This window comes from Oncorhynchus gorbuscha, linkage group LG22, assembly GCF_021184085.1.
Source record: "Oncorhynchus gorbuscha isolate QuinsamMale2020 ecotype Even-year linkage group LG22, OgorEven_v1.0, whole genome shotgun sequence".
Taxonomy (NCBI): Eukaryota; Metazoa; Chordata; class Actinopteri; order Salmoniformes; family Salmonidae; genus Oncorhynchus; species Oncorhynchus gorbuscha.
The window spans coordinates 6,560,985-6,633,073 of record NC_060194.1 but is presented as its reverse complement, the minus strand read 5'-3'; the positions used below and the strand labels follow the sequence as shown (position 1 = coordinate 6,633,073).

At 43.2% G+C, this 72,089-nt stretch overlaps 1 protein-coding gene across 1 annotated transcript; it reads left to right on the top strand.

Annotated features, from left to right (window-relative positions):
* Window positions 1-37,031: 37,031 nt before the first annotated feature.
* On the top strand, window positions 37,032-68,473 carry LOC124010148 (agouti-signaling protein-like). Its single transcript, XM_046322524.1, has 3 exons — window positions 37,032-37,140; window positions 67,171-67,247; window positions 68,306-68,473. The coding sequence occupies exons 1-3, from the start codon at window positions 37,032-37,034 to the stop codon at window positions 68,471-68,473; spliced, it is 354 nt and encodes a 117-aa protein (XP_046178480.1).
* The last annotated feature ends 3,616 nt before the right edge of the window (window positions 68,474-72,089 follow it).

Here is a 72,089-nt window from a genome sequence, read left to right as displayed (position 1 = left end):
ATGTACTGGCTGTCTCCTGGTAGCGCCTCCATGCTCTGGACACTACGCTGACAGACACAGCAAACATTCTTGCCACAGCTCGCATTGATGTGCCATCCTGGATGAGCTGCACTACCTGAGCCACACCGTCTCATGCTACCACTAGAGTGAAAGCACCGCGAGCATTCAAAAGTGACCAAAACATCAGCCAGGAAGCATAGGAACTGAGAAGTGGTCTGTGGTCACCACCTGCAGAACCCTTCCTTTATTGGGGGTGTCTTGCTTAATTGCCTATAATTTCCAACTGTTGTCTATTCCATTTGCACAACAGCATGTGCAATTTATTGTCAATCAGTGTTGCTTCCTAAGTGGACCGTTTGATTTCACAGAAGTGTGATTGACTTGGAGTTACATTGTGTTGTTTAAGTGTTCCCTTGATTTTTTTGGAGAAGTGTATAATGCATTGCTGATACTATGCATTGGCCATTGAGGGCTTTTGAATCCACAGGTCGGCCATATTTGTCACTCCCCAGGTTTAGCAGTCCTCCATAGGAATTAATGGTATTCTACAGTATTTAAATGAGCTGGGATAGTAAATGGGTTGTGTTTAAAAGGGATAGTAACATTGGTCATCTCGTTACTGTTTCGCTCACATGATGTATTTTAAAAGTATACATTAAGGCGTCTGTAATATAATACATTTGGCAAAAACGAGTGACAAGATGGATGCACGGTGTCTTCAAAACAGCGCCCCATAAAAGTAATCTAGTGTAAATATAAATGATTGGTCACGGCATCGGGGCATGTTCTTCTTGACCCTGCAGAAGAAGTCCGACATGAGATTACATTGTCTATGGGTAGGCGGCCTTTAGATTTCTGAAACTTGTTCTGATCTAATGCCGCAAGGTATAATTATCAAGTGGAAATTTGCCGCAATATTTATCTTTCTCTAGCTGTTTTACATCAATATAGTTTCGACAAAGCCAAGTACTGTAGTACTTTATTTAGGTGCATACCTCCCTGCAAAAAGCCATCCAAATAAATTTGATCGATCTTTTAATCGAGTCACACACACAACACAAACTCTTGAAGTGACATGAATCGAAAAATCAAGGAATAAACTTTAGTTCTTCAATTCTTCCTTCAGCCAAAAGGATCATCATCTACGTAAACATAGGAGAAAAAGCCAGATGGTACCGGTTGGCAAATGGGAATAACGTAACTTCCCCTGCTTAACCACAAGGTGGTACTGTAAACACACTTTCTTACAGTTAACTCTAGGCTGAACTGTTACGTACCATGTTAGATATTGAGTTGAAATGTATTTAAGTTTCAGTTTACATCCCAATATTCCACTTTATATAATCTCTCGTGGACAGACTAAACATAATTGGTACATGGTAGATCTGTCGGCATGTTTTGGGATGTGTGAGTCAGTTAAGAAAAAAAATATTGTTTACAATGACAGCCTAGGAACAGTGCGTTAACTGCCTTGCTCAGAACGACAGATTTTTACATTGTCAGCTCTGGGATTCAATCTAGCAATCTTTCCGTTACTGGCCTAATGCTCTAACCACTAGGCTACCTGCCCCCCCCCCAGATATTCATTTTCAGATATACATATTCGTTCCATTTTCCTATTATTCTTCCATCTAACAGATAGCTAAAGCTCCATATGCTTCCCATGAAGTCTCAGCATGGGCTTAAGAACAGGAAACACTACTCCGAGAGAGGCGAAAAAGGGAAAGGGTGTGATTGATTAACCTCTAAAAGCCTAAGCCGTTGGGGGGGTACTAAGCTAGCATATGGAATTGTTTTAAGATGGTCATACCATGGGTCATTTAGCTATTTGATTTAGAATTTTAGGACCCCTTTAGGTATAAAAAATATATATATAAAACTATTTTTTAAATAAAATATTGAATTTGGCCTTTACTACTAAAGGCCATAGAAACGCATTGAATAACACATTCATAAAAGTAAAACAATGTATCACAGGGAGTAAGGTAATAAAGTAAATGTAATTGAATTGAGTACGGTCTATGTCTAGGAGATATCAGAATGCTCAGGAAATATTTGTTTTTAACCCCTTATAATTCTTCGCACAATGTTACCATGGGTTACCTTCGGTTGAGTCCCGTGACACTCGTTGGGGTCATAGAGCAAAACGGAGAACGCCATTGTGTTTGTGAGTCTCCCCTTTCCATAGAGTGAGAAGACCCATTTTTGAGAGAGCGAGAGCGAGAGAGAGAGATTGTTTGATTATTGCTGTCCAATACACTTTGTAGTAATTGCAGGGCAGTTATGGTTGGCTGGTGGTTATTGAATCTTGATCTCAACAACACCTGGACTGAGTGGAAAAATCAGATAAAAATGAAATTCCTACATCAGTAGAGGCAGTTTTCCGTTTGTTCTCAGTGTTTGTTTTAGATGCATTAGTCTTTTCGCAGAACCTTTGAACCTTCATTTTAAAGTCTTTGAAACTCACCTCTGAAACCCAGTGCAGAAATTCCATTATGTGCCATGATTTGAATTACGGTCTGATTCTTCTAGCACTGTATGTGGGGCTTTTCTAACCTGCACAAGTAACCAAGCGGTAAACATATGACACGCGAACCTCTTATTGCCATCATTTTCTGGTTGTGAAGTTGGTTATAACCAGGTAAAGATGTATTTTTCATGCCGAGGTCAAGACATAAGTGGATACACCTCATATTTTGGTTGTTATCTAACTAGATTACCACCGGATTAAGACATATTTCTCTGGTTGCTAAAAACAAGTTAAAAGTCATGAACAGTGAAAATCGTGTTTATCATCTAATTCGATATTTGGATGAAACCTGTTCATAGTTGGTACTCGGCATTGTCTCAAGGTAGGAAGTTTGAGGTCATCGTCGGACGGGGCCACAGTGTCGCCCCCCCACCCCAGCCAGAAGAAGACTGGCCACCCTTCAGAGCCTGGTTCCTCTCTAGGTTTCTACCTAGGTTCCTACCTTTTGTAGGGAGTTTTTCCTAGCCACTGTGCTTCTACATCTGCATTGCATGCTGTTTGGGCTTTTAGGCTGGGTTTCTGCATAGCACTTTGTGACATCTGCTGATGTCTGATGTAAAAAGGGATTTATTAATATATCTGATTTGATTTGAAATTTGATTTGATATCCATGCTTGAAAATATGGAGAGTGGTGCTCAGTAATGTGTTGTATTGGATTAGCCGCAAACATAACACTTTGTATTCAGGACATTTTTTGCAGTATAACTTTAGTGAGTGGTGGCAAACAGGATGTTTTGGAATATTTATATTATGTTCAGGCTTCCTTCTTTTCAATTAGGTTAGTATTGTGGAGTAACTACAATGTTGTTGATACATCCTCAGGTTCCTCCACAGCCATTAAACTCTGTCATTTAGGTTAGTATTGTGGAGTAACTACAATGTTGTTGATACATCCTCAGGTTCCTCCACAGCCATTAAACTCTGTAATTGTTTGAAAGTCACCATTGGCCTACTGGTGAAATCCTTGAGCGGTTTCCTTACTCTCCAGCAACTGAGTTAGGAAGGACGCCTGTGTCTTTGTAGTGACTGGGTGTATTGATACACCATCCAAAGTGTAAGTCAATTCAATGTCTGCTTATTTTTTTTTTTACCCATCTACCAATCTGTGTTTGAAATTCACTGCTCTACTGAGGAACCTTCCAGATAATTGTATGTGTGGGGTACAGAGGTGAGGTAGTGTCACAGCCGTCAAAGGAAGTGGACCAAGGTGCAGCGTGGTGAGCGTACATATTCCCTTTATTAGAAATGACGCGGACAAAAACCATTACAAAAACAACCGTGAAGCTTAAGGGCTATGTGCCAAAAAAAAGTTTGGTTTCCAATCAGAGATAATGATAGACAGCTGTCCCTGATTGAGAACCATACCCAGCCAAAACTTAGAAATACAAAATCATAGAAAAACAAAACATAGAATGCCCACCCAACATCACACCCTGACCTAACCAAATAGAGAAATAAAATGGCTCTCTAAGGTCAGGGCGTGACAGGTAGTCATTCAAAAATCATGTTAAACTATTTTTGCACACAGAGTGAGTCTATGCAACTTATTATTACTGAAGAGGCGACTCCGGGATGCTGGCCTTCTAGGCAGAGTTGCAAAGAAAAAGCCATATAAAAATTTGAAAAAAAGATTTAAGATGGTCAAAAGAACACAGCCATTGGACAGAGGAACTCTGCCTAGAAGGACAGCATCCTGGAGTGGCCTCTTCACTGCTGACGTTGAGTGTTTTGTGGGTACTATTTAATGAAGCTGCCAGTTGAGGACTTGTGAGGCGTCTGTTTCTCAAACTAGACACTCTAATGTACTTGTCCTCTTGCTCAGTTGTGCACCGGGGCCACACACTCCCTTTCTATTCTGGTTAGTGAATTTAGCCAGTTTGCGCGGTTCTGTGAAGGGAGTATTACACAGCGTTATACGAGATCTTCAGTTTCTTGTCAATTTTTCGCATGGAATACCCTTCATTTCTCAGAACAAGAATAGACTGACGAGTTTCAGAAGCAAGTTCTTTGTTTCTGGCCATTTTGAGCCTGTAATTTGAACCCACAAATGCTGATGCTCCAGATACTTAACTAGCCTAAGGACAGTTTTATTGCTTCTTTAATCAGAACAACAGTTTTCAGCTGTGCTAACACAATTGCAAAAGGGCTTTCTAATGATCAATTAGCCTTTTAAAAGGATAAACTTGGATTAGCTAACACAACGTGCCATTGGAACACAGGAGTGATGGTTGCTGATAATGGGCTTCTGTACGCCTATGTAGATATTCCATAAAAAATCTGCCGTTTTCAGCTACAATAGTCATTTACAACATTAACAATGTCTACACTGTATTTCAGATCAATTTGATGTTATTTTAATGGGCAAATCATGTGATTTTCTTTCAAAAACAAGGACATTTCTTCGTGTGTTATGCAGGTGAATGAGGACCCAAAAGCGACTTGGCGAAAACAGAGTCTTTATTCCAGTAAAGGATAAGAGCAATACTCCTGGACAATCAAAGCAGAAAACAAAACATGAAAAAACTTAAATCCACTCGTAGTGGCGAGGACAGACTGGAGACTCGACCATTAACTGCAGGTTGCCTCGGGAAGGCACCGACCGTAGCAGACTCAGACACCTGCTCACACGCAGCATCTGAAGGAGACAAGACACGACAAGGCGAGACAACGACACAGCACAGCGAACATCATACAAGGATCCGACAGGACAGAAACGGAAAACAAGGGGAATAGGGACTCTAATCAGAGGACAAGATAGGGAACAGGTGTGAAAAGACTAAATGAGTGAGTAGGAGAATGAGGAACAGCTGGGAGCAGGAACGGAACGATAGAGAGAGGAGAGAGAGGGAGGGGGAGAGAGAGGGATAGAAAAAGGGAACGAACCTAATAAGACCAGCAGGGGGAAACGAACAGAAGGGAAAGCATAATGACAAGACAATATAAGACAAAACATGACATCATGACCCCAAACTTTTGAACGGTTGTGTACATTCCCTTATATCTGAGCTTCTAAGGTGACTCCGGCTTTACGAATTATTGTGAAGAAGCTGTATTCTGTAATTACACTGAACAAAAATATAAACACTACAGGCAACAAAAGAAAGGAAATCAGTCAATCTAAATACATTCATTAGGCCCTAATCTATGGGTTTCACATGACTGGGAAAATAGATATGCATCTTTTGTCACAGATTTTTTTTTAAATAAAAAATAAAGGTGTGGATCAGAAAACCAGTCAGTATCTGATGTGACCATCATTTGCATCATGCAGCGTGACACATCTCCTTATAGATTTCATCAGGCTGTTGATTGTGGTCTGTGGAATGATGTCCCACTCCTCTTCAATGGCTGTGCGAAGTTGCTGGATATTGGCAGGAACTGGAACACTGTCGTAAACGTAGATCCAGAGCATCCCAAACATGCTCAATGGGTGACATGTCTGGTGAATATGCAAGCCTTGGAAGGACTGGGATATTTTCAGGTTCCAGGAATTGTGTACAGATCCTTGCAAGATGGGGCCGTGTATTATCATGCTGAAACATGAGGTAATGGCGGTGGTTGAACGACACAACAATGGGCCTCAGAATCTCATCCCGGTATCTCTGTGCATTCAAATTTCCATCGATAAAATGCAATTGTCTACGGTGGTCTGTAGCTTATGCCTGCCCATACCATAACACCACCGCCAGCCACCATGGGGCATTCTGTTCAAAATGTTTACATCAGCAAACCACTCGCCCACACGACACCACACACTCTGTCTGTCATCTGCCCGGTACATTTGAAGCCGGGATTCATCCGTGAAGAGCACACTTCTTCAGCATGCAAGTGGCCATCGAAGGTGAGCATTTGCCCACTGAAGTCGGTTACAATGCCGAACTGCAGTCAGGATCAAGACCCTGGTGAGGACAGTGAGCACACAGATGAGCTTCCCTGAGATGGTTTCTGAAGAAATTATTCGGTTGTGCAAACCCGCAGCTCTCTGGTTGGTCTCAGACAATCCTGAAGAAGCGGAATCTCTCTCTCTCTCTCTCTCTCTCTCTCTCTCTCTCTCTCTCTCTCTCTCTCTCTCTCTCTCTCTCTCTCTCTCTCTCTCTCTCTCTCTCTCTCTCTCTCTCTCTCTCTCTCTCTCTCTCTCTCTCTCTCTCTCTCTCTCTCTCTCTCTCTCTCTCTCTCTCTCTCTCTCTCTCTCTCTCTCTCTCTCTCTCTCTCTCTCTCTCTCTCTCTCTCTCTCTCTCTCTCTCTCTCTCTCTCTCTCTCTCTCTCTCTCTCTCTCTCTCTCTCTCTCTCTCTCTCTCTCTCTCTCTCTCTCTCTCTCTCTCTCTCTCTCTCTCTCTCTCTCTCTCTCTCTCTCTCTCTCTCTCTCTCTCTCTCTCTCTCTCTCTCTCTCTCTCTCTCTCTCTCTCTCTCTCTCTCATATATATATATACCACTACACCGTGCAGGTCCCTGAAAATCTTGTCTACGAAGGATTGGAAGACTGATGGAGCATTCATCAACCCGTATGGCATGACGAGGTACTCATAATGCCCTGAGGTGGTACTAAACGCCGTCTTCCACTCGTCTCCCTCCCGGATACGCACCAGATTGTACGCACTCCTGAGATCCAGTTTAGTGAAGAAGCGCGTCCCGTGCATTGACTCAATCGCCATGGCGATAAGACGAGCCAACCAGGGAAGACCTAGTACCACAGGAAACGCAGGAGAGTCAATGAGAAAGAGACTGATTCTCTCCTCGTGACCCCCCTGCGTCTCCATGGCCAGGGAGATGGTGGCCTCCCTGATTAGCCTGGACCCTATTGGTCGACTATCCAGAGCGTGAACCGGGAAAGGTCTATCCACAGGAATAATGGGCATCCCTAAACAAAGAGCTAATGCTCTGTCGATAAAATTCCCAGCTGCGCCTGAATCGACAAGTGCCTTATGCTGGGAGAACTCAGGGAAACAAACAGGTGGACAACAGAGGACTCTGGATGAGAGTGGTGCAGACTCACCTGGGGTGACGCCAGAGTGCCCTGCCTGCTGCCTCGACTCCCAGAGGGACCAACTCGGCACCGACCGGCAGTGCGCCCTCTGCGGCCACAGATGGTGCACGTGAAGGCCCCTCCTCCAGCCTTCCTATGCGCAGCCCCTGCCAACTCCATGGGCATCGGAGCGGGAGTGCTGGGAGATGGAACCCGACAGAGCCGCCTCAGGAAGTCCACGGATGATCAGCAGGTTATCCAACCGGATGGACAGATCCACCAGTTGGTAAAAGGTGATGGTGGCATCCCTGCAGGCCAACTCCCATCAGACGTCCTCATGTTGGCTGCATCGATACTGGTTGATGAGGGCCCTGTCGTTCCATCCTGCTCCGGCGGCCAAGGTCCGGAACTCCAGCATGAAATCCTGTGCGCTCCTCGTCCCCTGCCTCAAATGGAAGAGTCGTTTGAACTCCTCAAAGTGGTCTAACGCCGCATCTTCCTCTCCCCACACGGTGTTTGCCCACTCCAGAGCTCTCCCCGAGAGGCATGAGACGAGAGACGAGGGCAGATACTCTCTCCCTTCCTGAGGGAGCTGGGTGAATGGTGGCCAGGTATAGGTCCAGTTGTAAAAAGAACCCCTGGCACTGTGCTGCCGTCCCATCATACTCCCTGGGAAGGGAGAGACTTATCCCACGGGTGCTGGATCCGGACGGGATGGGTAGAGACTTCCTGCAGGCTGATGTAGCATTGCCACGTGTTCTTGGATGCGTTCCTCGACTCCTCTGATCGGGGTACCTGCTCCTGCTGACTCCATGGTAGGTGTAAGATTCTGTGATTTTGTGAAACAAGCGCACACTTTGAGACAAAAGTGCAAAACGCACAAAACAGTCACAAGAATTATGTTTAACAATAAACATCTTCGTGAAATACCACAGAAAAAACAAACCAGTCTGGCGCGTCAACAACTAACACGTAACAAAAAAGAGCAGTCTCTTTTGGCTCCCAAATGGCTCTTTAAAAAAATATGTTTTGTATTTTTTCAAGTCAAACAGTTTGCGATAATTTGACTATGATTGGTGTTAATACAATTCTAATTAAATTATTGAATGAAATCCTACCCCGAGGGCTCTCTGTGGTCAGGGCGTGACAATTGCCTCACCTCCCTACTCTTCTACATTTGCACACACTGTACATAGATTTTTCTATCGTGTTATTGGCAGGTAGCCTAGTGGTTAGACTGGTGGACTTGTAACCGAAAGGTTGCAAGATCAAATCCCTGAGCTGACAAGGTAAAAATCTGTCATTCTGCCCATGAACAAGGCAGTTAGCCCACTGTTCCTAGGCCTTCATTGAAAATAAGAATTTGTTCTTAACTGACTTGCCTAGTTAAGGTAAAATAAATCTGTGTTTTTGTTTTTGTCGCACTGCTTTGCTTTATCTTGGCCAGGTCGCAGTTGTAATTGAGAACTGGCCTACCTGGTTAAATAAAGGTGAAAAATAAAATGAAAAAAAATTCAATCATCAACTAAGTCAAATATACAGGCCTGAAGCCGACAAATAAAAACTATAGAAAATATCCATCTCTACTCCGCCTGTCTGCCTCCCTTTCTATTTGTCTTGAGCCGTGGCTAAAGAACTTGCAACATTGTATCAACTATTGCCTAATCCTGGCCCCCAGAGTTTCCTGAGCCAGTGAGCTCTGGACAGACAGCTATTTGTATGATGTTTTCACTGTATATATGGAATCATAAAATCTGAATAGCTCTTTCACACCAAGGCTTGGTGATTATCGAGGCCGGGAGTGTTGGAAAGATTTATCAAATATAGATGAACTATCTTTCGATATAGATTTAATTGACTGTGTGAGAAGCTCAACGTATGGTGAGTTAATACAATCAGAAATCAGACGTTGCCAAAATGGGCGCTTTCGTGCATATGCATGTACTCTGTAGAGGAACCATATCTTCACCACACACCCCTCTTCTTCTTGATGCATCAATTTATACTCAAGACACATTATCTTCACACATATGTTAGATGCTTTTCACTGACAGCCGCAACTCAATCAGCTAGACCGTTTAAGCACACTTCCCAAATTGCGGGCTTCGTAAATAGGCATAGGCCTACACACTTGTGGTTCGAAACAATCCTGTTATATTTTTAAAAGAAGGTAATGATCCTCTGTGTCTATGTCATGCTCCTTGGGGAAATGTTTTGAATGTCTTTATTTAGACGGGAGTAATTATATAATTTTGGCGAAACATCTATTTACTTATCACGCCCTGACAATAGAACTTTTTATGTCTCTATTTTGGTTTGGTCAGGGGGTGTGATTTGGGTGGGCATTCTATGTTCTTTTTTCAATGTTTTTGTTTTGGCCTGGTATGGTTCTCAATCAGGGACAGCTGTCTCTGACCATACTTAGGTAGCTTTTTCCCACATGTTTTTTTGTGGGTAGTTCATTTCTGTTTAGTGTTTTGCACCTTTACCAGACAGTTTCGGTTATTCTCTTTGTTATTTTCTGTTATAGAGTTCAGTTCCAATAAAAAGCATGAACACTTACCACGCTGCGCTTTGGTCTGATGATTCCTCGAATAACGGTTAAACTTTAAGACAATCCAGCATCCAAGAGGCTGAAACCAGAGATCTGTATATAATGGCCAGATACTCATGTCTCCACCCTAACAATGGGAGTCTTTGTCCCAAAGGAGGGAATGCAGCTTAGATCTGCATAATATGCCCATAGAAACGTATTGGGTTTATTCTGGACTGATTTTGATGAGTGTGCCCTCTTGCTTCGTCACACACACACACACTACATGTTAATGTTTTTAAATGCATGTCAATTGTAAAGTCTTTTGTCTAGTGTATTTTTCATTATGTGTCGTACGCCAGTAAGTCTAGCTTTCGCCATTGGTTTTAACTAATGGGGATCCTATTAATTCAAATAAATGATTATTCTCTGCTGAAACTATGTCACCGGAGAAAACAGCGCCCCTCTATATTTAGCCCATGCATCTGATGTCTGGTCAGAAATAGTATGACACGCCATACTCTTTTGTTCCACAGCATCAGAATCTACACAAACTGAGACAGAGAGGAGCTTTCGCTCTCTCGGATGGTTTAACTGAGATCAAATCAAATCATATTGTATTTGTCACATACACATGTTTAGGAGATGTTATTGTGGGTGTAGCGAAATGCGTGTGTTTCTAGCTCCAACAGTGCAGTGATGTCTAAAAATTCACAACAATGCACACAACCTAAAAGTAAAAGAATGGAATTAAGGAATATATAAATATTAGGATGAACAATGTTGGAGTGGCATAGACTAAAATACAGTAGAATAGAATACAATAGAATACAAAATAGAATGTACATATGAGATGAGGAAAGCAAAAATATGTAAGCATTATTAAAGTGACTAGTGTTCCATTATTACAGTGGCCAGTGATATCAAGTCTATGTATATGAGGCAGTAGCCTCTTAAGTTGCAGGGTTACGTAACCAGGTGGAAGCTGCCTAGTGATGGCTATTTAACAGTCTGATAACCTTGAGATAGAAGCTGTTTTTCAGTCTCTTGGTCCCAGCTTTGATGCACCTGTACTGACCTCACCTTCTGGATGATAGCAGGGTGAACAGGCAGTGGCTCGGGTGGTTGTTGTCCTTGATTATCTTTTCGACCTTCCTGTGACATCGGGTGCTGAAGGTGTCCTGGAGGGCAGGTAGTTTGCCCCCGGTGATTCAATGGGCAGAACACACCACCCTCTAGAGAGCCCTGTGGTTGCCATACCAGGCAGTGATACAGCCCGACAGGATGCTCTCAATTGTGCAGCTGTAACATTGTGAGGGTTTTAGGTGCCAAGCCAAATTTCTTCAGCCTCCTGAGGTTTAAGAGGCACTGTTGCGCCTTCTTCACCATGGGTGGACCATTTCAGATTGTCATTTATGTGTACATTGAGGAACTTGAAGCTTTCCACCTTCTTCACTGTTGATGAGGATGGGGATGGGACACAACAGTAGTAGGCTTGATTGCTAACAATGATGAGAGCCTATAGGGAGGAGGTGAGGGCACTCGGAGTGTGGTGACAGGAAAACAACCACTCACTCAACGTCAACAATACAAAGGAGATGAACGTGGACTTCAGGAAACAGCAGAGGGAGCACCCCCCTATCCACATCGAAGGGACCTTGCTGGAGAAGGTGGAAAGTTTTAAGTTCCTCGGTGTACATTTCACGGACAAACTAAAATGGTCCAACAGTTTTTAGCTGTGCTAACATATTTGCAAAAGTATATTCTAATGATCAATTAGCCTTTTAAAATGATAAACTTGGATTAGCTAACACAACGTGCCATTGGAACACAGGAGTGATGGCTGCTGATATTGGGCCTCTGTATGCCTATGTAGATATTCCATTAGAAGCCAGCTGGTAACAGCTACAACATTAACAATGTCTACACTGTATTTCTGATCAATTTTAAGTTATTTTAATGGACCAAAAATGCGATTTTCTTTCAAAAACAAGGACATTTCTAAGTGACCCCAAACTTTTGAACGGTAGTGTATATTCTTATTCCATTCTTTTAGTTAGATTGTGTGTATTAGGTTTTGGATGACTTGTTAGGTATTGCTGCACTGTCGGAACTAGACGCACAAGCATTTCACTACACCCACAATAACATCTGCTAACCATGTGTATGTGACCAATAACATCTGCTAACCATGTGTATGTGACCAATATCATCTGCTAACCATGTGTATGTGACCAATATCATCTGCTAACCATGTGTATGTGACCAATATCATCTGCTAACCATGTGTATGTGACCAATATCATCTGCTTACCATGTGTATGTGACCAATAACATCTGCTTACCATGTGTATGTGACCAATAACATCTGCTTACCGTGTGTATGTGACCAATAACATCTGCTAACTGTGTGTATGTGACCAATAACATCTGCTAACTGTGTGTATGTGACCAATAACATCTGCTTACCATGTGTATGTGACCAATAACATCTGCTTACCATGTGTATGTGACCAATAACATCTGCATGTGACAATTAACATCTGCTTACCATGTGTATGTGACCATTAACATCTGCTTACCATGTGTATGTGACCATTAACATCTGCTTACCGTGTGTATGTGACCAATAACATCTGCTAACCGTGTGTATGTGACCAATAACATCTGCTAACCATGTGTATGTGACCAATAACATCTGCTAACCATGTGTATGTGACCAATATCATCTGCTAACCATGTGTATGTGACCAATATCATCTGCTAACCATGTGTATGTGACCAATATCATCTGCTTACCATGTGTATGTGACCATTAACATCTGCTTACCATGTGTATGTGACCAATAACATCTGCTTACCATGTGTATGTGACCATTAACATCTGCTTACCGTGTGTATGTGACCAATAACATCTGCTAACTGTGTGTATGTGACCAATAACATCTGCTAACTGTGTGTATGTGACCAATAACATCTGCTTACCATGTGTATGTGACCATTAACATCTGCTTACCATGTGTATGTGACCAATAACATCTGCATGTGACAATTAACATCTGCTTACCATGTGTATGTGACCAATAACATCTGCTTACCATGTGTATGTGACCAATAACATCTGCTAACTGTGTGTATGTGACCAATAACATCTGATTTGACTAAAGAAAGGTAAAAATAAAAATGCATTTTTTCAGAACAAAATGTAATCTATAATAAAAATTTGACAACATATCAACAATTCCATATTTATAAGTCTGGAGAATATATCTGGGAGTGGCAGGTAGCCTAGTGGTTAGAGCGTTGGACTGGTAACTGAAAGGTTGCAAGATTGAATCACTGAGCTGACAAGGTAAAAATCTGCCGTTCTGCCCCTGAACAAGGCAGTTAACCTGCTGTTCCTAGGCCATCATTGAAAATAAGAATTTGTTCTTAACTGACGTGCCGAGTTAAATAAAGAAAAAAGAAACAAATATCTAAGGATAACCACACACAATTTGGTGAAAGCCAATGCTTCCTAGGCTGAGAAATATGTGTTGGCGTGTGGGAAGTCTGACTTTCGGGGAAATGCCAGTTACAGTTTTCTCTGAATGCTTAAACACTAACAATGATTCTTGAAGCCATCTCTGAAACCATTAAAACTTGCAGCCAACGCATTTAGCAAGTGTGCCAAACTGAGTGCACGTTCTCTGCTTAACACTCAGTTTGTCATTTTGTAACACATTGCTACACTATTTCGCCAATTGCCTTTCCACATTGACACATGTGAAAACACTTTTAGATAACGAGTTAACTTACAAATCAGAGATTGAGCACTATAAATAAGCCACAGGTAAACATAAGGTTTGGACAACAATAGAGGCCAATATTGGTCAGAGAGTAAGAGAGATGAGAACTAGAGGAGGAAGAGGAAGATGAGGACGTGAAGTAGTAAGAGGAGGAAGTGGTGAAGTAGGACGGGGAGGAAGGGGAGTCAGGAACACAAAAACTGATGCGATCAGAGCGACTGTGGTTGACCATGTTGTCAACCATGGGATGAGCATGAGGGAGGCTGGGCAACGGGTTCAACCAAATCTGAGCCGCTATACTGTTGCAGGTATCATTAGGACATTTAGAAATGAAAACCGGTAAGTAACTGTAAGTGCTGTAGTCTTACTGGTACAGTAATATGTACTGTACTTTCACAATGAGAAGGATCTATCACTAAAACCATTCAAATGTTTTTACAGAAGTGCAAGAAAACCATGATCTGGTGGAAGAGGTCGACTGTTCAGCCCAGAGCAGGAAACCCACATTGTAAATATGGTCATTGCAAATAACTGCATCAGACTCAGAGAACCGTAGCACCACATAATGGCAGATAACACCATATTCCAAAACGTCAACACAGTGAGTCTCTCTGCACCGTCTCGTCTACTGAAACAGAGTGAGTCTCTCTGCACCGTCTCGTCTACTGAAACACAATAGAATTAGGATGAAGCAGCTGTACAGATTCCCTTTCGAAAGAAACTCAGACCGTGTAAATCAACTGAGATGTGAATATGTTCAGGTAAGCTGTACTATCCTATCATTGGTACTGGATCTGGAAGTGTATGGTGCTACATCATATTGACTGATCCCTGTCTTTTCGTACTGTGCAACATTGTTTTGTCTCGTCTATTTCAGAGAGTCGTGGAGCTAGAAGCAGATGCTGTGTATCATGAGCTAATATATGTGGACGAGGCAGGTTTCAAACTTACAAAAAACAGAAATGTCATCGGACACCTTGCCATCATCAACATCCCGGGACAACGTGGTGGCAACATAACAACGTATGCGGCTATTAGTCAAAACGACGTCCTCCAACATTTTTTTATTTTTATTTAACCAGGTAGGCTAGTTGAGAACAAGTTCTCATTTACATCTGCGACCTGGCCAAGATAAAGCAAAGCAGTTCGACACATACAACAACACAGAGTTACACATGGAATAAAGAAACATACAGTCAATAATAAAGTAGGAAAAAAGTCTATATACAGTGTGTGGAAATAGGGTAAGATAAGGGACGTAAGGCAACAAAATAGGCCATAGTGGCGAGGTAATTACGTTATAGCAATTAAACATTGGAGTGATAGATGTTGTTACGGATACAGGTATCCTGTGTTCTTTTCTCTCCTTCTCCCCTCACAGGTGAAAATCATCACTCCCCAATCAGTCACCAATCATCAATCAGAAGACACACCTCCTCCTGTTTCCTACCAAATCACCGTTCCTTTCCCTTGGTATAAAAACCCTGTCAGTTGTATGCTCTGGAGCTCAATCGCTCTGTAAATGCCATGTCTGTAGATCTCTCTGTCTCACTCTCTACCATGTCTCTGTCTCTCTTTATGTATTGAGCTCTCGTTTGTTTAAGCACCTCCATATCACTTTGTCCTCACCTGTGAGTATTGTTTTTGGTTATGGTGTTTGTTTGCTGGTGGGAAAAGGGGGAACCAAGACAAGTCACCCATGGGCATAAACTTTGTTAAATAAACTAGTTAGAACTGGGCGGACCACCCACTTTTTTTGAGGTTAGTTAGTTGTTGTTGAAATAGGCTAGTCTAGCTTAGGGGTGTTTTTGAATACTTATTATTTCTTTCCTTGGGTCCAGCTCAGCCCCTTTTCCTGCTTCCCCCCCATTACCGTGTGTTTTCTAATAAACCATGTGTTTGACGGTAATTTAGTTGTCTGTGGTTACTTTGTACTTACTTTTTCACTATTATAATTTGCATGAGTTATGTTACGGGTCTCGTTACCATCTCCCCTAGACTGTCGGGCCAAAAGGGATTCGTACCATAAGTGGGGGCTCGTCCGGGATTTGTCATTACTGACACCCTGCCGCTCGTGCAGATTGTTGTAGTGGTATAGTTCAGTGTTGAGCGTTATAGCTGATGTAGCATTAGTGTTTGCTATTTTTGTTGGCTCTTGTGAAGTAGTTTAAGATGGCTACTTTTGATTTGAAGTCCTTTTTGGATAACCTTTCGTGGGAGGTTTTTGATAAATGTCGTAGAGTTGATTTACAGACCTTGGCTGACCATTATTCAGTATCGATTCCACAGAATGTAGTTAAAGCAGAGGTGAAACAGCTAGTGTTAAATGTATTGTTGGAAGAGCAGGTGCTTGTGTTACCGCTGCCTGAGCCTACTATCCCTGTAGCGGATGTTGCTGCTCCTGTAAGCCCATTGGTGTCGGAGGCTAAAGCTCCAGCCACATTGCCCCGTTTTGATCCACTGTCAACCGGTGATGCCAGGAGGGATGTCCGTTCAACACAGTTCCAACTGGAGGCGGAAGAGGGAGCCCAAATTAGGCGAGAGACTCTCCAGTTGGAGATGTGTAAAATTGAGGCAGAAAGAGAACGAGAACAGCGGCAATTAGATTTGGAGATGTGTAAAATTGAGGCAGATAAAGAACAGTGGCAGATGACGTTTAAAATGCGCCAGATGGAACTGGAGGCAGAGACAGCGAGGCTAGCCTCCGGTCCTGCTGTCACTGTTAGTGAGTCGTCCTCACCTGCTGTGTCCTCAAACACGTTTGACAGTAGTAGGCAGATTGCCTTAGTACCTTTGTTCAGAGAGTCGGAGGTTGACTCCTATTTTTGTGTATTTGAACGTATAGCTGTTGCATTTAAATGGCCTGAAGACATATGGTGCATATTGCTTCAGTGTAAATTAACTGGTAAAGCCGAAGAGGTTTTGTCAGCGCTACCTCTGGAGGACAGTTTGAATTATGAAGTGGTCAAAGCTACTGTTCTTCGTGCTTATGAGCTTGTGCCTGAGGCATACCGACAGAGATTTAAGTCTCATAGAAAGTATTTTAGTAAGACTTATGTGGAATTTGCTAAAGACAAGGGAAATCTGTTTGATAAATGGCATGCTGCTAGTAAGGTAACTGATTTAAACTCTCTCCGGGAGTTAATCTTGTTGGAAGAGTTTAAAAATTGCTTACCCGAACGCATTGTAGTTTACCTAAACGAACAGAAAGTATCCTCCCTGGCAGACGAGCTTGTGTTGACGCACGAGTGTGTTTTCGGCTCAAACTGATAGTAGAGCCACAGAGTTGCCTACATTTAGCCCTAGTCGGCCAGCAGTAGTATATCAAGCACGCCAGAAGTATTGTTTGGAATCTGAGAAAGATTGGGATGAGGGAGTTCCTCTAGTTTTGTTTGCTGCTCGTGAAACTGTGCAGGAGTCCCTAGGTTTCAGCCCGGCTTAACTAGTGTTTGGTCACACAGTGAGAGGACCAATGAAAGTCCTTAAAGAACAGTTCTTGTCCCAAGAGTTGTGTGCAGGAGATGAGAATGTGTTGGACTACGTTAGTCGCTTTCGTGAGTGCCTACACCAAGCTTGTGCTCTCGCAAAGGAAGCTCTGTCTTCCTCACAGAGGAGCATGAAAGGACACTATGATAAAGAGGCTGTTTCTCGTCCACTACAGCCAGGTGACCAAGTACTGGTGTTATTACCTGTTCCAAGATCTTCACTGTCAGCTCGTTTCTCTGGTCCTTATTTCATAGAGAAGAAAAAAAGTGAAACTGACTATGTGCTTCAAACTCCTGATAGACAACGCCAATCTCGTGTGTGCCACATTAACATGTTGAATGCATACCACACCCGACCCATCACACAGTTAGAGAGTTCAAAAACAGAGGAAGGTACTGCTGTCTCCTCTGCTACTACTGCTATGATAGTAGACTGTCATATTGATGATGTTGATGGATTGGAGTTGCGCAATACTCAACAGCAGTGTGTTAGATTGCCCAACTCAGAAATGCTGCTGTCTATCCGGTCTGGTTCATTTAACGGATGGACAGTCCAACGATATTGTGAGGCTACTACACAGTTTTCCATGTCTCTTTAATTAGGGAAGTGCTCCCGCTGTGGGAACATCAATCAGCGGAAATTTCAAGTGTGCCACGTATAGTTTTTGATAAAACTCAAACTTTCATTGAAATGCACATACAATGTAGTGAATTAAAGCTACACTCGTTGTGAATCTAGCTGCTGAGTCAGATTTGTAAAATGCTTTTCGGCGAAAGCATGAGAAGCTATTATCTGATAGCATGCACCCAAAAGTACTGGAACTTCATCTAAAAACGACAGATTTTGCGGTAGCCGGTCCTAACCAAAACGCAGAAATAAAACATAAAACATTCATTACCTTTGACGAGCTTCTTTCTTGGCACTCTTAGATGTCCCATAAACATCATTTTGGGTCTTTTTTCGATTAAATCGGTCCATATATAGCCTAGATTTGTAAGTCGCTCTGGATAAGAGCGTCTGCTAAATGACTTAAATGTAAATGTAAAGATATCGATCTATAAAGACTGTGTGAACAAAGGAAAAAATAGCGTTTTCTAACGTAACGTAATTTTTTTAAATTAAAAAAGTCGACGATAAACATTCACAAAACACTTTGAAATACTTTTGTAATGCAACTTTAGGTATTAGTACACGTTAATAAGCGATAAAATTGATCACGAGGCGATGTATATTCTATAGGTGTCCGTCTGGATATAATGTCCGGGTAAATCTCAACCAAAATATCCAGTCGGATACCTGAAGAAAAGGGCTGTCTCTTCTTCGTTTAACCAAGAAACAAATCGTAGGCAAATGACAAGACTGTTGACATCGTGTGGAAGCTGTAGGTATTGCAACCTCGACCTCATTCAATCTGGGTCATCTTTAACAATTGGTTGAAGAGGCGCATGGATATTTTTTTCCATTTTCAGTGATCAGATTTTCCTGCACTTTTCGATGAAACACACGTTCTGTTATAGTCACAGCCGTGATTTAACCAGTTTTAGAAACGTCGGAGTGTTTTCTATCCACACATACTAATCATATGCATATACTATATTCCTGGCATGAGTAGCAGGGCGCTGAAATGTTACGCGATTTTTAACAAAAAGCTGCGAAAATTCGCAGCTTCCTTAAGAGGTTTTAATGACGTTCCTATTCACACACACGTGTTGGAACATGACATTAATGTTGGAAATGCTACACCTATCAAGCAACACCCATATCGTATCAACGCTTCCAAGAGGAAGATAATGAGGGATGAGGTGAGAAATTTGTTGGAGAATGACCTGGCTAAGCCAAGTTCAAGCCTTTGGAGTTCTCCTTGCATTCTGGTTCCTAAACCTGATGGTACGGATTATCGAAAGGTAAATTCTGTTACAATGCCAGATTCATACCCGTTACCCAGACTGGACGACTGTATCGACACTATTGGTGCTGCTAAGTATGTAACTAAGTTGGACCTCTTAAAAGGTTACTGGCAGGTTCCGTTAACTTCACGTGCTTCTGAGATTTCTGCCTTTGTGACCCCAGACAAATTCCTACAGTACTAGTCATGGCTTTTGGGATGCGAAATGCACCAGCCACTTTCCAATGACTGGTTAACTCTGTATTAGTTGGCGTTCCTAATTGTAGTGCATACCTTGATGACCTAGTAATTTATTCATCTGAGTGGTCAGATCATGTAGACTCTAAGGGTAGTATGTGAATGGTTGGCAGCTGCTTCTCTAACCCTGAACTTGGCAAAGTGCGAGTTTGGGAAGGCTACTGTTACCTATCTCGGTAAAGAGGTCGGCCATGGACAGGTGCGCCCTGTTGATGCCAAGGACTTGGCTATAACTGCTTTTCCCGCACCTACCACCAGACGAGCTACGCTGCTTTTTAGGGATGGTTGGCTACTACCGTAGTTTCTGTAAGAACTTCTTGCTCCACTAACCGATTTGCCGATAGGTAATTTGTGTGGACCCCTGATTGTAAGAGCTTTTGAATCTGCGAAAGCACTCTTGTATAGTACCTCTGTATTTGCTGCTCCGGATTTTGAACAACCATTCAAACTTGAGGTAGATGCTAGTGCCAGAGGTGCTGGTGCTGTTCTACTGCAGCAGGACAAGAGTGGAGTGGATCATCCTGTTTGTTATTTTTCACGTAAATGTAATAAATGTCAAACAAATTATGCCACAATAGAACAAGAAGCTCTTGCTTTGTTGTTGGCTCTACAATACTTTGAGGTATATATTGGTTCCAGTGCCCTACCAGTGATTGTATATACTGATCATAACCCCTTAGTGTTTCTCCACCGGATGTACAACCAGAACCAGCGCCTTATGCGTTGGGTGCTTATTGTACAGAATTATAATTTGGAGATCCACCACAAAAAGGGATTCATAACATAAGTGTGGGCTCATCCGGGATTTGAACCCGGGACCTCTCGCAGAAGATGAATGTTTAAGTAGAGATACTGGGGTGCAAAGGAGCAAAATAAATAAATACAGTATGGGGATGAGGTAGTTGGATGGGCTATTTACAGATGGGCTATGTACAGGTGCAATGATCTGTGAGCTGCTCTGACAGCTGGTGCTTGAAGTTAGTGAGGGAGATATGAGTCCCCAGCTTCAGTGATTTTTGCGGTTCATTCCAGTCATTGGCAGCAGAGAACTGGAAGGAAAGGCAGCCAATGGAGGAATTGGCTTTGGGGAGTGACCAGTGAAATATACCTGCTGGAGCGCGTGCTGCGGGTGGCTGCTGCTCTGGTGATCAGTGAACTGAGGTAAGGCGGGCTTTACCTAACAAAGACTTGTAGATGACCTGGAGCCAGTGGTTTTGGCGACAAGCGTGAAGTGAGGGCCAGCCAACGAGAGAGTACAGGTCGCAGTGGTGGGTTGTATATGGGGCTTTGGTGACAAAACAGATGGCACTATGATAGACTGCATCCAGTTGGTTGAGTAGAGTGTTGGAGGCTATTTTGTAAATGACATCGCCAAAGTCGGATCGGTAGGATGGACTCTGTAGGATGGTCAGTTTTACGAGGGTATGTTTGGCAGCATGAGTGAAGGATGCGTTGTTGCAAAATAGGAAGCCAATTCTAGATTTAATTTTGGATTGAAGATGCTTAATGTGGGTCTGGAAGGAGAGTTTACAGTCTAACCAGACGCCTAGGTATTTGTACTTGTCCACATAGTCTAAGTCAGAACCGTCCAGAGTAGTGATGCTGGATGGGCGGGCAGGTGCGATCGGTTGAAGAGCATGCATTTAGTTTTACTTGTATTTAAGAGCAGTTGGAGGCCACGGAAGGAGAGTTTTATGGCATTGAAGCTAGTCTGGAGGTCAGTTAGCACAGTGTCCAAAGAAGGGCCAGAAGTATACAGAATGGTATACAGTCTATGTATAGGTGGATCAGAGAATCACCAGCAGCATCAGCGACATCATTGATGTATACAGAGAAGAGAGTCGGCCCAAGAATTGAACCCTGTGGCACCCTACATAGAGACTGCCAGAGGTCCGGACAACAGGCCCTCCGATTTGACACACTGAACTCTATCAGAGAAGTTGTTGGTGAACCAGGCGAGGTAGTCATTTGCGAAACCAAGGCTGTTGAATCTTCCGATAAGAATGTGGTGATTGACAGAGTCGAAAGCCTTGGCCAGGTCGATGAATACGGCTGCACAGTATTGTCTCTTATTGATGGCTGTTGTGATATCGTTTATAACCTTGAGTGTGGCTGAGGTGCACCCATGACCAGCTCGGAAACCAGATTGCATTGCGGAGAAGGTACGGAGGGATTCGAAATGGTCGGTGATCTGTTTGTTTACTTGGCTTTCAAAGACCTTAAAGGTAGGGTAGCATAGATATAGGTCTATAGCAGTTTGGGTCTAGAGTGTCTCCCCCTTTGAAGAGGGGGATGACCGAGGCAGCTTTCCAATCTCTGGGTATCTCAGACGATACGAGAGGTTGAACAGGCTAGTAATAGGGGTTGCAACAATTGTGGCAGATTGTCCAGTCCGGCTGATTTGTAGGGGTCCAGATTGTGCAGCTCTGTCAGAACATCAGCTATCTGGATTTGAGTGAATGCGAAATGGGGAGGCTTGAGCGAGTTGCTGTGGGGGGTGCAGGGCAGTTGTCCTGGGTAGGGGTAGCCAGGTGGAAAACATGGCCAGCTGTAGAAAAATGCTTATTGAAATTCTCAATTATCGTGGATTTATCGGTGGTGACAGTGTATCCTAGCCTCAGTGCAGTGGGCAGCTGGGAGGAAGTGCTCTTATTCTCCATGGATTTTAGTGTCCCAGAACATTTTTGAGTTTGTGCTACAGGATGCACATTTCTGTTTGAGAAAGCTAGCCTTTGCTTTCCTAACTGCCTGTGTATATTGGGTCCTAACTTCCCTGAAAAGTTGCATATCACGGGGGCTATTTGATGCTAATGCAGTACGCCACAGGGCAGTCAGGTCTGGAGTGAACCAAGGGCTATATCCGTTCCTGGTTCTACATTTTTTGAATGGGGCACGCTTATTTAAGATGGTGAGGAAGGCACTTAAAGAATAACCAGGCATCCTCTACTGACGGGATGAGGTCAATATCCTTCCAGGATATCCGGGCCAGGTCGTTTAGAAAGGCCTGCTTGCTGAAGTTTTTTAGGGAGTGTTTTGACAGTAATGAGGGGTGGTCGTTTGACCGCAGACCTATTACGGATGCAGGCAATGAGGCAGTGATTGCTGAGATCTTGGTTGAAGACAGCAGATGTGTATTTGGAGGGCAAGTTGGTTAGGATGATATCTATGAGGGTGCCCGTGTTTTATGGATTTTGACCTGGTAGGTTCATTGATCATTTGTGTGAGATTGAGGGCATCAAGCTTAGATTGTAGGAAGGCCGGGGTGTTAATTTAAACATCTCCCAGTCACCTTAGGTCACCTAGCAGCACGAGCTCTGAAGATAGATGGGGGGCAATCAAATTCACATATGGTGTCCAGGGCACAGCTGGAGGCAGAGGGTGGCCTATAGCAAGCGGCAACAGTGAGAGACTTGTTTCTGGAAAGGTGGATTTTTAGAAGCAGAAGTTCGAATTGTTTGGGCACAGACCTGGATAGTATGACAGAACTCTGTAGGCTCTCTCTGCAGTAGATTGCCACTCCGCCCCCTTTGGCAGTTCTGTCTTGTCGGAAAATGTTAGTTAGCGATGGACATTTCAGGGGTTTTGGTGGTCTTCCTAAACCAGGATTCAGACACGGCTAGGACATCTGGGGTGGCACAGTGTGCTAAAGCAGTGAGTAAAACAAACTTGGGGAGGAGGCTTCTAATGTTAACATGCATGAAACCAAGGCTTTTACAGTTACAGAAGTCAACAAATGAGAGCGTCTGGAGAATGGGAGTGGAGCTAGGCACTGAGAGGCCTGGATTAATCTCTACATCACCAGAGGAACAGAAGAGGTGTAGGATAAGGGTACGGCTAAAGGCTATAAGAACTGGTCGTCTAGTACGTTTGGAACAGAGAGTAAAAGGAACAAGTTTCTGGGCTCTATAGAATAGATTGAAGGCATAATGTACAGACAAAGGTATGGTAGGATGTGAATACAGTGGAGGTAAATCTAGGCATAGAGTGACGATGAGAGAGATATGGTCTCTAGAAACATCATTTAAACCAGGTGATGTCACCGCATGTGTGGGAGGTGGAACTGAAGGGTTAGCTATGGCATATTGAGCAGGGCTAGAGGCTCTACAGTGAAATAAGACAATAATAACTAACCAGAACAGCAATGGACAAGGCATATTGACATTAGGGAGAGGTATGCGTAGCCAAGTGATCATAGGGGTCCAGGGAGTAGTTAAGCTGACTGGACACACGGCGATTCAGACAGCTAGCGGGCCGGGGCTAGCAAGCTAGCAGAAGGGCCTTAGAGAGACGTCGCAACGGAAAAGAAGTCTGTTGTTGCCTCCTCGTGTGGTGCCTCCTTGTGCGGTTCTGTCGGCATACCAGCCGTGATGGATTTGTAGGGTTCCGTGTAGTAAAGGGGCCCAGTCAAATTGGCAAAATAGGTATAGTGTCCCAAGACATTGGCCGATGGACCTATTCAGCTAACAGTCTGATAACAGTCCTGCTAGCTAGCAGGCCGTGGATAGCAGGCTAGCAGTTGGGCATTCAGGGGACGTCGCGACGGAGGGGCCTGTTAGAAAAAGAACCCTCGGGCAGATTACGTCGGTAGTCCAGTCGTGCTGGATTAGCGGTTTTTCGTGTAGTAAAAGGGGTCCAGGCCAATTGGAAAAATTGGTATTGTAGCCCAAGGAGTGGTTGATGGACCTCTTCAGCTAGCCGGGAGATGGGCCTAGCGTGGGATAGCTCCAGGCTAATTGGTGCATGCTTCGGGACAGAGACAGGAGTAGCCACTCGGATTGCAGTGAGCTAGCTGTGATGATTCAGTTGAAAAGGTTCAGAGCTTGCGGTAGAAATCCGCGGATATGGAGAGAAAATAAGTTCGGTATGCTCTGGTTTGAATCGCGTTGTGCAAACTTCCGAGCTAGAGGTTAGCTTATGACCACTAGCAGTGGTTAACTGACTACTAACTAGTAGCTAGTTAGCTGGCTAGCTTTTGTTGGGAGATTCTGGTTCGAAAGTAAAGAAAAATACTAGAAAATAGCAGACACATACCACATTGGGTGAGGCAGGTTGCAGGAGCATTTTTTGAAGTTGAGGTTTAGAAAAATATAAAAAAGATATGCAAAGAAAAATATACAACAAGATATATACACGGGACAAGACGAGGATAAAGACATCTGACTGCTACGTCATCTTGTATGTAATATGTGCAATCCTAGACCCATCTAACACTGCACACATTATCACATTTCTGGACACCCTCCACAACAGACTAATCCCTATTGTAACACACTAATTACTAGGGTCCTGAGCAGCCCAGGTACGTTATCATCTGGGACAATGTTAGTTTCCACCGGGCCTGCTTTGGTCCGCAATTGGTTCACAGGTCACCCACTTTTCATCGCACTCAATCTCCCCCATACTCTCCGTTCTTGAATCCTATTGAATTATTCTTGGCGTTGGATGGTGTATGATTGCCAGCCCCACCAACGCATACCCCCTTCTACAGGCAATGGAAGAGGCTTGTGGAGACATCGATCAGGGGTCATGCCAGGCCTGGATACGGCACTCCACGCTACCTATCGCATGTGATGTGGATGAAGTCTTATGGCTTGACCCACAACGTAGGTGTGTGGCCTCATTTTTTTTTCTGTTCTGATTTTTCACACAACTGGTTTTGTTTTTTTCTACCGAGCTTTTGTTTGAGGAGTGTTAGAACATTTTGAGAATAATAAATAAAAAAACTAAAGCCTCAAGTGTTTTTCATTTATACTATCAGTGCGTAGTTGGTGTTTCGTGTGCTTATTCAAATGATGGTTTATGTGTACTGTACTGATGCAAAAACACCATTTTAAAAAAAAGAGTTTGAAGAGTTTCACAAGAATTGTTTGCTTTTAAAAGAAAGGTATAATGTTTTGCTGGATTGGTGTAAAGTTGTGGTTAGAGTGTAGAGTTTTGCAAAAATAGCCTACAATTTCAAAGATAGTGCCTAAGCAATCAGAAAGAACTGTAAAGGACTACCAAACACCTATTGAGACCTACCATCACAATCTATTCAAAGTAAATTACTAGATATAGACCTTTTCAACTGTCAACACATTCTATATGCATGCACAATCAATAAATTCCCCAATAAACATTTGGCACTGCAGCACACCATAATTGATAGCTATAAATATTACAAGTTCGTATTTCTTGATCCAACCTTAAAACAAAACAAATTACTTATATACATACACATTAACTTGTTGATACCAGATCCCCTAAACAAAATCATCAGACAATGTTCATTTCCCGTTTATTCTCTATTTGATCTGGTGTTACATTTGGCTTAGCGTTGGGACACAACACCTGGAGTCACTGTGTATCGACTCCGAATGTTGTGTCCCAAAGCTACATTTGGCTAGCACAGCAAATAACACCGCAAAGCTAGCGTGATGTGAAGGTAGAGAAAGATCAGCTTACTTTGTTAGCCAGCTAGCTCAATAGATTGTGAATTTCTCTCACGACACCCAACAATATAACTATGTAGTAGCATATGAGTCCAATGTTTCACGGCCACATTGTTTACTTAAACAGTTAGCTAGCATCAGTAATTACTCCACTAACAACCCCTCTCTCCTCCCTCACCAATCTGTCACTACACTTTTTGTCTGCTTTTTCCAAAACGCAACTATATTTTACCCAGATCTATTGCCCACATAGTTTTGATTAAGAAACATACTGCAGTTTTAATGAACCGCCGACTTGTGCAAGTCATTTATTAATCAACCTCATGTTTACGAGACCTAGCTATGTCACGATTGTTTTGAAGGACGGACCAAGGCGCAGCGTGAGTTGTGTTGCACATATTTTATTTCAGTGAAACTTAAACAAAACAATAAACAAACTACAACCAACGTGAACTACGAGGTGCTGTCAGGGCGTGACAATAATGACTAAATTATGTATACATTTCAATCAGAACTATGACTAAACAGAATACTACTATGTTACTGTATGGATGTATGAATCTTATTATAATCATAATGCTGAATGTAATGTGTGTAGTTTTCGTCCAGAATTAAGACTCTGTTCCTTGTTAGAAATTAATGGAGCTATCGTCAGACTGGCTGGAATGCTGTGTTCCTTACAGGACATCCTGTCTCTACACAGGGAGAGGAGAGACCTTGGGCTAGTAGTAGATTATTTAACAGGTGGTGGAGTGTTTTAATTGAATTGGTTGATGAACACATAGGAATCAAATTCCTTTAACATTACCATGCACCTGCAACAAGTTAGCTCAAATGTACCAGTGCATTCTTTTATGTTGATATGTTGAAAGTAAAACACATCAACTGTCACAGGCGTCATAAGAAGTGGACCAAAGTGCAGTGTGGTGAGCGTACATTTTCCTTTTATTTGAAATGTCGCCAACAAAACAACAAACAAAGAAACAACCGTGAAGCTCACAGGGCTATAGTGCAACTAACAAAAGTCAACTACCCACAAAACAACAGGGAAAGAAGGCTGCCTAAGTATGATTCCCAATCAGAGACAACGATAGGCAGCTATCCCTGATTGAGAACCATACCTGGCTAAAACATAGAAGCACAAACCTAAAAAAAAAACATAGAATGCCCACCCAAATCGCACCCTGACCAAACCGAAATAGAGACATAAAAGGATCTCTCAGGTCAGGACGTGACATCAACAGTAGATGGTTGCCAGAACAACAACCTCTCACTCAACGTGATCAAGACAAAAGGAGATGATTGTGGACTGCAGGAAAAGGAAGACCGAGCACACCCCCATTCTCATTGACGGGGCTGCAGTGGATCAGGTTAAGAGCTTCAAGTTCCTTGATGTCCACATCACCAACAAACTAACATGGTCCAAGCACACCAAGACAGTTGTGAAGAGGGCATGGAAAAACGCATTTCTCCTCAGGAGACAGATTTGGCATGGGTCCTCAGATCCTCAAAAGTTTCGACAGCTGCACCATCGAGAACATCCTGCCTGATGCATCACAACTGCTTGGCCTCCGACCGCAAGGCACTACAGAGGGTAGTGCGTACGGCCCAGTATATCACTGGGGCCAAGCTTCCTGCCATCCAGGACCTCTATACCAGGCGGTGTCAGAGGAAGACCCTAATAATTGTTAGACTCTAGCCACTATAGTCATAGACTGTTCTCTGTGCTACCGCACGGGAAGTGGTACCGGTGCACCAAGTCTAGGTCCAAAAGGCTTCTTAACAGCTTCTACCCAAAAGCCATAAGACTCCTGAGCAGCTAATCAAAGGGCTACCCAGACACTTTGTTTACACTGCTGCTACTCTGTTTATTATCTATGCACAGTCACTTTAGCTCTACCTGTATGTACATTTTACCTCAATTACCTCGACTAACCGGTGCCGCCGCACCTTGACTCTGTACCGGTACCCCTTGTATATTGCTATTTTACTGCTGCTCTTTAATTATTTGTTACTTTTATTTTCACTTTAAAAAAAAACTTATGTAAGTAAGCATTTCACTGCATTTCACTGTACACCTATTGTATTCGACGCATGTGACAAATAACATTAGATTTGATGTACCGAGATATACAGTACCAGTTAAAAGTTTGGACACACCTACTCATTCAATTCTACATTGTAGAATAATAGTGAAGACATCAAAACTATGAAATAACACATAAGGAATCATGTAGTAACCGAAAAAGTGTTAAACAAATCAAAATATATTTTATATTTGAGATTATTCAAAGTAGCCACCCTTTGCCTTGATGACAGCTCTTGGCATTCTCTCAACCAGCTTCATGAGGTAGTCACCTGGAATGCATTTCAATTAACAGGCGTGCCTTATTAAAAGTGAATTTGTGGAATTTCTTTCCTTCTTAATGTGTTTGAGCCAATCAGTTGTGTTGTGACAAGGTAGTGGTGGTATACAAGTCCATAAAAGACCATGTCCATATTATGGCAAGAACAGCTCAAATAAGCAAAGAGAAACAACAGTCCATCATTACTTTAAGACATGAATGTCAGTCAATCCGAAAAAAAGTTCAAGAACTTTGAAAGTTTCTTCAATGTGCAGTCGCAAAAACCATCAAGTGTTATGATGAAACTGGCTCTCATTAGGACCGCCACAGGAAAGGAAGACCCAGAGTTACCTCTGCTGCAGAGGATAAGTTCATTGGAGTTACCAGCCTCAGAAATTGCAGCCCAAATAAATGGCTGTGAAGGGAGAAAACGGAGGATGGATCAACAACATTGTAGTGACTCCATAATAATGACCAAATGAAGAATTAAAAATATACAGATAAAAAAACATTTCAAAATAACTGTATGCAAAAAGGCACTAAAGTAATACTGCAAAAAAACATGGAAAATGAATACTTTTTGGCATAAATGCAAAGCCATATATTTTTGGGAAATCAAACACATCACTGAGTAGCTGCCTCCTTATTTTTCAAGCATGGTTGTGGCTGCATCGTGGTACAGTAAGGAAAAGGGAGATTTTCAGAATGAAAAGAAACGGGAGCTACGCACAAATACAATCCTCGAGGAAAACCTGCTTCAGTATGCTTTACGCCAAATACTATTAGAGGAATTCACCTTCCAGCAGGACAATAACCCCAGGTACAAAGTCAAATGTACACTGGATTTGCTAATCAAAAAGACAGTGAATGTTCCTGAGTGGCCGAGTTATAGTTTTTACTTAAATCTGCTTAGACTGGCCTCTATGCGGGTGCCTGCAAATCACTAAGCCCGTCGCGGGGTGTGAGGGAGTGAAGCAAAACTTTGAGTGGTCAACACCTTTAATCTTGATGCAATCTGTTAATATATCGTAAATAAAAAATGACATATCTATTTTAATACATACTAGCTCAAAACACTGCTAATCATTGAAAATGACAAATCACCCAATGGATCGTGATAGTTTTCTGGTTTAAAAAAAAGTGCAGTACAAAAAGTAGTTTGAGGGTGGGGGTGCTGTGATTTTTTTCTCCACTGCGGGGTCCACTAATACAGGACTAGTAAATGCCCAGTGTACTACTTTTGTGAAAAACCAAAGTGTATTTGTATTTGAGTGTTTACCAGCATTTGCAACTTGAGTCTGATAATTATCTGTAAAAAAAAAAATCAGTTAATCTGATAATACTTGTGGAATTTAATACTTGCTTGATATACGTTTTCCATTTTCTTGAAAAACTCTGCAAATGAAACTTATTTCTATGTGTAAACGGAAATGGTCTATCGCTTCCTTTGACATTTTAGTAGATGTTCTTATCCAGAGCAACTGACAGTAGTGATTACAACACATTTTCATACTGGTCCACCTTAGGAATCAAACTCATTACCCTAGTGTTGCAAGCACCATGCTTTACTAACTGAGCCTCATCTGTCACGCCCTGGCCTTAGTATTTTGTGTTTTCTTTATTATTTTGGTCAGGCCAGGGTGTGACATGGGTGATTATGTGTTTGTCTTGTCTAGGGGTTTTGTAGATTGATGGGGTTGTGTGTAGTAAGTATTCTAAGTAAGTCTATGGTTGCCTAGAGTGGTTCTCAGAGGCAGGTGTTTATCGTTGTCTCTGATTGGGAACCATATTTAGGCAGCCATATTCTTTGGGTATTTCGTGGGTGATTGTTCCTGTCTGTTTTTCACGTTTCTTGGTTTGTATGTTGTTCATCTTTCATTAAAGATGTATAAAGATAACCACGCTGCATTTGTCCTCTTTCACCAGAAGAAAACTGTAACATCACCACATGATGTCACAATGTACTAAATTACTGTACTGTGCATGGTTTTTCTTAATGGTGATGGAAAGTCTACAGGTACCAAACCTAGATGACCAGAATTTGTACGATACAATAATGTGCAATTACATTAAGTGGTTTGTATGTTATTTGACCAAGAAAAATATTGCATTTGTGGATGTTTTGTGTCTGTGCACAAAACTTTGCCCCTTTTTATGTACAGTGCATTCGGAAAGTATTCGGACCTGTGACGGCTGTCGTGGGTTGAAGAAGGTGAGGAACAAGGTGCAGCGTGGTACATGTTCATATTTTATTATTATGAATTGAACACTGAATGGAAAAACAACAAGAGAATGACAAACAGTCCTGTCTGGTACTGAGTACAAAAACAGAAAACTACCCACAAACACAGGTGGGAACAGGCTACCTGGTTCTCAATCAGAGACAACGATTAACAGCTGCCTCTGATTGGGAAGCATATCAGGCCAAACACATAGAAATACAACACAGAACAAAACAGAATTCCCACCCCAACTCACGTTCCTGACCAAACCAAAAGAGACATAAAAAAGGAACTACGGTCAGGACATGACAGGACCCCTTCACTTTTCCACATTTTGTTACGTTACAGCATTATTCTAAAATGTATTAAATTGTTCTTTCCCCCTCATCAATCTGCACACACAATACCACATAATTACAAAGCAAAAACAGGTTTTATAAATGTTTGCAAATGTATAAAAATATATATACACATTAAATGTACATAAGTATTCAGACCCTTTATTCAGTACTTTGTTGAAGTATCTTTGGCAGCGATTACAGCCTTGAGTCTTGGGTATTATGCTACAAGCTTGGCACACCTGTATTTGGGGAGTTTCTCCCATTCTTCTCTGCAGATCCGCTCAAGCTCTGTCAGGTTGGATGAGGAGCATCGCTGCACAGCTATTTTCAGGTCTCTCCAGAGATGATTGATCTGGTTCAAGTCTGGGATCTGGCTGGGCCACTCAAGGACAATCAGAGACTTCCTGCTCTAACATGCACTGTCAACTGTGGGACCTTATTTAGACAGATGCGTCTTTCCAAATCATGTCCAATCAATTGAATTTACCACATGTGGACTCCAATCAAGTTGTAGAAACGTCAAGGACGATCAATGGAAACAGGATGCACCTGAGCTCAATTTCGAGTCTCATAGCAAATGGTCTGAATACTTATGTAAATACGGTATTTCTGTTTTTAATTTTTAATACATTTGTCAAATGAAATGTCTAAACTGTTTTTGCTTTGTCATTATGGGGCGTTGTGTGTAGATTATAGGCAGGAGGTGAGGGCACTCGGAGTGTGGTGTCAGGAAAACATCTCACTCAATGTCAACAAAACAAAAGGAGATGATCGTGGACTTCAGGAAACAACAGAGGGAGCACCCCCCTATCCACATCAACAGAACAGCAGTGGAGAAGGTGAAATGTTATAATTCCTTGGTGTACACATCACAGACAAACTGAAAAGGTCCACCCACACAGACAGTGTGGTGAAGAAGGCGCAACAGCGCTGATTCAACCTCAGGAGGCTGAAGAAATTTGGCTTGGCCCCTAAGACCCTCACAAACGTTTACAGATGTACAATTGAGAGCATCCTGTCAGGATGTATCACAACGGCACCGTCCAAAACGACAGGGCTCTCAAGAGGGTGGTGCGGTCTGCACAACGCATCACCGGGGGCAAAGTACATGCTCTCCAGGACACTTACTGCACCAGTTGTCACAGCAAGGCCAAAAAGATCATCAAGGACAACCACCTGAGCCACTGCCTGTTCACCGCACTACCATCCAGAAGGCGAGGTCAGTACAGGTGCATAAAAACTGGGACCCGAGATAGAAGCTGTTTTTCAATCTCAAGGCCATCAGACTGTTAAACATCCGTCACTAACACAGAGAGGCTGCTGCCTACATACATAATAATGTTTACATATCTTGCGTTACTCATCTCATATGTATATACTGTATTTTATACCATCTACTGCATCTGGCCTATGCCGCTCAGTCATCGCTCATCCATGTATTTAAATGTATATATTCTTATTCCATCCCTTTACTTAGATATGTGTGTATTAGGTAGGTGTGGTGGAATTCTTAGATATTACTGCACTGTCTAAGTAGAAGCACAGGCCTTTCGCTACACTCACAATAACATCTGATAACCATGTGTATGTGACCAATAAAATTTGAAAAATAAGATTTAAAAAAAAGTGAACATTTACAAATTATCCAATGGATTATGATTATGATCATTTTCGTGTAAAAAAAAAAAAAAAAAAAAGTGGAGGTGCGAAAACAAATTTGCACTCCCCATTTTAATTTGCACTCCCCATTTTAATTTGCACTCCCCATTTTAATTTGCACTCCCCATTTTAATTTGCACTCCCCATTTTAATTTGCACTCCCCATTTTAATTTGCACTCCCCATTTTAATTTGCACTCCCCATTTTAATTTGCACTCCCCATTTTAATTTGCACCCCCATTTTAATTTGCACCCCCCATTTTAATTTGCACTCCCCATTTTAATTTGCACCATGGCTCATGCGGCCAAGTGGACACAAGGCTGTTTGGATCATCTCAGTCACAGGAATAGCTTTGCAGCCGTTTCTGATTAATAAACAATGCCATGCTGGTGGGTGGTAACATGCAAATAAAGCCCAGGCTTGAAAAGAAACACAGGCTGAAAATAATTTGTATGTCATACTGTTTCATCAGGAAAAGACACCGCATTCACACGGTTTTGCATGAAGTGGCAGCCCAAATATATCATACTTTGGACTAAAACGATGACATATTGACCTAAATCGTTAAAATCCTTAAATGCTCTGGCCATCGTCTCTCAGCTCGAAAGAAAATTGATTTCTACTGGTGGGGGCTTTTAAATAAATAAATCAATGTAGGCTGCAGGTTGTGCACTGTACATAGCCTAGAGCCCTCTAAAGAGGAATGGGTGGTGTTTGGCAAGAAGGATGGAAGGCGCCCAGCTGTCGTTGTGCCAATTGACCCCACATGTCCTTAGCCAAGTCTAGCGTGGGGGAGGGCATGCATGTCGAGAACATCCTGTTTCTTGATGTCGCATTCAGACCAACCCGTGACCCAAATACCATAACGCTCCGAACATACCTGCACTTGGGTTCAGTGCTGTGGCAGTAAATAACATTACAAAGTTAAAGATTGCCCCTCAGAGGGCCATGTTAACATGGGAAGCGCAGTGCAGCTGAGTGCAACAGCACATCATCAATCAAGATGTTGATCTCAAGTTGATCCTGCATACAGAACCCATCGGCTTTTACAGCAACAATTCATGAACTGCTGAGCGGCACTTTGTTAGTATCAGGGAAAGGCTGCTTGCTACTGCTTGACTTAGGGCTCTATTCAATCAGATCCACTTTAGCCGACATCAGCGTAGGGGTGTCAGAGGTGGACCTGGGTCATCCTATGAATTATTGACCAGCTATTTAAATAAAAAAAAACACATCGTTTTTTTGTAACCACAACTTCGCCAGATAGTTATAACCCCTTAACAATGTATATCAACAAATGACAGCTTAATATATTTTTACTACATAAAGAAAATGTGTTGCCTTTTTGTCAATGGTGTTACCTATATTTTAATGAGAATTCAGTCTTTCCAGAATGTAATTTTACAATTTCATTGACATATCAAAGATAGAAAGGGATCATTCATGATATTAAGAAATGGTTTTGATTAGTGATAATTTTCTTTAAACAAAACACGTTTCTCTAATAACAGCAGTGATAGTAATACCAGTACCTGTCACGACGTCCTGACCTTAGTTCTGTAACGGTTTTCTTGACTTGAAGGAGAGGCGGACCAATATGCAGCGTGGTTTCTATTCATGGTTCTTTAATAAAGACTCTTCACATGAACAAACTAACAAAACAAGAACCGTGAAAACCCAAACCGGCCCTATCTGGTGCAAACACAGAGACAGGAACAATCACCCACAAACACACAGTGAAACCCAGGCTACCTAAGTATGATTCTCAATCAGAGACAACTAATGACACCTGCCTCTGATTGAGAACCATACCAGGCCGAAACATAGAAATACCCAAATCATAGAAAAACAAACATAGACTGCCCACCCCAACTCACGCCCTGACCATACTAAATAATGACAAAACAAAGGAAATAAAGGTCAGAACGTGACAAGTCTATTTTGGTTTGGTCAGGGTGTGAGTTGGGGTTGGCATTCTATGTTTTGTTCTGTGTGTTGTATTTCTATGTGTTTGGCCTGGTATGTTTCCCAATCAGAGGCAGCTGTCAATCGTTGTCTCTGATTGAGAACCATACTTAAGTTGCTCTTGCCCACACTGGTTTTGTGGGTAGTTGCGTTCTGTTTTTGTGTCTGCACAAGACAGAACTGTTTCGGTTGTGCTCGCTGTTGTTTTGTTAATCAGTGGTCAGTTCCATTATTAAAATGACGAACACGTGCTGTGCTTTGGTCCTCACCTTCTTCCACCAACGGCAGTTACAGTACCCAGACAACTATATTAAAACCATAGGAGGCTGCTGGGGGGGGGTCATAATAATGGCCAGAATGACGCGAGAATGGAATGTCATCAAAACACCTGGAAACCACTACTTGATGTATTTGATATCATTCCACTTATCCTGCTCCAGTCATTACCATGAGCCCGTTCTCTCCCACTAAGGTGCAACCAACCTCCTGTGATTAAAACTAGTAGGAACAGTAACACTAGTTACTGTAACACCAGTAACAAATCGGCAGAAAGTAGCTCAAAACACACTTCTTAAATTGTAAATAAATCACTTAATCATGTGATCAATTATTTTAATCAAATTTCCTTTTCCCCTTACAATAAACTGTGTAATATCAATGACACATATTAAGGCTTTGCATGAAATTACAAAATGAATTATCAAATTGCTAACATTTGAAGAGAGCGCAGACTCGCCATGTGTCACGCCCTGACCTTAGTATTCTTTGTTTTCTTTATTATTTTGGTTAGGTCAGGGTGTGACATGGGTGATGTATGTGTTTTTGGTCCTAGTCTAGGTGTTATGTATGTCTATTGTTGCCTAGATTGGTTCTCAATTAGAGGCAGCTGTTTATTGTTGTCTTTGATTGGGAACCATATTTAGGCAGCCATATTCCTTGGGTATTTCATAGGTTATTGTCTATGGTTAGTTGCCTGTGTCTGCACTTGTTTATATATGGCAGTCACATTTGTTTTGTTGTTTTGTAAAATTTAAGTGTTCTTCAAGTGTTCTTCGTTTCATTAAAAAGAAGAATGTATTCACATCACGCTGAGCCTTGGTCTCCTCCATTCAACGAACGTGACACCATGTGCTTTTCAAAACAGCCCTGCTTCCAATTAACCTTTGACCCAGTAAGAAGTTGGTATTTATAAGGGTGACATTTATTCAGTGACATTAAATTGAGGGACAACTATTCCCTGTACATTACTATAATATTTAGTTGCTATTTTAGTGAAATAATCCACTAAATAACTATAATGTATTCCTTTGTATTATGACATTTAAAATGGGAGAAAAAAAAATATATAACTAAACCAAGACTCCTGACCCAATCATACAAGCTATTTTCATGGTGTTCTACAATATATATAAAATAGTTTGCAATTGAACTGTCTTACATATCTTTTATAAACAAAAAAAATCATTCAATTAAAACAAAAACATGTTGTGTCATTATTTGACATTTTAAGTGTTTTTCCTTGTGGTTAAGGCAGAGAACTGGAAAGCCATAATTTTCATAGAATGACCCAACTGCGTTAAAGCTGTCAAATCCACAAGCAGCTCCTGGCAATGATTAGGACATACCTGAAGAGGACATTGCCATTAGCTGCATGGAGTCTCATTAACAGAAATCCCATGCAACCCTGCAGTTTACAAGTTCGAACACTGGAAAGTGAGATGTAATCTACACCAGGCTCAATCATTATTTCGTTTAATGACTTTTCAATTTCAGCCGAATTATTTATATAGCCCGCACTTTCTCATTCTTAACATCTAACTGGAGTGGCCTGGTTGTGGCTTCCAGACATGGCCCTGGACACTTGGCCTGCATGCCTGGTTGGTATTCAGCCATGATTACTACAAGTTTAGATAACTGGCTACACTAACTTACTGATCTAATTTTTTTTAGCTGACATGGCTAATTGAGTGACTGATAAAACAATAGCAAATCTGCTGATGCACAACCACATTCTGAAGTTTAACATGATTTTTTACCTTATTTTAACTAGGCAAGTCAGTTACGAACACATTGTTATTTACAATAACGACCTACCCCGGCCAACGTTGTGTCAACTGTGCGCCACCCGTGTATGCTTGGACTCAGTTTTTGTTGCGTATGCATGGAGCCGGCCCTACTTCTGAACAATAATCGCAAAAATCAGCTGCCCCCAGATTTGACAGCTCCGGTGAACTCTTGATCTGATTGAATCTTATAGTTAGGTTAAATGATGGAAAACATAATGAAACCCAAATTGGGTTGGTCAACAGTCTACTTCAAAGTCTGAAATACATTGTGGGCGTGGAAGACTTGGCTACACTTAACCCCAATTGTACAACAACCCTCCACAAGAGCGATAACCTTCTGAGTTACGATATTGATAGCATAAAGACATTTTTAGTCAAATACATATATTCATTTACCCCCTGAGGATAAAAAAAGTTGCCTGTAAATATCCCAACGTGTCAAATAAATGTAATAGTGTGCTCTTGCCTGAACAGTGCAGCTGCCTGAGCCTATAACATTATTATCATTGTTATTACACCCGGATTTACAGCTTATTCCAAGCATTGGAGGGGTGGAGATGTTGGGAAAACATTTTCTCTGGGTTTATCTCATTTCGGTGTCTTTTACGTTATTTTTCACTGAAGAGCTGAAGAGGGATGGACATAAACAACATGAAAATGATTCAGGTGAAGCACTTTTGCATGTTTTCTGTTTTGATTCAACTGGGTTGTTTGCGCGTGTTGCTGAGTGAAACGATGTAACGTTACTTGAGTGCCTAGACTAGCTAGCCTACTCCGGGCAAGTAGTCATAACTTTTGCACTAAAATGGCACATTTGTAATTTATTTAACCTTTATTTTATCAGGGAGTCATACTGAGACAAGGTCTCTTTTACAGATGCGCCCTGAATTACATACATTACAGTAAATACATACAATAGAAATGCTAGCAGAAAGAACATGGTCATAAAAAACACATTCATCAGTAATAAGGTCCTCAACCTTCTGAATTGCCCTATGCACCAAAACATCAAATTCATGAACATTTTGAAGATTGTTCCACAAATAAGGTTCAAGAAAACTTTAAGCTGATTTACCTAACTCAGTTTAAAGACCAAATTAATTTCCAGAGTTAGCCATCCTTGAAACCGAGTGTGGCAACTCCTATGTCTAAAGTTTAGTAAAGATGTTAGGTACAGTCAGTGGGAATTTTTGTAAAACATTGCAATGTATCAACCTATGTGACATGTGACATCAAAGAGGGCCAACCAACTTTTTGGTAGAGAATGCAGTGGTGAGTACTAAAATTGTCACCCATAATAAAGCACAGTGCAGATGCCTGCGTATAACTATTAATGAAGTGGCAGCTGTGTTTTTATTCTCAGCTCCTTAAATAACTCACATCTTTTCATCTATCCAGAGTCTTCGGAAAGTATTCCTTTTATTTTTCCACATATTCTTGTGTTCCAGCCTTAATTTAAAATTGATTGAATTGGGATTTTTGGTGACGCACCACCGGTGAGCCTGGGCGCAAACCCAGAGTGTCTGGGTCCCCGGGAGGCCCTTTTACTCATTCATGAAAAATTAACATCTGAAATGCCTTGAGTCAATAAGTATTCAACCCCTTTGTTATGTCAAGCCTGAATAAGTTCAGAAGTAAAATGGTGCTTAACAAGTTACATAATAAGTTGCATGGACTCACTCTGTGTGCAATAATATAATTTAACATCATTTTTTTATGAGTATGTCATCTCTGTACCACACACATACAGATCATTTTTTAAGGTCACTCAGTCGAGCAGTCAATTTCAAACACAGATTCAACCTCAATGACCGGAGAGATTTTCCAATGCCGTGGCAAAGAAGGGAACCAATTTGTAAGTCGCTCTGGATAAGAGCGTCTGCTAAATGACTTAAATGTAAATGTAATGTAAAATTGTAATAAAACATTTTTTTTAAAGCAGACATTGAATATCCCTTTGAGCATGGTGAAGTTATAAATTATACTTTGGATGGTGTAGTCAATACTGTCACGAACCGGCTCAAAGCCCGTAACAAAGGGAGACAACGTGGAGATAAGGAGTAGCAAAATATATATTTATTAACTAAAGCAACTAAGGAAAATATCCAATGGTGTGTGTAATCAGTAATCAGTAGTGTAAGTGAGTGTTTTGCATGAATGTGATAATGCAGGTTGATGAAAGGTGCCAAAGCAAACAAACAAAAGGCCACCAAGAACCACAACAGAATCTACAAAAGGTGTCTGCATGGAGAGAGTCTCCTCCATGAATGTTGAAGAGGTCTATTTATCCTGGGAGACACCTGGCCCAGGTGTTTCCCATGTAGCTGACGACCCTCTCAACTCCGCCCACCGGCATCCTAATTTTCACATTCCCCCCATAAAACCGGGGACCAACAAGGACCCCGGAACAACATACCAGCCTCTCGCGTCCCAAATTGACACAGGCCTCTGCGTCCCAAATTGACACAGGCCTCTGCGTCCCAAATTGACACAGGCCTCTGCGTCCCAAATTGACACAGGCCTCTGCGTCCCAAATTGACACAGGCCTCTGCGTCCCAAATTGACACAGGCCTCTGCGTCCCAAATTGACACAGGCCTCTGCGTCCCAAATTGACACAGGCCTCTGCGTCCCAAATTGACATAGGCCTCTGTATATACTGGCCCAGGTGTTTCCCATGTAGCTGACGACCCTCTCAACTCCGCCCACCCGCATCCTAATAAGGAAACAAGAACAAAGACAGAATACGGCAGACAGAGTGGGAGGGTCGTCACAATACACCCAGTCACTACAAAGATACAGGCGTCCTTCCTAACTCAGTTGCCGGAGAGGAAGGAAACCGCTTAGGGATTTCACCATGAGGCCAATGGTAAAAACAGTTACTGAGTTTAATGGCTGTGATAAGATAAAACTGAGGATGAATCAACAACATTGTAGTTACTCCACAATACTAACATAATTGACAGAGTGGAAAAAAAACATGCATCCTGTTTGCAACAAGGCACTAAAGCAATACCGCAAAGAATTTGGCAAAGCAATTAACCTTTTGTCCTGAATACAAAGTGTTATATTTGGGGCAAATCCAATACAACATTACTGAGTACCACTGCATATTTGCAAGCATAATGGTGGCTGCATCATGTTATGTGTATGCATGTAATTGTTAAGGACTCTTTTTTTTCAAAAGAAAAAATAAACAAAAATGGAGCACAGGCAAAATCCTGGAGGAAAACCTGGTTCAGTCTGCTTTCCACCAGACACTGGGAGATGAATTCACCTGTCAGCAGGACAATAACCTAAAGCTTAAGGCCAAATCTACACTGGAGTTGCTTACCAAGAAGACAGTGAATGTTCCTGAGTGGCCGAGTTACAGTTTTGACTTAAATCTGCATGAAAATCTATGGCAAGACTGGAAAATGGTTGTCTAGCAGCAACCAATTTGACAGAGCTTGAAAAATGTTGGAAAGAATAATGGGACCAAGTCCATTTTATGGCAAGAATAGCTCAAATAAGCAAAGATAAATGACAGTCCATCATTACTTTAGGACATGCATGAAGGTCAGGATCTGGAAAATGTTGAGAAGTTTGAAATGTTCTTTAAGTGCAGTCGCTAAAACCATCAAGCGCTATGATGAAACTGGCTTTCATGAGGACCGCCACAGGAAAGGAAGACCCAGATTTACCTCTGCTACAGAGGATACGTTCATTAGAGTTACCATTCTCGGAAATTGCAGCCCAAATAATTGCTTCACAAAGTTCAAGTAACAAAGAAACTAAAGAAACCACTAGTAAAGGACACCAAAAATAAGAAGATACTTTTTTGGGCCACCATGTCTTTGTGAGACGCAAAGTATGTGAAAGGATGATCTCTGCATGTGTGGTGCTTTGCTGGTGACACTGTCAGTGATTTATTTAAGATTCAAGGCACACTTAACCAGTATGGCTACCACAGCATTCTGCATTGATAAGCCATCCCATCTGGGACTATCATTTGTTTTTGAACAGGACAATGACCCAAAACACACCTCCAAGCTGTGCAAGGGATATTTGAACAAGGAGAGTGATGGAGTGCTGCATCAGATGACCTGGCCTCCACAATCACCCGACCTCAACCCAATTGAGATGGATTGGGATGAGTTGGACCACAGAGTGAAGGAAAAGCAGCCAACAAGTGCTCAGCATATGTGGGAACACCTTCGAGACTGTTTGAAAAGCATTCCTCATGAAGCTGGTTGAGAGAAAAATAAAGAAAAACCCTTGAATAAGTAGGTGTGTCCAAACATTTGACTGGTACTGTAAATTAGATATTTCTGGAGTTCATTTTCAATACATTTGCAAAAGTGTTTAAAAACATGTTTTCACTTTGTCATTATGGGGTATTGTGTGTAAATGGGTGAGAAAAACCCCCAACGTAATCAATTGAATTCAGGCTGTAACACAGAAAAATGTGGAATAAGTCAAGGGGTATGAACACTTTCTGAGGGCAGTGTATATACAAAAGTATGTGGAAGCTCCTTCAAATGAGTGGATTAGTCTATTTCAGCCACACCCCTTGCTGACAGGTGTATAACATCTCCATAGGCAAACATTGGCAGTAGAATGGCTTTAATGAAGAGCTCAGTGACTTTCAACGTGGCACCATCATAGGATGGCACCTTTCCAAAAATTCAGTTTGTCACATTTCTGCCCTTCTTGAGCTGGCCCGGTCAACTGTAAGTGCTGTTACTGTGAAGTGGAAACGTTTAGGAGTAACAGCGGATCAGTCGCGAATTGGTAGGCCAAAGAAGCTCACAGAATGGGACCGCCAAGTTCTGAAGTGCGTAGTGTGTAAAACCAGTCTGTCCTTGGTTGCAACACTCACTACCAAGTTCAAAACTGCCTCTGGAAGCAACGTCAGCACAAGATCTGTTCATCGAGAGCTTGTAAACTCGCCGTCAATCGGAAGCTTCATGAAATGGGCTTCCATGGCCGAGCAGCCGCACACAAAACCTAAGATCACCATCCGCAATGCCAAGCGTCAGCCGGAGTGGTGGACTCTGGAGCAGTGGAAACGCGTTCTCTGCAATGATGAATCACACTTCACCATCTGGCAGACCAATGGACGAATCTAAGTTTGGTGGATGCCAGGAGAACGCTCACTGCCCGAATGCATAGTGCAACTGTAAAGTTTGGTGGAGGAGGAATAATGGTCTGGGGCTGTTTTTCATGGTTACGGCTCCTTAGTTCCAGTGAAGGGAAATCTTACTGCTACAGCATACAATGGCATTCTAGACAATTCTGTGCTTCCAACTTTGTGCCAACAATTTGGGGAAGACCCTTTCCTGTTTCAGCATGACAATGCCTCCATGCACAAAGCGAGGTCCATACAGAAATATTTTGTCGAGATTGGTGTGGAAGTACTTGACCAGCATGCACAGACCCCTGACCTCAACCCCATCAAACACCTTTGGGATACATTGGAATGCCAACTGCGAGCCAGGCCTAATTGGCCAACATCAGTGCCCAACCTCATAAATGCTTGTGGCTGAATGGAAGCAAGTTCCCGCAGCAATGTTCCAACATCCGGTGGAAACCTTCCCAGAAGAGTGGTGGCTGTTATAGCAGCAAAGGGGGGGACCAACTCCATATTAATGCTCATGATTTTGGAATGAGAAGTTCAACAAGCAGGTGTCCACAAACGTTTGGTCATGTAGTACATTTGTAAGCAGGGACATGATCAATATGGACACCATCCAATGTGCATATGCTTAAATCATCATACTGTGACAAGAGATGAAAAGAATCTGCCCACTCCATCAAGCAATGGGGACCACAACACAGGACATTCACGGGACCTCATGGAACCACGGACCGCGCCTGCAGAAACTGGACAACGGGGGGAAGCAGAGGAGATACCTATCATAGACTTCTCCCAGCTGACGCTTGACATACCTCCTACGCCGCCTCCCAGTGGTAGAAACAACCAGCTGGTATGATTGAGTAGAATCAGCCAACAGTAACACGGAAGCAGCAATATGAGAGTCAGTAGTGCATGACCTTAAATGGTAATAATAGGAAGCTTCCGTTTAACACACAGGCCTAAGATTACGTAGGTCTACAGCACCAGTTGGAACTTCCCCTTCAAAAAGATATATAAAGAGAACAGACATCATAAGACAGCATGATCCTCGTTAACATGTGAGACAGACTTCATATGGAGGATCATCACAGGTAAATTTACTATTGCACTATACGCTTTTTGTTAGACTATAACAATATTAGAAAATTGGATTATTTTGTCTATGTACTTATTGGATCACTATCTGAATATACTTGGTTGAACTTGGTGACCCCCGAGACTGAGTCTACGAAAAACAGAGGTCTAAACACCTCTTGAATACAGACAAAGTGGCGGTCACTCAGTGAGACATCAGGTACAGATGTGATTGGCAATACAAGGAAACAGCAAAATACCAGTTACAATATATTGAGTCCATACACAGAGTTGTAAGTGTATTAAGATACTGGAATTCGGAATCTAGCGTCATCGCTGCGAGAATACCGATTACGGGAAAGTGACCAAGGGGCTGAGCATTTAAGGTAATTGAACTATTTTTGCTATTTAGTCAATATTGTTAGAAGTGTTAACGCATTTAAAGTTTTGCAATATTATCTGGCATAGCTTAAAGCATTAAGGATTGATTGAGCATTATTGTTGTATTGAGAAACTGTATAACCATTGAATTGTAATGAAGTGTATAAGACAAAAAACAGAGTGACTTAATAAAAGCTTGAAACTTTGACAACTAGGCCAGATTAACGATCTGGAGAGCAAACGCCTTTGACACTCTCACTGAACAGAAAGTGACCCTGGTTATAGGTTAAAGTGATTGCACTAAAGAATATTTCATTGTGTGGACAATAATATATTTTTAAGGAAGTCAAAACATATACCAATACTAGTTTCCCGAGTGACTACTAGCTGACGAGCATAATAACTACTAGGAGTTGTTATTAGGTATTGATATATACATAGGTAAAGATAACTTGAGGGTAAAGAAATATAGGAGGAATCCATAACGCTTAATAATATTTAAATAGGAGTATATCTATCCAAGGCCTCATACTAGACCGGACAATAAGGGAGTGACAACGTGAACGAAGGAACAAACCCAACTCACGCGAAGGGCCATTACGAATAAATAGAAGGGTTGGTAGGGCCGCACGGCAAGGCCCTTGTTACACCGAAGTAACTAAAGTCCCAAAGTACTCTGCCCAGCCAGAGGACGGGGTAGAGGCTTTTGCTGCAGGCATTGGGCAAAAGTCAGCACCGTGACAATACTTTTAGCTGCATTCAATACTAATTTCAGGTCAAAAAAAGTTTTTTCTGTAATACGATGACTGTAGTTCAGATAGAGCCTTGTCAAACCTGAATCAGTTACACCAGCTCTGTCAGGAGAAGCTTGTGGGAAGCTTGTGGAAGGCTACCTGAAACGTTTGACCCAAGTTAAACAATTTAAAGGCAATCCTGATTGAGTGTATGTAAACCTCTGACCCACAGGGAATGTGATGAAAGACATAAAAGCTGAAATATATCATTCTCTCAACTATTATTCTGACATTTCATATTCTTAAAATAAAGTGCTGATCCTAACTGATCTAAGACAGGAAATTTTTACTAGGATTAAATTGCAGGAATTGTGACAAACTGAGTTTAAATCAAATAAAATCAAAATAAAATCAAATTTTATTTGTCACATACACATGGTTAGCAGATGTTAATGCGAGTGCAGCGAAATGCTTGTGCTTCTAGTTCCGACAATGCAGTAATAACCAACAAGTAATCTAGTTTACAATTCCAAAACTACTAACTTATAGACACAAGTGTAAGGGGATAAGAATATGTACATAAAGATATATGAGTGAGTGATGGTACAGAGCGGCATAGGCAAGATACAGTAGATGGTATTGAGTGCAGTATATACATATTCCCCGAGATGGCATAGCAGTTCAGACGTCTTTTGTCCTCGTCTTGTCGTGTCCTGTATATATATATATTTACAACTTTTTTTCACATACATTTTATTTTTATTTTCCATCAACTTATCTTCAAAACACTCTCCTGCAACCCACCTCACCAATTTATATTTATAAATAAGTATTATTTACCTCAAATCTGCAATCCTCCAAGAAGCTAGCCAGAAGCTAGCCAGAAACTCCATGAAGCTAGCCAGAAACTAACCAGAAGCTAGCCAGGAGCTAGCTAGAAGCTAATCAGAAGCTAGTTCAGAAGCTAGTTAGCTTCTTTACTGGCAAATCGTTAGTATTCAGCTAACCACGGTTTGTGGTCATCAGCTATCCTTTAGCTCGAAAATCTATCGCCAGTTTTGTACGGCGCAGCGCGGCTCGGAACGGAACATACCGGACCAATTTTTCTCTCAATGTCCTTGGATTTCAACTGCTCTCTGGACATTCATTCCCGGATCTCACAGCTAGCTAGCTGCTATGCGTGTGTCTATCTGCTCTCGTCGATTCCGGAGCAAACATCAATTACTCCGGAGCTAGCCAGCTCCGTCAATCACTCCTGAGCTCCGTCAATCACTCCTGGGCTGTAGTCAACTATCCGGACCCGTTTTACCGCCTACGCGGAGCCCCACCGGGCCTTCACAACTGGACTGCCGACGTTATCTACCCGAAGGAGATCTGGCTGGCTCCTCCGTCGCGACGTTACCTGAACGCCCATCTGCGGCCTGCTAACCGTTAGCTGTCTTACCGGCTGCTCTCAGAATAGACAATCGGACAATTTATTTATTTTTATTATTATTATGTTTCTTCTTGGGCCTCTATAACTATATCTATTGTTTTTATTTTTTGTTGTTGTTGTGTGATTTGGACTAATCCCCTCTACCACACGGAACCCCACTAATCTACTGACGGAACGCAAGAGGTGGCTGACAACAGACCTCCATCCTATGCTAGCTTGCTACCGATGGCCTGGCTAGCTGTCTAAATCGCCGTGACCCCCAAACCAACCACTCCACTCACTGGACTCTTTTGATCACTCGACTAAGGATGCGTCTCCTTAATGTCAATATGTCTTGTCCATTGCTGTTCTGGTTAGTGTTTATTGGCTTATTTCACTGTAGAGCCTCTAGTCCTGCTCACTATACCTTATCCAATTTATTAGTTCCACCACCCACACATGCAATGACATCTCCTGGTTTCAATGATGTTTCTAGAGACAATATCTCTCTCTTCATCACTCAATACCTAGGTTTACCTCCACTGTATTCACATCCTACCATACCTTTGTCTGTACATTATACCTTGATGCTATTTTATCGCCCCCAGAAACCTCCTTTTACTCTCTGTTCCAGACGTTCTAGACGACTAATTCTTATTGCTTTTAGCCGTACCCTTATTCTACTCCTATGTTCCTCTGGCGATGTAGAGGTGAATCCAGGCCCTGCAGTGCCTAGCTCCACTCCTATTCCCCAGGCGCTCTCTTAAAATGACTTCTGTAACCGTAATAGCCTTGGTTTCATGCATGTTAACATTAGAAGCCTCCTCCCTAAGTTTGTTCTATTCACTGCTAAAGCACACTCTGCCAACCCGGATGTTCTAGCTGTGTCTGAATCCTGGCTTCGGAAGACCACCAAAAATTCTGACATTTTAATTCCAAATTACAACATTTTCAGACAAGATAGAACTGCCAAAGGGGCGGTGTTGCAATCTACTGCAAAGATAGCCTGCAGAGTTATGTCCTACTATCCAGGTCTGTACCCAAACAATTTGAACTTCTACTTTTAAAAATCCACCTCTCTAAAAACAAGTCTCTCATCGTTGCCGCCTGCTATAGACTACCCTCTGCCCCCAGCTGTGCTTTGGACACCATATGTGAACTGATTGCCCCCCATCTATCTTCAGAGCTCGTGCTGCTAGGCGACCTAAACTGGAACATGCTTAACACCCCAGCCATCCTACAATCTAAACTTGATGCCCTCAATCTCACTCAAATTATCAATGAACCTACCAGGTACCCCCCCAAAGCCTTAAACACGGGCACCCTCATAGATATCATCCTAACCAACTTCCCCTCTAAATACACCTCTGCTGTCTTCAACCAAGATCTCAGCGATCACTGCCTCATTGCCTGCATCCGTAATGGGTCAGCGGTCAAACGACCTCCACTCATCACTGTAAAACGCTCCCTGAAACACTTCAGCGAGCAGACCTTTCTAATCGACCTGGCCGGGGTATCCTGGAAGGATATTGATCTCATCCCGTCAGTAGAGGATGCCTGGATATTTAAAAAAAAAAACATCTTAAATAAACATGCCACATTCAAGAAATTTAGAACCAGGAACAGATATAGCCCTTGGTTCTCCCCAGACCTGACTGCCCTTAACCAACACAAAAACATCCTATGGCGTTCTGCATTAGCATCGAACAGCCCCTGTGATATGCAGCTGTTCAGGGAAGCTAGAAACCGTTATACACAGGCAGTTAGAAAAGCCAAGGCTAGCTTTTTCAAGCAGAAATTTGCTTCCTGCAACACTAACTCAAAAATGTTCTGGGACACTGTAAAGTCCATGGAGAATAAGAACACCTCCTCCCAGCTGCCCACTGCACTGAAGATAGGAAACACTGTCACCACTGATAAATCCACCATAATTGAGAATTTCAATAAGCATTTTTCTACGGCTGGCCATGCTTTCCACCTGGCTACTCCTACCCCGGTCAACAGCACTGCACCCCCAACAGCAACTCGCCCAAGCCTTCCCCATTTCTCCTTCTCCCAAATCCATTCAGCTGATGTTCTGAAAGAGCTGAAAAATCTGGACCCCTACAAATCAGCCGGGCAAGACAATCTGGACCCTTTCTTTCTAAAATTATCTGCCGAAATTGTTGCCACCCCTATTACTAGCCTGTTCAACCTCTCTTTCGTGTCGTCTGAGATTCCCAAAGATTGGAAAGCAGCTGCGGTCATCCCCCTCTTCAAAGGGGGGGACACTCTTGACCCAAACTGCTACAGACCTATATCTATCCTACCATGCCTTTCTAAGGTCTTCGAAAGCCAAGTCAACAAACAGATTTACCGACCATTTCGAATCTCACCATACCTTCTCTGCTATGCAATCTGGTTTCAGAGCTGGTCATGGGTGCACCTCAGCCACGCTCAAGGTCCTAAACGATATCTTAACTGCCATCGATAAGAAACATTACTGTGCAGCCGTATTCATTGATCTGGCCAAGGCTTTCGACTCTGTCAACCACCACATCCTCATCGGCAGACTCGACAGCCTTGGTTTCTCAAATGATTGCCTCGCCTGGTTCACCAACTACTTCTCTGATAGAGTTCAGTGTGTCAAATCGGTGGGTCTGCTGTCCGGACCTCTGGCAGTCTCTATGGGGGTGCCACAGGGTTCAATTCTTGGACCGACTCTCTTCTCTGTATACATCAATGAGGTCGCTCTTGCTGCTGGTGAGTCCCTGATCCACCTCTACGCAGACGACACCATTCTGTATACTTCCGGCCCTTCTTTGGACACTGTGTTAACAACCCTCCAGGCAAGCTTCAATGCCATACAACTCTCCTTCCGTGGCCTCCAATTGCTCTTAAATACAAGTAAAACTAAATGCATGCTCTTCAACCGATCGCTAACTGCACCTACCTGCCTGGCCAACATCACTACTCTGGACGGCTCTGACTTAGAATACGTGGACAACTACAAATACTTAGGTGTCTGGTTAGACTGTAAACTCTCCTTCCAGACCCATATCAAACATCTCCAATCCAAATTTAAATCTAGAATTTGCTTCCTATTTCGCAACAAAGCATCCTTCACTCATGCTGCCAAACATACCCTTGTAAAACTGACCATCCTACCAATCCTCGACTTTGGCGATGTCATTTACAAAATAGCCTCCAATACCCTACTCAACAAATTGGATGCAGTCTATCACAGTGCAATCCGTTTTGTCACCAAAGCCCCATATACTACCCACCATTGCGACCTGTACGCTCTCGTTGGCTGGCCCTCGCTTCATACTCGTCACCAAACCCACTGGCTCCATGTCATCTACAAGACCCTGCTAGGTAAAGTCCCCCCTTATCTCAGCTCGCTGGTCACCATAGCATCTCCCACCTGTAGCACACCCTCCAGCAGGTATATCTCTCTAGTCACCCCCAAAACAAATTCTTTCTTTGGCCGCCTCTCCTTCCAGTTCTCTGCTGCCAATGACTGGAACGAACTACAAAAATCTCTGAAACTGGAAACACTTATCTCCCTCACTAGCTTTAAGCACCAACTGTCAGAGCATCTTACAGATTACTGCACCTGTACATAGCCCACCTATAATATAGCCCAAACAACTACCTCTTTCCCAACTGTATTTAATTAATTTATTTATTTTGCTCCTTTGCACCCCATTATTTTTATTTCTACTTTGCACATTCTTCCATTGCAAAACTACCATTCCAGTGTTTTACTTGCTATATTGTATTTACTTTGCCACCATGGCCTTTTTGCCTTTACCTCCCTTCTCACCTAATTTGCTCACATTGTATATAGACTTGTTTATACTGTATTATTGACTGTATGTTTGTTTAACTCCATGTGTAACTCTGTGTCATTGTATCTGTCGAACTGCTTTGCTTTATCTTGGCCAGGTCGCAATTGTAAATGAGAACTTGTTCTCAACTTGCCTACCTGGTTAAATAAAGGTGAAATAAAAAATAAAAATAAATAAATATGAGATGAGTATGTAAACAAAGTGGCATAGTTAAAGTGGCTAGTGATACATGTATTACATAAAGATGCAGTAGATGATATAGAGTACAGTATATACATATGAGATGAATAATGTAGGGTATGTAAACATTATATTAGGTAGCATTGTTTAAAGTGGCTAGTGATATATTTTACATCATTTCCCATCAATTCCCATTATTAAAGTGGCTGGAGTTGAGTCAGTGTGTTGGCAGCAGCCACTCAATGTTAGTGGTGGCTGTTTAACAGTCTGATGGCCTTGAGATAGAAGCTGTTTTTCAGTCTCTCGGTCCCAGCTTTGATGCACCTGTACTGACCTCGCCTTCTGGATGATAGCGGGGTGAACAGGCAGTGGTTCGGGTGGTTGATGTCCTTGATGATCTTTATGACCTTCCTGTGACATCGGGTGATGTAGGTGTCCTAGAGGGCAGGTAGTTTGTCCCCGGTGATGCGTTGTGCAGACCTCACTACCCTCTGGAGAGCCTTGCGGTTGTGGGTGGAGCAGTTGCCGTACCAGGCGGTGATACAGCCCGACAGGATGCTCTCGATTGTGCATCTGTAGAGCTTGTGAGTGCTTTAGGTGACAAGCCGAATTTCTTCAGCCTCCTGAGGCTGCTGCGCCTTCTTCACGATGCTGTCTGTGTGGGTGGACCAATTCAGTTTGTCTGTGATGTGTAGGCCGAGAAACTTAAAACTTACTACCCTCTCCACTACTGTCCCATCAATGTGGATAGGGGGGTGTTCCTTCTGCTGTTTCCTGAAGTCCACAATCATCTCCTTAGTTTTGTTGACGTTGAGTGTGAGGTTATTTTCCTGACACCACACTCCCAGGGCCCTCACCTCCTCCCTGTAGGCCATCTTGTCGTTGTTGGTAATCAAGCCTACCACTGTTGTGTCGTCCGCAAACTTGATGATTGAGTTGGAGGCGTGCGTGGCCACGCAGTCGTGGGTGAACAGGGAGTACAGAAGAGTGCTCAGAACGCACCCTTGTGGGGCCCCAGTGTTGAGGATCAGCGGGGTGGAAATGTTGTTGCCTACCCTCACCACCTGGGGGCGGCCCGCCAGGAAGTCCAGTACCCAGTTGCACAGGGCGGGGTCGAGGCCCAGGGTCTCGAGCTTGATGACGAGCTTGGAGGGCACTATGGTGTTAAATGCCGAGCTGTAGTCGATGAACAGCATTCTCACGTAGGTTTTCCTCTTGTCCAGATGGGTTAGGGCAGTGTGCAGTGTGGTTTAGATTGCATCGTCTGTGGACCTATTTGGGCGGTAAGCAAATTGGAGTGGGTCTAGGGTGTCAGGTAGGGTGGAGGTGATATTTGGTGTATTTGGCTAAGGTGTACGTAAACTTCTGACTTCAACTGTTTATATATATATATATTCTGTAACAAAATGTGGAAAAAGTCATGGGGTCTGAATGCTATCCGAAGGCACTGTGTATATACACTGCTCAAAAAAATAAAGGGAACACTTAAACAACACAATGTAACTCCAAGTCAATCACACTTCTGTGAAATCAAACTGTCCACTTAGGAAGCAACACTGATGAATTTCACATGCTGTTGTGCAAATGGAATAGACAACAGGTGGAAATTATAGGCAATTAGCAAGACACCCCCAATAAAGGAGTGGTTCTGCAGGTGGTGACCACAGACCACTTCTCAGTTCCTATGCTTCCTGGCTGATGTTTTGGTCACTTTTGAATGCTGGCGGTGCTTTCACTCTAGTGGTAGCATGAGACGGAGTTTACAACCCACACAAGTGGCTCAGGTAGTGCATCTCATCCAGGATGGCACATCAATGCGAGCTGTGGCAAGAAGGTTTGCTGTGTCTGTCAGCGTAGTGTCCAGAGCATGGAGGCGCTACCAGGAGACAGCCAGTATATCAGGAGACGTGGAGGAGGCCGTAGGAGGGCAACAACCCAGCAGCAGGACCGCTACCTCCGCCTTTGTGAAAGGAGGAGCAGGAGGTGCACTGCCAGAGCCCTGCAAAATTACCTCCAAAATTACCTCCATCAGGGCACAAATGTGCATGTGTCTGCTCAAACGGTCAGAAACAGACTCCATGAGGGTGTTATGAGGGCCCGACGTCCACAGGTTGGGGTTGTGCTTACAGCCCAACACCGTGCAGGACATTTGGCATTTGCCAGAGAACACCAAGATTGGCAAATTCTCCACTGGCGCCCTGTGCTCTTCACAGATGAAAGCAGGTTCACACTGAGCACATGTGACAGACGTGACAGAGTCTGGAGACGCCGTGGAGAACGTTCTGCTGCCTGCAACATCCTCCAGCATGACCGGTTTGGCGGTGGGTCAGTCATGGTGTGGGGTGGCATTTCTTTGGGGGGCCGCACAGCCCTCCATGTGCTCGCCAGAGGTAGCCTGACTGCCATTAGGTACCGAGATGAGATCCTCAGACCCCTTGTGAGACCATATGCTGGCCCTGGGTTCTTCCTAATGCAAGACAATGCTAGACCTCATGTGGCTGGAGTGTGTCAGCAGTTCCTGCAAGAGGAAGGCATTGATGCTATGGACTGGCCCGCCCGTTCCAAAGACCTGAATCCAATTAAGCACATCTGGGACATCATGTCTCGCTCCATCCACCAATGCCACGTTGCACCACAGACTGTCCAGGAGTTGTCGGATGCTTTAGTCCAGGTCTGGGAGAAGATCCCTCAGGAGACCATCCGCCATCTCATCAGGAGCATGCCCAGGCGTTGTAGGGAGGTCATACAGGCACGTGGAGGCCACACACACTACTGAGCCTCATTTTGACTTGTTTTAAGGACATTACATCAAAGTTGGATCAGCCTGTAGTGTGGTTTTCCACTTTAATTTTGAGTGTGACTCCGAATCCAGACCTCCATGGGTTGATAAATTTGATTTCCATTGATAATTGTGATTTTGTTGTCAGTACATTCAACTATGTAAAGAAAAAAGTATTTAAGAAGAAAATTTCATTCATTCAGATCTAGGATGTGTTATTTTAGTGTTCCCTTTTATTTTTTTGAGCAGTGTATATATATATATATATACACACACACACAGAGTGTCTAAGGATAGTATTCAGACACCTTGACTTTTTCCACATTTTGTAATGCCTTGTTCTAAAATTGATTAAATAAATACAAATCCTCAGCAATCTACACACAATACCCCATAATGACAAAGTGACGTTTTTTTTGTTATATTTGCAAATTTATTTATTTTTAAATAAAAAAATACCTTAGAAATACCTCATTTACATAAATATTCAGACCCTTTGCTATGAGACTTGAAATTGAGCTCAGATGCATCCTGTTTCCATTCATCATCCTTGTTTCTACAACTTGATTGGACATGATTTGGAAAGGCACACACCTGTTCTATATAAGGTACCACAGTTGACAGTGCATGTCAGAGAAAAAACAAGCCATGAGGTCAAAGGAACTGTCCGTAGAGCTCTGAGACAGGATTGTGTGGGGTCACATATCTGGGGAAGGGTACCAAAATGTATGCGTCATTGAAGGTCCCCAAGAACACAGTGGCCTCCATCATTCTTACATGGAAGTAGTTTGGAACCACCAAAACTCTTGCTAGAGCTGGCCCCCAGCCAAACAGGGGAGAAAGGCCTTGGTCAGGGAGGTGAACAAGAACCCAATGGTCACTCTGACAGAGCTCTAGAGTTCCTCTGTGGAGATGGTTGTCCTTCTGGAAGGTTCTCCCATCTCTACAGCACTCTACCAATCAGGCCTTTATGGTAGAGTGGCCAAACAGAAGCCACTTTTCAGTCATTTTTATGGTATTTATTTAAGCAGGTAAGTTGAATGAAAACACATTCTCATTTACAGCAACAACCTGGGGAGTAGTTACAGGGGAGAGGAGATGAATGAGCCAATTGTAAACTGAAGATGATTAGGTGACCATGATGATATGAGGGCCACATTGGGAATTTTAGCCAGGACACCAGGATTAACACCCCTACTCTTACAATAAGTGTCATGGGATCTTTAGTGTTATGCAGGTGAATGAGGACCCAAAAGCGACTTGGCGAAAACAGAGTCTTTATTCCAGTAAAGGATAAAAGCAATACTCCTGGACAATCAAAGCAGAAAACAAAACATGAAAAAAACTTAAATACACTCGTAGTGACGAGGACAGACTGGAGACTCGACCATTAACTGCAGGTTGCCTCGGGAAGGCACCGACCGAAGCAGACTCAGACACCTGCTCACACGCAGCATCTGAAGGAGACAAGACACGACAGGGCGAGACAATGACACAGCACAGCGAACATCATACAAGGATCCGACAGGACAGAAACGGAAAACAAGGGGAGAAATAGGGACTCTAATCAGAGGACAAGATAGGGGACAGGTGTGAAAAGACTAAATGAGTGAGTAGGAGAATGAGGAACAGCTGGGAGCAGGAACGGAACGATAGAGAGAGGAGAGAGAGGGAGGGGGAGAGAGAGGGATAGAAAAAGGGAACGAACCTAATAAGACCAGCAGGGGGAAACGAACAGAAGGGAAAGCATAATGACAAGACAATATAAGACAAAACATGACAGTACCCCCCCACTCACCGAGCGCCTCCTGGCGCACTCGAGGAGGAATCCTGGCGGCAACGGAGGAAATCATCAATCAGCGAACGGTCCAGCACGTCCCGAGATGGAACCCAACTCCTCTCCTCAGGACCGTAACCCTCCCAATCCACTAAGTATTGGTGACCACGTCCCCAAGAACGCATGTCCATGATCCTACGTACCTTGTAAATAGGTGCGCCCTCGACAAGGACGGGGGGGGAAGACGAACGGGGTGCGAAGAAAGGGCTTGACACAGGAGACATGGAAGACAGGATGGACGCGACGAAGATGTCGCGGAAGAAGCAGTCGCACAGCGACAGGATTGACGACCTGGGAGACACGGAACGGACCAATGAACCGCGGAGTCAACTTATGAGAAGCTGTCGTAAGGGGAAGGTTACGAGTGGAAAGCCACACTCTCTGGCCGCAACAATACCTAGGACTCTTAATCCTACGTTTATTGGCGGCTCTCACAGTCTGCGCCCTGTAACGGCAAAGTGCAGACCTCACCCTCCTCCAGGTGCGCTCACAACGTTGGACAAACGCCTGAGCGGAGGGAACGCTGGACTCGGCGAGCTGGGACGAGAACAGAGGAGGCTGGTAACCCAGACTACTCTGAAACGGAGATAGCCCGGTAGCAGAAGAAGGAAGCGAGTTGTGAGCGTATTCTGCCCAGGGGAGCTGTTCTGCCCAAGACGCAGGGTTTCTAAAAGAAAGGCTGCGTAGTATGCGACCAATCGTCTGATTGGCCCTTTCTGCTTGACCGTTAGACTGGGGATGAAAACCGGAAGAGAGACTGACGGAAGCACCAATCAAACGACAGAACTCCCTCCAAAACTGTGACGTGAATTGCGGACCTCTGTCTGAAACGGCGTCTAACGGGAGGCCATGAATTCTGAACACATTCTCGATGATGATTTGTGCCGTCTCCTTAGCGGAAGGAAGCTTAGCGAGGGGAATGAAATGTGCCGCCTTAGAGAACCTATCGACAACCGTAAGAATCACAGTCTTCCCCGCAGACAAAGGCAGACCGGTAATGAAGTCTAAGGCGATGTGAGACCATGGTCGAGAAGGAATGGGAAGCGGTCTGAGACGACCGGCAGGAGGAGAGTTACCTGACTTAGTCTGCGCGCAGTCCGAACAAGCAGCCACGAAACGGCGCGTGTCACGCTCCTGAGTAGGCCACCAAAAGCGCTGGCGAATAGAAGCAAGAGTACCTCGAACGCCGGGATGGCCAGCTAACTTGGCAGAGTGAGCCCACTGAAGAACAGCCAGACGAGTAGAAACAGGAACGAAAAGAAGGTTACTAGGACAAGCGCGCGGCGACGCAGTGTGAGTGAGTGCTTGCTTAACCTGTCTCTCAATTCCCCAGACTGTCAACCCGACAACACGCCCATAAGGAAGAATCCCTTCGGGATCAGTAGAAGCCACAGAAGAACTAAAGAGACGGGATAAGGCATCAGGCTTGGTGTTCTTATTACCCGGACGATAAGAAATCACAAACTCAAAACGAGCGAAAAACAACGCCCAACGAGGTTGACGTGCATTAAGTCGTTTGGCAGAACGGATGTACTCAAGGTTCTTATGGTCAGTCCAAACGACAAAAGGAACGGTCGCCCCCTCCAACCACTGTCGCCATTCGCCTAGGGCTAAGCGGATGGCGAGCAGTTCGCGGTTACCCACATCATAGTTGCGTTCCGATGGCGACAGGCGATGAGAAAAATAAGCGCAAGGATGAACCTTATCGTCAGACTGGAAGCGCTGGGATAGAATGGCTCCCACGCCCACCTCTGAAGCGCCAACCTCGACAATGAATTGTTTAGTGACGTCAGGAGTAACGAGGATAGGAGCGGATGTAAAACGTTTCTTGAGGAGATCAAAAGCTCCCTGGGCGGAACCGGACCACTTAAAGCACGTCTTGACAGAAGTAAGAGCTGTGAGAGGGGCAGCAACTTGACCGAAATTACGAATGAAACGCCGATAGAAATTAGCGAAACCTAGAAAGCGCTGCAACTCGACACGTGACCTTGGAACGGGCCAATCACTGACAGCCTGGACCTTAGCGGGATCCATCTGAATGCCTTCAGCGGAAATAACAGAACCGAGAAAAGTGACGGAGGAGACATGAAAGGCGCACTTCTCAGCCTTCACGTAGAGACAATTCTCTAAAAGGCGCTGGAGTACACGTCGAACGTGCTGAACATGAATCTCGAGTGACGGTGAAAAAATCAGGATATCGTCAAGGTAGACAAAAACAAAGATGTTCAGCATGTCTCTCAGTACATCATTAACTAATGCCTGAAAAACAGCTGGAGCATTAGCGAGACCAAACGGCAGAACCCGGTACTCAAAATGCCCTAACGGAGTGTTAAACGCCGTTTTCCACTCGTCCCCCTCTCTGATGCACACGAGATGGTAAGCGTTACGAAGGTCCAACTTAGTAAAGAACCTGGCTCCCTGCAGAATCTCGAAGGCTGATGACATAAGGGGAAGCGGATAACGATTCTTAACCGTTATGTCATTCAGCCCTCGATAATCCACGCAGGGGCGCAGAGTACCGTCTTTCTTCTTAACAAAAAAAACCCCCGCCCCGGCAGGAGAGGAAGAAGGCACTACGGTGCCGGCGTCAAGAGACACAGACAAATAATCCTCGAGAGCCTTACGTTCGTGAGCTGACAGAGAGTATAGTCTACCCCGAGGAGGAGTGGTCCCCGGAAGGAGATCAATACTACAATCATACGACCGGTGAGGAGGAAGGGAGTTGGCTCTGGACCGACTGAAGACCGTGCGCAGATCATGATATTCCTCCGGCACTCCTGTCAAATCACCAGGTTCCTCCTGAGAAGAGGGGACAGAAGAAACAGGAGGGATAGCAGACATTAAACACTTCACATGACAAGAAACGTTCCAGGATAGGATAGAATTACTAGACCAATTAATAGAAGGATTATGACATACTAGCCAGGGATGACCCAAAACAACAGGTGTAAAAGGTGAACGAAAAATCAAAAAGGAAATAGTCTCACTGTGGTTACCAGATACTGTGAGGGTTAAAGGTAGTGTCTCATATCTGATACTGGGGAGATGACTACCATCTAAGGCGAACATGGGCGTAGGCTTCCCTAACTGTCTGAGAGGAATGTCATGTTTCCGAGCCCATGCTTCGTCCATAAAACAACCCTCAGCCCCAGAGTCTATCAAGGCACTGCATGTAGCAGCCGAACCGGTCCAGCGTAGATGGACCGACATAGTAGTACAGGATCTTGATGGAGAGACCTGAGTAGTAGCGCTCACCAGTAGCCCTCCGCTTACTGATGAGCTCTGGCTTTTACTGGACATGAATTGACAAAATGTCCAGCAAGTCCGCAATAGAGGCACAGGCGGTTGGTGATCCTCCGTTCCCTCTCCTTAGTCGAGATGCGAATACCTCCCAGCTGCATGGGCTCAGTCTCTGAGCCGGAGGAGGGAGATGGTTGCGATGCGGAGAGGGTAAACACCGTTAACGCGAGCTCTCTTCCACGAGCTCGGTGACGAAGATCTACCCGTCGTTCTATGCGGATGGCGAGTGCAATCAAAGAGTCCACACTGGAAGGAACCTCCCGGGAGAGAATCTCATCCTTAACCTCTGCGTGGAGTCCCTCCAGAAAACGAGCGAGCAGCGCCGGCTCGTTCCAGTCACTAGAGGCAGCAAGAGTGCGAAACTCTATAGAGTAATCCGTTATGGATCGATCACCTTGACATAGGGAAGCCAGGGCCCTAGAAGCCTCCCTACCAAAAACTGAACGATCAAAAACCCGTATCATCTCCTCTTTAAAGTTCAGGTAATTGTTAGAACAATCAGCCCTTGCCTCCCAGATAGCTGTGCCCCACTCTCGAGCCCGGCCAGTAAGGAGTGATATGACGTAAGCAACCCGAGCTCTCTCTCTTGAGTATGTGTTGGGTTGGAGAGAGAACACAATATCACACTGGGTGAGAAAGGAGCGGCACTCAGTTGGCTGCCCGGAGTAACAAGGTGGGTTATTAACCCTAGGTTCCGGAGACTCGGCAGACCAGGAAGTAGCTGGTGGCACGAGACGAAGACTCTGGAACTGTCCAGAGAGGTCGGAAACCTGAGCGGCCAGGGTCTCAACGGCATGACGAGCAGCAGACAATTCCTGCTCGTGTCTGCCGAGCATAGCTCCCTGGATCTCGACGGCAGTGTTACGAGAATCCGTAGTCGCTGGGTCCATTCTTGGTCGGATCCTTCTGTTATGCAGGTGAATGAGGACCCAAAAGCGACTTGGCGAAAACAGAGTCTTTATTCCAGTAAAGGATAAAAGCAATACTCCTGGACAATCAAAGCAGAAAACAAAACATGAAAAAAACTTCCACAAATCCACTCGTAGTGACGAGAACAGACTGGAGACTCGACCATTAACTGCAGGTTGCCTCGGGAAGGCACCGACCGTAGCAGACTCAGACACCTGCTCACACGCAGCATCTGAAGGAGACAAGACACGACAGGGCGAGACAATGACACAGCACAGCGAACATCATACAAGGATCCGACAGGACAGAAACGGAAAGCAAGGGGAGAAATAGGGACTCTAATCAGAGGACAAGATAGGGGACAGGTGTGAAAAGACTAAATGAGTGAGTAGGAGAATGAGGAACAGCTGGGAGCAGGAACGGAACGATAGAGAGAGGAGAGAGAGGGAGGGGGAGAGAGAGGGATAGAAAAAGGGAACGAACCTAATAAGACCAGCAGGGGGAAACGAACAGAAGGGAAAGCATAATGACAAGACAATATAAGACAAAACATGACATTTAGTGACCACCGAGAGTCAGGACACCCATTTAACACAACACCCTACACAGGGCAATGTCCCCAATCACTGCCCTGGGGCATTGGGATCTTTGTTTTAGACAAGAGGAAAGGGTGCCTCCTACTGGCCCTCCAACACCCCTTCCAGCAGCATCTGGTCTCCCATCCAGGGACTGACCTGAACCAATCCTGCTTAGCTTCAGAAGCAAGCCAGCAGTAGGATGCAGAGTAGTATGCTGCTGGCGAAAAAGGAACATGACAGGCACATGACGGCCCGCTTGGAGTTTGCCAAAAGGCACCTAAAGACTCTCGGACCATGAGAAACAAGATTCTCTGGTCTGATGAAACCAAGATTGAGCACATTGGCCTGAATGCCAAGCATCACGTCTGGAGGAAACCTGGCACCATCCCTACGGTGAAGCATAGTGGTGGAGGCATCATGCTGTGGGGATCGAGGGAAAGATGAAAAGAACAACGTACAGAGAGATCCTTGCTGAAAACATGCTCCAGAGCCCTCAGGACATCAGACTGGGGCGAAGGTTCACCTTCCAACAGGACAACAACCATAAACACACAGCCAAGACAATGCAAGAGTGGCTTCGGGACAAGTCTCTGAATGTCCTTGAGTGACCCAGCCAGAGCCCGGACTTGAACCCAATCAAACATCTCTGGAGAGACCTGAGAATAGTTATACAGCAACGCTCCCCATCCAACCTGACAGAGCTTGAGAGGATCTGCAGAGAAGATTGGGAGAAACTCCCCAAATACAGGTGTGCCAAGCTTGTAGCGTAATACACAAGAAGACTCATTGCTGTAATCACTGATCACTGCCAAAAGGTGCTTCAACAAAGTACTGAGTAAAGGGTCTGAATTCTTATGTATATGTGATATGTTATATTTGTATTTTTAACACATTTGCTAAAATTTCTACAAACCTGTTTTTGCTTTGTCATTATGGGGTATTGTGTGTAGATTGGTGAAAAAAACAAACCAATTAATATATATTAGAATAAGGCTCTAATGTGATGTAGAAAAAGTTTAGGGGTCTGAATACTTTCCGAAGACACTGTATCTTTTTTATATATATATTTTTTTATATATATAATTATTGACAGATTGCTAGGGTGATGGTTTATGTGGTACATTTTGCATTTGTTTAAAGGAAGTATATGGCAAACAATTTCCATTATTTCATTGTGAATAAAAAAACATCAGTTGGCGCATACCCAGAAAAATTATTTTATGTGGAGGTGCTGACGAATAGCAAATAAAACTATTCAAATAAAGAGAGTCGCACACTCTATATATGAAAATAATATTGATGAGATTAAATAGTAGTGATGAGCGATTAGTGCTTTTTGAGGTTGGTTTGATTTCAGTTCGATTAATAAATTATCAAAGTAATCGGTTTCAAATATTGTTTTAAACAATAAATGCACCGTGCATTTAACAATTGTAACATTGTAACAACACAGAATAAAACAATGAATACAAGTTCCGTGATGGTAGTGATTGACCATTTATTAACCATCATTTATACACATGACTTTAATAAAATATTTCAGTTGTTGTGCATAGTACATTTGTTTTATTTGATGACTTTATTATTTAATTCTAAGTCATCATCTCATCTATAAAGAGCTGCTGCTCTTCAAAGTAAATAAGACCATGCTTTTATGGCTGCTGAATACCAACTATCAATCATTTAGATCATGTATTTTCATGTAGAGACACCTCACATGCCAACTGCTCTCGAATCTCTGTTCCTTTTGCACAGTCTCCTCTTGAACAGTCATCTCTCTTTTAAGCTTAAAAGAAACACAGACCAGACAAGTAGGCGTACAAGGGATTATGGTCATTGTAGTTAATTACCACATTTCCTGCAGCTTTTTGGCCCGTTGAAACTACATCACACAGTTCGGGCTTGATCTGATTCATCTCTAGAGAAACTGCCACTGCGCACCTCAGCTCACAGAAAAAAAAACTAAGGAAATAGAATAATTGAACCTACAACTCTCAATTAGTCGCCGAAATTGCAGTTCATGCTCAGCACTATAATATAGACATGCGATTTTTACAATATCATCATTATAAAATGTCACCCGACCATGCATGCAGTTCCCACCATGTAGACTAATAAAATTGTAATTGCTGTGCATAACATATGGAATGGAATCAGTAGAGGCTGGTGGGAGGAGCTATAGGAGGACGGGCTCATTGTCATAGCTGGAATTAAAGAAATGAAAAGGTATCAAACATATGGAAACCACATATTTGACTATTGACATATTGATTCCATTCCAGCCATTACAATGAGCCCGTCCTCCTATAGCTCTTCCCACCATCCGCCACTGAATGGGATACCTTTGTATAGCCTACCTTTATTACTAAAACTGTAATGAAAATGATTGTCATTCATCTCCCATACGTAGCCTACTTCTAAATTACTCCCATTTTCCTTTGTGACCACAAACAGCTTCAAGGACTGGACAAAATACAATACTGCTTTCAACGTTCACGTTCAATATCACATTTACATTTCAAGTTCAATATGGCTTGTAAAGGTCTTCTTCTTCTTTGGTATTATGTCGGTCTGCAAACAAATGCCATAGGTGCATGCCGCCACCTTCTGCATTGGCTGTGCGTCAGCCTACTATTTTGAATTCATTACACTTTGTGATAAACTACCAACTAACCCAACACCAATTAAAACCTCATCACTATTCCACTACTTTAGCCCTTTCTGTTCCTGCACCAGACCAGCAGCCTGGGAGGACGGGACGCTATCGTTCTCTGCAGCTACCACCACAACATCCATCCTTATTATGTTCCAGTCCTGCGGTACAGTTGACAACCATGGTCATACATGCCAACACAACAACCTTACAGAAGTGCATGTTTTTCCTATCACTCTCTATTGACCTTGGCCTAGTCACAGGATCCTTCACGCTGGACCCATCTTCCTCTACTACTATCTTCTACCTAGCAACCTCAACCTGCTTTTCTCTCACTGGACACGTGTGATCTGCAGCACCATCGGTACCCCTACAGTTTAAACATACACATTTTCCCACTGATACTACACATTCCCTTGTCTCATGTCCTCCTAAACACTTCTCACATCTAGGAATCTCCCTCTTACACACTGCTGCCACATGACCATAAGCTTGATAAATGAAACACCGTAATGGGTTCGGGACAAAAGCTCTCACGCATCTGTCATCATCATTACACGCAGCTGCGCAATATTGAACTCCATTACTTTTTGATCACACCCTCTATGGTTGTCTGCACCTCAGTGTGATCCCTTGTGTCAGCGACGATGTCGTTATTTTTCCACTGTCCAGACACAGTTCCTGTTCTGTTTCATGACCGTTGTTGTCGTCCGTGTCCGTTGTTGTCCGTTGAATCTCTTTTTGCCCCCGTAAAAGGAGATTCCAAAAACGTTTTTTTATCTATTTTGTGCTGTTTTTACATCAAGTTTTGGTGTTTCGTGCGCAATGCGTTCAGGGTGTTATTACAACTCATTTGTAGCTTGCATCATGAGCAAAGTCATTGTAGCCTATCATTTCACTTCCCCTAGCTGTGAGAACCATGCTATCCATATTACCGGAACGTCATCTTATTCTTTCTATTTCTATGGCGGATTCGCGGCTGCAATTTCTGGAAGATGACAAAACTTTGAAGATAACAATAGTTGGCAAAGTCAATGATACTGGTTTCCCCTATCCATCTGTGACAAAGTCAATGATACTGGTTTCCCCTATCCATCTGTGGCAAAGTCAATGATACTGGTTTCCCCTATCCATCTGTGGCAAAGTCAATGATACTGGTTTCCCCCTATCCATCTGTGGCAAAGTCAATGATACTGGTTTCCCCTATCCATCTGTGACAAAGTCAATGATACTGGTTTCCCCTATCCATCTGTGGCAAAGTCAATGATACTGGTTTCCCCTATCCATCTGTGGCAAAGTCAATGATACTGGTTTCCCCCTATCCATCTGTGGCAAAGTCAATGATACTGGTTTCCCCTATCCATCTGTGGCAAAGTCAATGATACTGGTTTCCCCTATCCATCTGTGGCAATGTCAATGATACTGGTTTCCCCTATCCATCTGTGGCAAAGTCAATGATACTGGTTTCCCCTATCCATCTGTGGCAAAGTCAATGATACTGGTTTCCCCTATCCATCTGTGGCAAAGTCAATGATACTGGTTTCCCCTATCCATCTGTGGCAAAGTCAATGATACTGGTTTCCCCTATCCATCTGTGGCAAAGTTTACCCTACATGCTTATGAGACATCCAGCTTCAGACCCAGCCATAGGTTAGCTGACTCGTCTTTTGAATAAGGTGTAGCAACAACAGATAACATTCGTTGGCTAGATAATGTTAGCATGCTAGCTAGCTACACTGACAGCTGTCAGTGGCCTACTTGTTGTTATTTCTACCCTCCACAATCCCACCTCCAATTCGTGAATATGGACAGTGAGCACCATAATTAATAGGACAGTGAAAATTGTTTTGTTATTTTGGTTCTGTACTCTAGCACTTTGAGTTTGAAATGATACAATGACAATGAGGGTGAAGTGCAGACTTTCAGCTTTAATTTGAGTGTATTTTCATACATATCGGATTAACCTTTTAGAAATGACGTTTTGTACATGTTCCCCCCCATTTTAAGGTACTACAAGTATTTGTTGAATTGGATTCACAGATGTGTGTCATTAGACAGGTGTATTAATTTGTGTCGTTAGTGAATGCAGGAGAGCTGTTGATGAATAGTATTGATTCTAGACTTTGCTGTTGCCTTTGGAGGTTGTTGTTGGGGTGTGACAACATGAGGAAGACAGCAGTGTCGATGCAAATGAAGCTGGCCGTCATAAGGCTCAGAAATGAATATCAATCAATCAGGAACATTGCAAAAACCCTGGGCCCAAGTCAACAGTTTGGTTCATCATTACATTTACATTACATTTAAGTCATTTGGCAGACGCTCTTATCCAGAGCGACTTACAAATTGGTGCATTCACCTTATGACATCCAGTGGAACAGTCACTTTACAATAGTGCATCTAAATCTTAAAGGGGGGGGGGATACTTATCCTATCCTAGGTATTCCTTAAAGAGGTGGGGTTTCAGGTGTCTCCGGAAGGTGGTGATTGACTCCGCTGTCCTGGCGTCGTGAGGGAGTTTGTTCCACCATTGGGGGGCCAGAGCAGCGAACAGTTTTGACTGGGCTGAGCGGGAGCTGTACTTCCTCAGTGGTAGGGAGGCGAGCAGGCCAGAGGTGGATGAACGCAGTGCCCTTGTTTGGGTGTAGGGCCTGATCAGAGCCTGGAGGTACTGAGGTGCCGTTCCCCTCACAGCTCCGTAGGCAAGCACCATGGTCTTGTAGCGGATGCGAGCTTCAACTGGAAGCCAGTGGAGAGAACGGAGGAGCGGGGTGACGTGAGAGAACTTGGGAAGGTTGAACACCAGACGGGCTTCGGCGTTCTGGATGAGTTGAAGGGGTTTAATGGCACAGGCAGGGAGCCCAGCCAACAGCGAGTTGCAGTAATCCAGACGGGAGATGACAAGTGCCTGGATTAGGACCTGCGCCGCTTCCTGTGTGAGGCAGGGTCGTACTCTGCGGATGTTGTAGAGCATGAACCTGCAGGAACGGGCCACCGCCTTGATGTTGGTTGAGAACGACAGGGTGTTGTCCAGGATCACACCAAGGTTCTTAGCGCTCTGGGAGGAGGACACAATGGAGTTGTCAACCGTGATGGCGAGATCATGGAACGGGCAGTCCTTCCCCGGGAGGAAGAGCAGCTCCGTCTTGCCGAGGTTCAGCTTGAGGTGGTGATCCGTCATCCACACTGATATGTCTGCCAGACATGCAGAGATGCGATTCGCCACCTGGTCATCAGAAGGGGGAAAGGAGAAGATTAGTTGTGTGTCGTCTGCATAGCAATGATAGGAGAGACCATGTGAGGTTATGACAGAGCCAAGTGACTTGGTGTATAGCGAGAATAGGAGAGGGCCTAGAACAGAGCCCTGGGGGACACCAGTGGTGAGAGCGCGTGGTGAGGAGACAGATTCTCGCCACGCCACCTGGTAGGAGCGACCTGTCAGGTAGGACGCAATCCAAGCGTGGGCCGCGCCGGAGATGCCCAACTCGGAGAGGGTGGAGAGGAGGATCTGATGCTTCACAGTATCGAAGGCAGCCGATAGATCTAGAAGGATGAGAGCAGAGGAGAGAGAGTTAGCTTTAGCAGTGCGGAGCGCCTCCGTGATACAGAGGAGAGCAGTCTCAGTTGAATGACTAGTCTTGAAACCTGACTGATTTGGATCAAGAATGTCATTCAGAGAGAGATAGCGGGAGAGCTGGCCAAGGACCGCACGTTCAAGAGTTTTGGAGAGAAAAGAAAGAAGGGATACTGGTCTGTAATTGTTGACATCGGAGGGATCGAGTGTAGGTTTTTTCAGAAGGGGTGCAACTCTCGCTCTCTTTTTGCTAAGATTAGACAAATCAAACCGTTGTGCTATAATGAAATATAATGAAATGTAAAAAGTTATACTACCTGCGGGAGCGAAGCGCCAATGCGACCACTCGCTCCAAATCATTAACAAGAAGAAAACAACCAGTGAACTCAATTATGTCAAAAGACCCGGTAGACTGAAGAAGACCACTGTAGTGGATGACCGGAGAATAGTCTCTATGGTGAAGAGAACCCCCCCTGACAACAGCCCAACAGATCGAAAACACTCTCCTGGATGCAGGTGTAGATGTGTCAAAGTCTACCATACGTAGAAGACTACACCAGCAGGACTACAGAGGAAACACTACAAGATGCAAACCACTGATAAGCCTGAAGAACACAAAGGACAGATTACAGTTAGCTGAAAAATCACCTAAAAGAGCCCAAAGAGTTCTGGAAAAAAGTATTGTGGACAGATGAGACAAAGATTAACATGTATCCGAGTGATAGAAAGAGGAAAGTGGAGGAAAAGAAGACATGCCCATGATCCAAAGCATACCACCTCATCCGTGAAACACGGTGGAGGGGGTGTTATGGCTTGGGCCTGTAATGGCTGCCAGTGGAACAGGCTCACTTGTCTTCATCGTTGATGTGACTACAGACAGAAGTAGAACAATGAATTCTGAAGTCTACAGAAATATTTGATCTGCTCAGATAAAACCAAATGCCTCAAAACTCATTGGACGGCACTTCGTCATGCAACAAGACAATGACCCTAAACATACTGCTGGAGCATCGAAGGGGTTTTTGATGACCAAAAAGTGGAAAATCCTTGACTGGCCGAGTCAATCACCAGATCTGAATCTAATTGAACATGCATTTTTACATGCTGAAGAAGAGACTGAAGGCAATAAGTCCCCGAAACAAGCAGGAAATGAAGATGGCTGCAGTACAGGCCTGGCAGAGCATCACCAGGGAAGATACCCAGCATCTGGTGATGTCGATGCATCGCAGACTTCAAGCAGTCATTGCATGCAAGGGATATGCGACCAAATATTTAAACAATGATTACTTTATTCTACATTATGTCAAACTGTCCAATGTTTTTTGATGCCTGAAAATGTATTAAAGCTTCTAGAATTTATAAACGGTTCATCCGATATGTATGAAAATACCCTCAAATTAAAGCTAACTGTCTGCACTCCACCCTTCTTGTCATTGTATCCTTTCAAACTAAAAGTGCTATATTACAGAACCAAAATAATGGGCACTGTCCAATGAATTATGGTGCTCACTGTATAAGCAGCCTGCGTCCTTCTTCGGAGGTGGAACCTAAAGGACCATTTCTGCTATAGAACAGGAATTATGTTGAAATAGGGGCCGCATTGCCCTCTGGTGGGGGCCTTTATAAGCCATCGTCATATGAGTTATTGCGTCTGAGTTTGTTTAAAAGAGATTAAATCTCGAAAAACAGTCAATGCTTTGGAAGCCTTCTGGGGACAAAGTCTCCATTGGGTTTATGAATCAGGCTTGGTTTACTTTGGCAATTATTTGAATAATTTGTCATTAACATTAATGGCCATTTAGTTCTCGCTGTGCTTTGGGATTTTGGGCTCATGATAGGAGGAAATATTAAGATGCAATGATGTACGATAGGGCTGTACTGTTTCGTATCATAAAGCATAGTAAATTGTGTTCGTCTACATACAACATTCTGGCAGTCGTAAATAACAAGTACCATTCATCCCAAGGTTGGACTGAAAAGTGAAACTTTTTCATCCAGCCTCCACCACCCGATGCTGTGTATGTACTGCATCAGATGACCTCTTTATGATGGAACTATTTTGGCATTACGACATTTAGAGTAAAAGGTTGCATTCTTAAAGGGATAGTTCACCTGAATTACAAATATACTTCATAATATGGATTCATGCATGTTCAGACTGGGACCACCAGCCAATTTTGGGGGGGGGGTGTGTGAGGAAAAAACACCAGGAAATGTTGCACACTTTTATTAATGGGCTGTTCTACTGAACAACTTGCACAGACGTTCTCAGGACCTTTTCAAATGTCCAAAATCACCTGGTCTAATGCATGCTTGTTTCATATTTCCAACTATAGTTTGGAGCCAAGGGAAACCCAGGAGACTGTTTGCCAGGAGAAAGATTTCACCCCGCCAGGGACAACACTGTGTTGCAGTAAGTTGTACATTTTGTATTTTAAAAATGTAAACCTTTGTTTAACTAGGCAAGTCAGTTAAGAACAAATTCTTGTTTACAATGACAGCCTAGGAGCAGTGGGTTAACTACCTTGTTCAGGGGCAGAACAACAGATTTTTACATTGTCAGCTCGGGGATTCGATCTGGCGACCTTTCGGTTCCTGTCCCAACGCTCTAACCGCTAGGCTACCTGCTGACCCTAAATCTCTACCCCCTTTAGAACTATAGCAGGAATAATGTACTAAATCATGGTTAAAGAGGTTGTGAGGACAAACTGTGTGGCTCAGTTGGTATAGCATGGCACTTGCAACGCCAGGGTTGTGGGTTTGATTCCCATGGGGGACCAGTATGAACATGTATGCACTCACTACTGTAAACTTCTTTAGAAAAGCCTCTGGTAACTGCCGAGGACCGGAACGTTTTAAGTAGAATAATTACTGTAGGAAGAAATTAACCCGAAATTGATCCATCTCAAATGTAATTGTCTGGATATAAACATGAATTACTTCCCGTAGTCATTAACTAACTTCGCAATCATCTATGGGAGTTTTTCCTTATGAGTGTCAGACGAGAGGCTACTGTGATAGCTGAAATCGTAATAGTGATTTAGCTGTAACTATAATTGTGTAAATTATAGTATTGTAAGGCTGACGGTAAAAATATGGATCCATCGACACTGCAACTTTGACTCAAGGTTTAATCAGTGTGTTATACTATCTTTGAGGGGACAAATCAAATAAACAGTCAAATTATATGAGCAGAGAGCGAGGCACAAGAGGCGTGGCTTCAAATCCCACTGCTGGCACCAAATGGCAGACTAAAGAATAGATCCGTGGGCACTGTGACATCAATATTACACTCACGGGGACAAATGAAATGAAAGAGCGAAACACCTGGCACAAACTCTAAACTGAACAACTCCCAGCAAACCCTATTCCTTATACTAGAGCCAGAGCATTACTGGTCCCCCAGTAATAAGGCCTCATTTACTGATATGGGGTGTTCAAACATATTTTGCCCTGTGGGCGATGTTTCAGAAACACAAGCCTGAGCCTGCAGCTCCTGCCCAGCAGTGTGGTCGTCTGATGGAGAGCTGTCTCTATCATACCCCCTGCTGTGACCCCTGCGCCTCTTGCCGCTGTCGCCTCTTCAACACCGTCTGCTACTGCTTGAGACTGGGCCTACACTGTCCCAAGAAGACCTAGACACACACACACACACACACACACACACACACACACACACACACACACACACACACACACACACACACACACACACACACACACACACACACACACACACACACACACACACACACACACACATCTATTCACCACAAATATATACACGCACACACACACACACACACACACACACACACACACACACACACACACACACACACACACACACACACACACACACACACACACACACACACACACACACACAAACTACCACTGAACTGTCCCCAAGAAGACCCCCTGCTCTTTCCATGTCATAGACTGACCAGGCGAATCCAGGTGAAAGGTATGATTCATTATTGATGTAATTTGTTAAATCCACTTGAATCAGTGTAGATGAAGGGGGGGGGGGGGCAGGTTAAAGAAGGACTTTTAAGCCCCGAGACAGTTGAGACATGGATTGTGTATGAGTGCCATTCAGAGGGTGAATGGGCAAGACAAAGGATTTGTGCCTTTGAACGGGGTATGATAGTAGTTGCCAGGCGCACCGGTTTGAGTGTGTCAAGAACTGCAACGCTGCTGGGTTTTTTCACTTTCAACAGTTTCCCGTGTGTATCAAGAATGGTCCACCATGCAAAGGACATCCAGCCAACTTGACACAACTTTGGGAAGCATTGGAGTCAACACGCATCCCTGTGGAACGCTTGCTACACCTTGTGGAGTCCATGCCCCGACTAATTGAGGCTGTTCTGAGGGCAAAAGGGGGTGCAACTCAATATTAGGAAGGTGTTCCTAATGTTTTGTACACTCTTTGTATCTCTCTCATAGAGGCAGGAAGAGATCACACAGAGTGACTTACTTCACAGATATTCATGCAAAATTCATTTCGACCTCATGAATGACAGATTACATATAATAATAATAATAATATATTGTAAGGCCCACAATAATTTCCACGTGTGTATCGAGACGTTGTATGAATTCATTGTGGACGTGAAACAGTATCTGTTTCATGTCCTTTCCGACATAACTATATTAATTCTGCGTTTGTATAACTATGCACCTCTGCTAGATTCTGGGTCATGTTGATCGAATGCTAACCGCAAAAAAAGAAAACATAAACTTGTGACAAACATCCTCTCCATATTTTTTTTCCTCTTGAATGTTTGTTAACCTCACTCATCCTCTTTGTATTGCTATTCTCACCAGTTATCCCTGCTGGCAAAAACATTGCTCTCTGCTCAATAATAGCTTTTGCCGCTGTGGTCACATATGACTAGCAAACTCCCCGGCGGATTAAGGTGGATAAGAGGTAGTGAGAGCTTGGGGCGAGGAAAAATAACAGTTAAGAATGCAGACAATGAGTAGTAATAATGGAGAACAAACCCACAGAAATGTGTTCCAAGTGAACATAACAACAACCCCAAGCACACCTCAAAGGCACCCTGGAATGGGTCAAGAAGAAACGCTGGACTGTCCTGGAGTGGCCAGCAAAGACACCAGATCTGATTCACATCCATAACATATGGCGAGAGCTGACAACAGCAGTTGATGGAGGGCACCCTGTTGCAACTGATAATGTAATAACTGCCAATACTGTAATAGTGGCTAATAATGTAATAACGGCCAATAATGTAATAGTTGCTAATAATGTAATAACGGCCAATGAAGTAATAGTGGCTAATAATGTAATAACTGCCAATAATGTAATATTTGGTAATAATGTAATACCTGCCAACAATGTAATAGTTGCTAATAATGTAATAACTGCCAATCATGTAATAGTGGCTAATAATGTAATAACTGCCAATAATGTAATAGTGGCGAATAATGTAATAACTGCCAATAATGTAATAGTTGCTAATAATGTAATAACTGCCAATAATGTAATAGTGGATAATAATACATTGCCTATAATTAAATAAGTATGCTGAAAGTATTACGTGATGAAGTTTCTACGTAATAATCCAATTATTATGACATTATGCGTTACATTATAAAGTGGTAAAAAAAACTGCAATAGTGTAATAACTTAAAACAATAATGTAATAACTAAAATAACTCTTTCTTTAATGGCATGCCTACTAAGTGCCACACACTTGAGGAACACTTCGTTTTTTTGTTTTTATTTGCACCAAAGAAAACAAGTGATAGACAACGATACGGATAAAAACAAAATCAATCGGAAGAAAACTGCAGGTGTGGTTGGAAGCCCACGGGCTTATATGAAAACCACACTTCAGCTTGTTTGCATTTGCATCTAGACTTGCAATGGTGTGATACTATTGACTTAAGTATTCACGCCCCTGAGTCAATACATGTTAGAATCACCACATTTCTTGCATTAAACTCTGTAACTGTTTTAAAGTCACCATTAGCCTCATGGTGAAACCCCTGAGCGGTTTCCTTCCTCTGAGTTAGGAAGGACGCCTGTATCTTTGTAGTGACTGGGTGTATTGATACACCATCCAAGTTGTAATTAATAACTTAATTACAACTATGTACTCAAAGTAATATTTAATATCTACTTTTTTTGTTTGTTTACAATCTACCAATTGGTGCCCTTCTTTGCGAGGCAATGGAAAATCTCTCTGGTCTTTGTGGTTGAGTCTGTGTTTGGCATTTACTGCTCGACTGAGAGACCTTACAGATAATTGTATGTGTGGGGTACAGAGATGAGTCCATACAACTTATTATGTGACTTGTTTAGCACATTTTTACTCCTAAACATATTTTGGCTTGCTATATCATTACCACATCTTACAGTACTTATACGCGGAACGAGACAGAGCTCGGTTTGTTGTTTTGGAAAGTTAGTTGTTTTGGAATGTTTTGAATGTCTATTGAAAACATTTGGTTATTAGCTACTTTTTGAGTTTGGATCCCGTGACGTGGTTGACATCAGTTGCTGGGACCATTACTATCTGTCCAGGTCTGAGGAGCTGTTTGGCATAGCAGCTAGCCTCTCTGTCATTATTGATTGTTAACTATATTTTTCTCCACCTCTCCCTCACTAACTTAACAAAATTCAAACTTGTAATGCTTTTCTTTCATTATTAAAAAAAAAAATTATGCTTGAGTACAATGGCTCACTGTTTGTTGTTGGCACTTCCTGCCTAAGATTACCCACTTTGCGAATTAAGTAATCATTAAAATAATGGCAACATCAAATGTTTTTTTTCATGAATAAGCCATCTGAGTTGATGAAAGATGGAGATTTCATTTAAAGTACTCCGTTTTTTTCTATCATTCTTTATATCATGGATCTTGGCTTCATAATACAGTTTATTAAATTTTTTGTTTCTCATTTCTAAATTTGCAGTAAGTCAGCCAGTAAGATTTGCAGCCAGACTTATTAGTCAACCCTTTTGCCCCGTCTCTTTCAACGATCCCATTTTTTTCAATTCCTTATCAATCAATCAATCCTTAACAGTTCCAACAGTCCGTTTCTTACAGGTGCATGTTTATCAATATTTGGAAGAAGCAATTTTATAAATGTATAACGTGCAGCGTCTGGATGCTCCTCATTAATCACATCAGACCAACAAATATTTTTAACATCATCCACATAAGAGTCACCAGCAAAATCTGTTGTATGATCTCTTATACACGATTTTAGGCCCAGCTTTTGGAA

Bases quoted from the DNA above. Each gene is read 5' to 3' on its own strand.
- LOC124010148 (XM_046322524.1), top strand. From the start codon at position 37,032: ATGTTGGGAAAACATTTTCTCTGGGTTTATCTCATTTCGGTGTCTTTT. The intron at 37,141-67,170 runs GTGAAGCACTTT...TTCCAACTATAG, and splicing joins ACAACATGAAAATGATTCAG to TTTGGAGCCAAGGGAAACCC. The intron at 67,248-68,305 runs GTAAGTTGTACA...GCGATGTTTCAG, and splicing joins AGGGACAACACTGTGTTGCA to AAACACAAGCCTGAGCCTGC.